At 46.7% G+C, this 72,089-nt stretch overlaps 2 long non-coding RNA genes across 2 annotated transcripts; both read right to left on the bottom strand.

Moving 5' to 3' along the window:
• Positions 1 to 38,306: 38,306 nt before the first annotated feature.
• On the bottom strand, positions 38,307 to 38,708 carry LOC139830741 (uncharacterized). Its single transcript, XR_011744145.1, has 2 exons — positions 38,604 to 38,708; positions 38,307 to 38,489 (listed from the first exon to the last, which is right to left on the bottom strand). It is a non-coding gene; the product is annotated as an uncharacterized lncRNA (long non-coding RNA).
• A 2,128-nt stretch (positions 38,709 to 40,836) lies between these two features.
• LOC127298661 (uncharacterized) lies at positions 40,837 to 43,188 on the bottom strand. Its single transcript, XR_007850033.2, has 2 exons — positions 41,383 to 43,188; positions 40,837 to 41,239 (listed from the first exon to the last, which is right to left on the bottom strand). It is a non-coding gene; the product is annotated as an uncharacterized lncRNA (long non-coding RNA).
• Between the last annotated feature and the right edge of the window lie 28,901 nt (positions 43,189 to 72,089).

Genomic DNA, 72,089 nt, shown 5'->3' with positions numbered 1-72,089 from the left:
CGCCGCCTGCACGCGCATCTCCTTGCTGCCGACCCAGGCCCAGCACGCCCCGCCGCCAAGCCACCAAGCACGCCCAGCCTCCGCTCACAGCGCCGCCAGCACGCCAGCTGCTCCACCGCAATTCCCCTGCGCGCAAGCACCGCCCGCTCCCGCTCGAGCCGCACCAGCCGCGCACGCGCCTTGCTCCCGGGCTGGCCGGCCTCACCCGCACTCCACGCGCGCCCCCGCTTCTGGCCTTGCCTGCTCGCTCGGAATCGGCCATCCAGCTCCTCCGCTCGCTTTCCTCCAGCTCTTCACGCGCAGAATCTGCTCAGCTTCAGCTCAACACGCTCAACAGGCCGCACGCCCGGTCGACCGGACGGCACACCGGGCCACCCGGTTAAAATCAGCTCGGACCGGGCGCCAACCGGGCGCCAACCGGATGGTCCGGCCCTAGACCCGATCAAACCGGCCCCCTGACCGGATTTCCCACTTTTGGCCCAAGTTTCGCACCATTTTGACTCCTCTTTTTGTCCCAAATTTTAACAACTTTCCACAGCCCGTTTGACTCCAAAATTTAACAACATCCTCCAAATACTCCACATAGTCCAACTCTAATTTTTGACGATTTTTGGAGCCCAACTTTTGACCGCTCGTTTTGACCCAACTTTTCGGGCATTGACTTATTTTGCTCGGTTTCCGTTTTGGAGTGCCTTTGGTCCGTGAGAACCGCTTCCGCGCCTACACCAACACCGCTATAACGGCATCGGCACCCCGGATTCCGGCGCTTCTTCGACACCATCGTCATCACCATCATCGCAAGTTCGTGTGCTTGACACCGCCTAACGTCAATAGGTATAACTTGCCTCCCCTACCCCTTGTAGCCCCTTTCTTCCTTTGCGTACCTATCCTATTGAGACTAGCTTTCCGAGTGTTGCGAAGCATTGCACAAGTGTCACGACCGTGAGTGGGTTGTTGTGTGTGTTGTGTTGAGCGAAGCTCCGAAGCAAGCTCGGTGAGAAAGATACACAAAAGAAGAAAAAGTGTGATATATACATAGAGAGAAATAAAGCTTTTAAGCATACAAAAAAAAGTGAAAAAAAAAGAGAAAAGAAAAAAAAATATTGAAAAAGAGTTTGTGTCCACCAATACCGAGAAGCGCAAAGCTTGTGAGCACTAAGAGAGATAAGAGACGAGTGGCATTTGTGCAAATCTTGTTGCTTCCCTCTTATGCAACCGAGCTACCGTCTCTCTTGTGTTGGCGTGACACCGAGCTTATAGTCTTCGTTAGGACCATCTTGTTACTTAGCTCACTTCATTGGTCGCGCTAACCCCATTGTTCTCCGTTGTGTGTGTTTCCGTGTTTCCTTGACATAGATCACCACTCTTGACATTTGACTTTGTATCTTACCCACATTTGACAATAGACTTTTTCGTTGATCTTTTTCGTTTGCTATCCACCCCATACCCACCACATATAGAGTTCTTAGCCTTTTGCGTGTGCTTTGAGTGTGTGTGTGAGTAACCCCGGTACAATTTTGGCTTTTCTCTTGACTTGAACCATTTTTCCGATACTTTCTTGAAAGGTGGGATACTTGTGCAGTTTTCCTTCCACCATACATATACACCTATCCTAGTGAGATATACATGATGACCCCACAAGAGCAAGCCAAGATGAGAGCATACTTCGCCGAGCTAGATGCTCGAGAAGCCCATATGATACCCAAGGAAAAAGCCGAGTGCAACGCATACTTCAAACACCTTGAGAGCAAGAGTGATACACACCATGTGTCGAGTGAGGATGTTTCGATTTCTAACAACTTAACCTCTACTCCTCTTGTGTTGTCTTCCTCTTTGCTAGGTTGCTCGGACATCGACGACGCCATTGCCATGGAGATGAGGGACTCCACTATATGTGAGATGAGCGACTCCACTATATGTGAGATGAGCGACTCCATTATATGTGAGATGAGCGACTCCACTATATGTGAGCTTGATGAGTGCCTCCACTTCGAGAGCATGATCGATCCACAAAGTGAGATGAGAGTGGTAGTTGATAGGTCATGTGAGGCCATTTTCAACTCTAACATCTTACCCTCTACCTCTAGTGTGTTTCCTTGTGTCTCATTAGGTTCCATGGATGACGAGACGCCGATCATGGAGAAGATGTACATGGTGCATGAAGATGACGATATCACACCATGCTTGTTGCTTGAAGATGAACATGGAGGCCACATCGAGCCTACCACTTCCACAACACCTACCTCATATGAGCGGGACTACAAAGGTACGTATATGGGTGTTGATGATGCAGTGATCCCACTAGTGGACATGATGAATTGTGAGTGCATGCATGATGATGATACAATTGCTATGTCACATGATCCGTTCTTATTCCCATGTGATGCTTTGCTTGATAACAATGTTGACCATGTGGAATTACTTGCTTGTGACCATATGACCATGCCATGCTATGAGAGTTTCACTTTCTCTCCTTTTGCTTGCAATGTGTCGAACAATTGCTCTTTCCCATGTATTGCTTGCAATGAAAATGATAATGCTTGTGTTGTGACAACCTTGATGAACAATTGCTCTTTCCCTAGGTTGGTCAACAACAATGATGAAATTTTGAACATGTTTTGTGCTACATGCTTGCAATATTCTCCCATTAGTGCAACCAAAATGTTGAATACTTGCTCTTTCCAATGCTTGGTTTGCAATGATGTTAATATTCTTGTAAATGAGATTGCCCCCATAGCTCTCTCACATTTTGGAGACTTTGCATATATCCATGTTGAGCATGTTCCTAAGTTTTTCCCGCATATTCACCATGTGTACTATAATATCTTGCTTACCGCTAATGGTGATGTGCAAAAGAAATGGCGCATCATGATGGATGATGTGTTCATATACCATGCACACACATTGTTCTTGTTGTCTATGTGTGTAGGTACCCAAACTCCAATGTCAACCTCGATTGAGCACGAGTTGACAAAAGAGCTCTGGAGAGCATGATACAAGTGAGCTCCAATGAGTGGTTTTGCCCGCACACTTCCACTACACAAGACCTCTCAATGAGAGCACACCAACACTTTGATAAGGTGACCTCCTTCTACTTGCGCCCTCTTCCTAAATCCATTGAACTTTGGCTATGCTTTGATTGCTCCTTTGCTTTTCTTGTGCTATTCATAGGGCTCTTGATAAGTGAAGGGACATTCAAGCGTTGGTGTCATCTACCTCCTCTACACATTCACGAAGACTCATCATCGAGGACGACTCTTTTTCAAGTGGGGGGGAGATGATGCAGCCCGACCTTCGGTCTCGACCGCATCATGTACATCAACGTTAAGAACCACACTCAAGGCCGAGGTCACGGAGGCATGGAATAGAAGAAGGAAGAAGAGCGTCTGAGGTCGCCTAGGAGAGAAGGCGACTGCCACAAGTCAATTCGGGCCAAGGCCCATGTATCCCCTTGTATGCCTAAACTACCCCTCCTTAGTGGCTCCCTATATATAGGCTCCCACCTCCCCCTTCATGAGGAAGACATAACTTGAGGGAGAACTTGGCTTATGCCTCCACCATCCCTTTGGGATTAGGGAAACCCCCTCCTCTCTTAGACACAAATCTATGAGTTGTATCAAGGCACTCCTTATATGATTTATCTTTCGCACTTGTGATTCTACCGCGGTCTCTCACACGTGTGACTCCATAGATCGTATATCGTTCTTTCTCTCGGGGATTCTACCTCGTGTCTCTCCTTGAGAGATTCTATCGTGATAGTGGTTCGGGCTATCAGGAGTAAACCGGAATTGTATCGGGTTGTGTTGCGTGCGTTCGCGTGTGTTCATCGTGTTCTTCGCCGTGTTCTTCGAGTTCTTCCTCTCTCCCGCCTTTCCCTCGGTCAATTCGTGAGATCGGGCAACCCACGTGGCCTTAGGCCGAATCATGAGAGCTTGTGGCGTCCCTCAGTGCGCTGCACTAGGCGTAACACCAGATCTCCTTCCCGGAAAACCCTCGGGTTAACCTTCCGGCTATGATAGCGTATGAGGTTCTGCTAGTATACGGCTGTTCTTGCCAAAGCCAGTGCTCTTGCTTCTTCTAGAAAGTCCACATCATTTTCTCGGGCCTCCTTTACCTCCTCTTCGGTATAGAGTTGAACCCTTGGTGAATCATGTATGATATCGGTTGGGATTACGGCTTCTGCCCCATAAACCATGAAGAACGGAGTGTATCTGGTAGACCGGTTCGGTGTTGTTCGGATGCTCCACAGCACGGATGGCAGCTCATCTAGCCAACATCCCGGTGACCTTTCAAGCGGTTCGATCAGCCTTGGATTGATACCGGAAAGCACCAAAGCATTTGTTCTTTCAACCTGGCCATTGCCTTGTGGGTGTGCTACGGAGCACAAATCCAACCGGATATTGTTGTCCTCACAAAATCTTTTGAACTCACCTTGAGCAAAGTTTGTGCCATTGTCAGTAATGATGCTACGCGGGTAGCCATACCGCAAGATCACATCTTTTAAGAATTTCACCGCCGTATGCCCATCACACTTTGCGATAGGCTTCACTTCCAACCACTTGGTGAACTTATCCACCATCACTAGTACATGGGTCATGTTGCCCCTTGCGGTTTTGAATGGGCCAACCATATCAAGGCACCAAACAGCAAATGGCCAAGTCAATGGTATAGTATTGAGACCGGATGCTGGGGTATGATTTTGCTTGACGTACCGCTGGCATCCATTGCATTTTCGTACCAAGTCCTCAGCGTTTTCCAGAGCTGTGGGCCAATAGAACCCATGCCAGAATACTTTTGCCACCAATGTCCTTGACGAAGCATGGTGCCCACATTCTCCTTGGTGAATCTCTAGCAACATTTCTTTTCCTTCTTCCGGTTCCACACACCTTTGGAGGACACCGGTAACACTTCCTTTGTATACCTCACCATTGATGATAGTGTAGGCCTTGGACCTTCTTTGGATCCTCCTCGACTCGTTTTCGTCAACCGGCAAGGTGTCGTTGATTAGGAATTCCTTAATAGGTTCAACCCAAGTTGGTGCTTCCCGGACTAGGAATACCGGTATGTCTATCTCCATATTGTCCACCAGCATAGCTTCTTCCGGCTTAGATCCTGCAGCCCCCGGGTTTACCGGAATAGTCCCCGGGTTTCCTTCGTCAATGTCCATGGGCACAATGTGTGACTCCGGTACGAAAATTGACTCCGATTCTGGACTCGGTTTAATCGATGGAGTCCTTAGGTGAGCCAAAGCCACTCCGGGAGGAATTTCCTGCCGGGAGGAACCTAGCTTAGAGAGAGTATCCGCGGCTTCGTTTTCCGCGCGCGGCACATGGTGAAACTCACAGCCTTCGAAGAAGCCGGCAATCTTTTGCACATGAAACCGGTATGAGGCCATGTTGGAATCTTTTGTGTCCCAATCTCCGGAACACTGCTGCACCACAAGATCTGAATCACCATAGCAAATGATCCGGTGCGCACCGATTTCTTTTGCGACCTTGAGCCCATGGATCAAAGCCTCATACTCAGCAACATTGTTTGATGCTCTGAAGTGCACTTGTAAAACATACCGGAGATGGTCTCCCTTTGTGCTGGCTCTTCCTGCACTACCGGTTGCATTGAGTCTCCCAATGCGTAGCTATCCGCCACACGTATCATTTCTGCCAGAGTTGTTGGCATGTTTCTCTGTAGCTTTTGCCACAGAGGTGAACCTCTTCTGCACCCATTGCAAAACCAAGCTATGGCTTGCGCCTCGATTACTCCCTCACAAGAGTTCCTTGTGGAGTTCCACCGGGTCAGGTAATCCCGGCCTGTTTCGTTTGAACGCTGCACGCACAAAGCGAGCTGCTGCGGCCTGTTTGGCCTCCGGTAGGTACTGCTGAAGTTGCTCACAAAGGCTTCCTCAAAGTCCAGCTAACCATTTATGCTTCCTGCCGGCAAGTTGTTTAGCCAGATGCGCGCTGGTCCTACCAGGAAAGATGGTACAATTCTCACGGCCCAACGCCGGTTTCCTCCACCAGTGACAGTTCCTCCGCCACCGGCAACGTAAACTGCGGTCACGTAGTGATAAGGGCTAAGCCCAAGGATGTGCCCGATCTTCACGGATTTGGGTGGAATTCCTGGGGGAGGTGGATGAACGCGATGAACACGAAGAACACGTAGGGGAATCGTGGGGATACAACACACACACGCACACAAATCGATTTTCCCTCGTTGGCCCGAACCACCAACTCGATAGAGGTTGCGAGAAAAGACCTTCCGGTAGAAGTCCCGCAAAGAGATCGACAAATCGAAGCTCGCAAGATCTAGAAGGGTGAAAAGACAGGAAGGTTGATAGAAGTGCAAGCAAAAGATCAAATAGGTAGAAGTGCAAGCAAAAGATCAAACAAACGGTAGAAGTCACCAAAGAGATCTTCACGAGTCGATAAGGAGGCCGGGTGGGTACAAGATCAAAGATCTAGGTAGGGTTCCCACAAGGGTGAGCTAAGCTCAGGTTTAATTTCACATCAAGTCTGATCTCAGATCTGAGCCAACTAGGCTATTTATAGTAGGTGGGGCGAAGGGATAAGTTACAAGCTGAATCTGCTAGTTTTGGTGCTGAAACGCGTATGGGCGGAAGTTCCGGTCCTGAGGGGCGGAAGTTCCGATCGTCCTGGGTGGAAGTTCCGGCTGGATTCCTTTTAGACAGCATCTTCGAAGCATCTGGGCGGAAGTTCTGGTCCTGGAGGCCGGAAGTTCCGGCCGCGCCGGAAGTTCCGGTCAAGTTCCGGCCTTGTTCCGGAATTCGGCCATTTCCTCGCAGTAACATCCAGTATGGTTTTGACGGACTTTCGGAACTTGGGCGGAAGTTCCGGTGGGCGGAAGTTCCGGTCCTCCAAGGCGGAAGTTCCGGCCATCCTGGGCGGAAGTTCCGACCATCAGGGGCGGAAGTTCCGGCCGCAGCTCTTCAGCATGAGCATCTTCAGTCTTGGATGGAATCTGGGCGGAAGTTCTGGCTGTGTCGGGCGGAAGTTCCGGCCTGGAGCGTCCAGCTCCTCTTTCTCCTTCTCTTCCATGTTTCCGTGACATCGGCCTTGCGTCCTCGGGTCTCCATGGCATCCTCTCTTCCCTCCGTACTTGTCGTCGAGTTCCTATCATCAAGGTATGACGAAGTATGAAGTAGTATATTGTCCCAAGTAGGCGATTCGAGGCACGCGTAAAGGAGAAGATTCACCTTAGCGTGTCGTCTTGGCAATGAAGCACATGATGCGGTGAAGACCGAAGGTCGGGCTGCATCATCTCCCCCCACTTGAAAAAGAGTCGTCCTCGACGATAAATCTTCATGAATGTGTAGAGGAGGTAGATGACACCAACGCTTGAATGTCGCTTCACTTGTCAAGAGCCCTATCAATAGCACAAGAAAAGCCAAACAACACTCAAAGCATAGCCAATGTTCCACGGGTTTAGCAAGAGAGCGCAAGTAGAAGGAGGTCACCTTTGCATAATGTCGGTGTGCTCTCATCGATAGATCTTGGGTCGTCGAAGTATGTGGGCGGAACCACTCATTGACGCTCATCCACAAGTCACATGTACCTTCACACAACAAAGACCAATCAAAGTATATGTTTGCGTGATAGAGGAGCCTATCATCAACGACATGTCCATTCATGTTCACAACACCATTAGCACAACACAAATTTATCAAGAATAAGGCATGTGCAAGGTCAATGTGTAAGAACTCCGTATGAACATCTTCCAAATGTGGAAACACAAAAACTCCCAATTGTGAGACGATCGTGGTGTCCATCTCATGTAGAAACTCATTGTCATTGTTGCACTCAAGGCATTGGAAAGAGAAATTATTCAACATCCTTGAAGCAACAAGTGGAGAATTTTGCAAAAACACATAAGGAAGAGTGTCCAAAGTATCATCAATATGTGTGCACACAAACCATTGGAAAGAGAAATTGGTCCTCATATTTGGTGCAACACACAACATATCTTCCAAAATGTTCACCAAAACAACAATTACACAACCGTGTGTGCCAACAAGCCAAATGAAATAGGAATTGGTCAACTTGTTTGAGGCAACACCAACGGTAAGAATCACATCATCAGGCTTGCAAAAGAACCAAGAGAAAGAGAAATTGTTCGACATGTTCGATGCAAAGCATGGGAAAGGTATTAGAGCCGGGTTCGATCTTGAACTCACTTGTATTATGCTCTCTAGAGCTCTCTTTGTCAACTCGTGCTCAATCGAGGTTGACATTGGCATTCTTGTACCTACACACACAATAGGTAAAGCAAAGAACGTGTGTGCATGGTAGATGAACACATCATCCATCATGATGGTCCATGTCTTTTGCACATCACCATTAGCGTTAAGCTAAGCATCATAATAGATATGGTGAATATGCGGAGTAAACATGGGAACATACTCAACATGGATATATGTAAAGTCTCCAAAATTTGAGAGAGCTATGGGGGAAATCTCATTTACAAGCATATTAACATCATTGCAAACCAAGCATTGGAAAGAGCAATTATTCAACATTTTGGTTGCATTAATGGGAGAGTATTGCAAGCATCTAGCACAAAACATGTTTAACATTTTATCATTATTGTCGACAAACCTAGGGAAAGAGCAATTGTTCATCAAGGTTGTCACAACACAAGCGTTAGCATTCTCATTATCATCATTGCAAGCAACACATGGGAAAGAGAAATTGTTCGACAAGTTGCATGCAATGGGAGATATATTGAAACACTCATGGCATGGCATGATCATATTGTCACAAGCAAGTAATTCCACATGATCAACAATGTTATCAAGCAAAACATCACATGGAGGAATGAACGAAGCATATGACATAGTAATTGTATCATCATCATCATGCATGAACTCACAAATCATCATGTCCACTAGTGGGATCATGGCATCATCAACACCCATATAGGTACCTTTGTAGTCCGACTCATTTGAAGTGGGTGTTGTGGAAGAGGTAGGATCCATGTGGCCTCCATGTTCATCTTTAATCAAGCATGGTGTGATAGCATCATCTTCATGCACCATGTACATCTTCTCCACGATCGGGAACTCGTTATCCATGGTACCGAATGAGACACAAGGAAACACACTAGAGGTAGATGGTAAGTTGTTAGAATTCGAAATGGCCTCACATGACCTATCAACTACCACTCTCATCTCACTCGGTGTATCACTCATATCCTCAAGGTGGGGGCACTCAAGCTCATGTATAGTGGATTCACTCATCTCACCTATAGTGGAGCTGCTCATCTCACATATAGTGGAGTCGCTCATCTCACATATAGTGGAGTCGCTTATCTCACATATAGTGTAGTCCCTAATCTTCATGGCAATGGCGTCGTCGATGTCCGAGCAACCTAGGAAAGAGGAAGACAACACAAGAGGAGTAGAGGTTAATGTGTTAGAAATCAAAGCGTCCTTACTCAACTCATGTGGTGTGTCACTCTTGCTCTCAAAGTGTTCGAAGTAGGATTTGCACTCGGCGTTGTCTTTGGGGGTCATATTGGCTTCAAGAACTTCTAGCTCGGCAAATGTGAGGCACTCAAACTCACATATGGGGTGGGAGTCACTCAACTCACTATCACTCTCACTCAAGTGGGCTAAGTGGCTCTCATTCTCACATGGGATTGGTACCATCTCCTTATTCAAGTATATTGGAGTAGGCTCGATTTTCTCATCTCCATGCGCCTCCATTGGTGAAGGGATCATCCCATGCTCACCATTCTCAACTCCATTCGCCTCCTTGGTTGAAGGGAGAATCCCATGCTCAACCATCTCAACTCCATCGCCTCCCATGTTGACACCGTGTGATGGCGCTATGGTGTTGTTGAGAGCTAGGCCCGAATCAACGTCACCCTTGACTTGTCCTTCTTGTGCTTCATCTTGAAGTGTGGACTTCATAGTCGTCCTCTTGGCCATTTCCTTGCACCATTCTTTGAAGACAATGGTATCTTGAAGTGTCTTGTTTGCGACTTCGGCATCCAATTGGGCGAAGTAGAGCTTGTGGGCTTGTGGTGTGTTGCACTCCCATGTCATGTGCTTGTTGGATGTGCACACATCACAATGGAGATTGGGGCATTCCCAAAGATGACCGTCTTGGTTGCAACGAAAGCATTGGGAGCTACTTGATCTTTGTAACACCCCAATTTTCAATAAAAAGAAAGTTAGATAATTCCAGAAAGCAAAATTTCAAACCAACAAAAACTTTTTAATTTGCATATAGTACCATGCATAGGACTTGTGCATTTGAGTGATATGCCATGATGATTTTTATTACTTGTATTTGAGATGCTCTAAAACCCTAATGTGATCATATTAAGATCACCAACCAAATAAATCAAAGAAGAAGAAAATCTATTAAATGAAAAACCCTAAAACCCTAACATATGCCCTATGGCATTTTTATAAATTTTGACCCTAGACCTATTTGGTCTTCACCATTAGTTGAATAATGTTATTAAACACTTATTACAACTTTTGGAATCAAAGGATCACAATTCAAATGAAATTCAAACACAAATCTAGCTCACATATGATAATGGTCAAATTTGACAATTATAGTCTGATCACTACTTTGAGCCATTGCCATTCAATTTTCCCAAACCAAATCTTGCTAACTCTTTGCACCATTTCAAAGTCAACATCAAGGTGAACAACTTTGGTAAAGAGCACCATGCCAAAATCATCTTTGATCATGAGCAATGCTCATCCAAAGTCACAACTTTTTAACATATGCAACATTCTCCACTTAGCCATTTTTGCCAATTCTTGAATTCTAATTTTTCCACCACCACCTCAAATCCCCTCTGGTCAAATACAACTTATATCAACACTCACATTTCAAAAAGATTCACCTTTTGAAATATTTCAAATTTGGATATTTTTGCAATTTACAAAATCGGGCACTATTTGCAACTATTGCAAATAGTGATTCTACTCCACCTAAACTACCCTAATCTACACCATTGTGTCCCCTGGTTCCCTCAAACCCTAAGTGGTGCATAGTGATGCTAAGGAGAGGAGGAGAGCAGCTAGGACATGGCCATGCCGGCCATGTCGCCGAGCCCGACGACCTCCCCTCTCTCCCCTTGCATCCCTGCCCTGGCCACTGCGCCACAGCACGCCACCGCGTCCCCTACTCCACCCTAGCACCGCCATGGTCGAGCTCGAGCACGACACCGGCCGGACAACACGCGCCCAGCACACGCCCTGGACGCCGCTCGTGTCGCATGCATGCACGCCCTGGACACGCCCAGTACACGCGCCGCGCCACCACCTCACTCACGCCCTGGACCCGCTCTCGACGCCTTGAGCATCCACTCCCACCTGGAAGCCGCCAGACAACACCTCGACCAGACCCTAGACCGCCGCCGCCGTGGACGGGGAAGAAGATCCCGCGAACGCCTCCGCCAGACATGGAAGCAACACGAGCTATTCCGACGCTCCCCGACCAAGCTGTCGCTGCCAGTAGCATCGCCTGGACCCGTAGAGCATCGCCATGACCTTGCCTAGCTCGACCAGCCACCGGAATCGCCGCGCCATGGTCGACTGCCACCTTGCCCCGCAACCCTCAAGCAATGCTATAAAAGGAGCACTCCCCTTGATGATCCAAGCACACCACCGCACTCCCCATCTCTCACTGCCTCTCAACCACCTCACCACTCCCTCAATTCACACCGGAGCAAGGCCAATCGGGAGCTCGCCGCCGCGGAAGCTCTGCAGCAATCGCCGGCGAACCAGGCCACCTCAGGCGACGCCACTGCTACCAGTCGCTCCGCCGTCGTCCACAACTTCACCGAGCATATTGCCATCCCTCGCTGGAGCCCTGGTTAGCCCTCCGACCCCCTACCTGAGCCGCCGGTGAACTCCCCTCTCGCCGGCGGGATGATGAACCACGTCCGTTGGATCTTGATCTAATCCAACGCGCCACACTCGCCCATACCGTTTCGGGTTAACTGAGCCGCTGACATGCGGGACCCTTTGTCAGCGCGCCGCGCGTCACTGGACCGTGGCTGGGCTGGCTTGGGCCGTTCAGTTTGAATTTGGCCCGGTAGTGTTTCCCGCCGGCCCTTTTAGTTCAAATGTGATTTAAACAAATTCAAATAGTTTCAATACTGCTGCCACTTGGAAATTCAATAGATTTAAATTGGCTAAACCAAATTTTATGAACTTTATATTGTTGGAAAGCTAGAGAAATTATCTGCAACATGCCACTGGTCCCATGACCAGATTCCTTGTAGAATTAATGTGATAAAAATAACAAGGCAGGGACTTTTCCCTATTCAAATAATTATTAAAAATCAACCAAAATAGATATTAAGTTAATTCCAACTCTAATAGCTCACATTTGACTTACACTAATTTTTTGTGCAATAAAATGGTGTGGTCACTTTGCATGATCATGCCCTAGTTTAATTAATGGTTCATTTGACTAGTTCAACTAGTTGATATTGTCCAAAACTATTAAAGTAAATTATGTGGAGTCTTATACTTCATTTAAACTTGTCTCACATGAATTCATGGGATGTTTGGACCCCTGGTCCCAAACTCTCTTATATGAATTACTTGAGATTTAAATCATATGTAGTGATACTAAATGATATGAGGTGATCTACCTCATTTAAATCATTTTCCCAAATGATGATGATGAACATTTGACTTAGGTCAATATGAGTTCATATATGATTGTTTGAGAAATTAAATCTTAAGAAGATTTCAATGAGAGGAAATTATTTCTCAAGAACCCTATGGAAACTATCATTTACATATTAAATACAAAGAAGTGAATTCTATTTCAACCACACCACCCATGCACCCTAAGTAGATTATTTGTGTGCATAGAATAGTTTGTGTGTTTATATGTGATGTATGGAATAGCCATTGAATTAGTGAGTAATTATACTCGTATTCAAATTTAGACGGTAGCACCGGAGAGTACGCCGAAGAAGAAGGTTGCTACCAAGAGGAGGAGGAGGAACAGTTTGAGAACTACCAAGGCAAGCTAATATTCTTGCAAAGTGCAAAGCCCCTTGGGGCAAGGCACCATGATTCTTATCTTTTCTTACATGAACCTATCCCAAGTTTTTACTTTACAAGCTTTACTTGTTTTCTAAAGGAGTTCCATTTATAGTTAACTTTGGTCAAAGTACAAGTTGGTTACTAGAGTAGTGGAGTTAGTCTCTTCCAAGCGAAGCAAGATAGCACCCCTCATGATTTAGAGCTAGTGCTAATGAAATAAAACTTGACTACTCTAGATGGGAACAATGTGAATTTGAAATGAATTTGAAACCTTGGAATGATGATGCATTCCATTGAATGATTTTTGAAGGTGAATATGACCAAGAGAAGATGGTGATTTTTGAGAAACAATGATGTTGGTTTGAATGCGATACCTTTCCAATTATTAAGTACCCCCACAATACCTGATTATGGGTAGGGCTTAACTGGAAGTTTATGCGTCTTAGTATGGGTTCCCTCTGAACACATGTCATAGGGGTTACGCTTGAGGCTGCCTCCGTTGTTGAGAAATGATGTGAAATTGAGGTGAATTGTACGGCCAAGCCCTGTGCAGTTCCCAGGTTGACAGTTGGTCTTCACTGGGAGGCCAAGCTCATGGGGAGAGGTGCTCATACTAGGATTTGTAAGTGAAAGGTTATGGTTGATGATCCGCGTACTGTGTTACGATGATTCGGGGTAATCCCAACGGATGAAATCAAATGTTGTGGCACAAGTGTGCAACCTCTGCAGAGTGTAAACCTATTTGAATAGCCGCGTCCACAGTTACGGATGGTTGGAAAGGCCATACAGTTTCCGATGTCATATCTTTGAAAATGATGTTGAAAGGTGATGGTGAAATGACTTGTGGTGAATTGAATTGAAATCACCACTTGAATGGTGGGAATGACACTAATGTTCCCACTGGAGTTAGTTAGCACTTGAATAAGCTTTTCTCAAATACTTGTGAACTAAAACTAGCTTTATGCAAATAAACTAGAGCTTAGCAAACCATACTAGAATGTCTAGCACTTACATTAGTATTAGTTTGCGAGTACTTAAAGTACTCACGGCTTTGTCCCTGGCTATTCAAATGGCCAGAGTATGAAGATGAACAAGGAGATGACCAGCAGGACGCCTACGACAACTAAGCGCCTTCCGACGTCAAGCGTTGGCCTGTGGACTAGAGAGTCCTTGTATCTTACGCTTCCGCTATGTTGAACTATGAACTTGTGTTTGTTCGTTGATCGATAGATCAACTATTCGTGTAATATGGATCATGTGATTCCAAATTTGTAAGACTTATGGTTTGTAATGAATGATGACTGTGATACTTAACTATTATGCCGCGCAACAACAATATTCCTGGGATTGCGATGTATGACATAATAGGCATTCGGACTTAAAAATCCGGGTGTTGACAAGTTGGTATCAGAGCCATTGTTTGACCTTAGAAGACCTTAGTTAGAATGGGCGTTCTGAAAAAACTTAACTTTGAAATCAAATAAAAGAAAATATTTGTGAAAATTTACTACACTCTTGTCTTTGAGACTTTGCCAAAATTTGGATGGATCATGTTCTAGCTTATTTGAATCAACTTAAAATTTTGCCACACTTTGCACTCTCTAACTTACTCATCCAATTCTCTTTCAGATGGAGCCGAATGAACCCATCAACACCAAGTTTTACCAGCTTGGGAACGGAGGGAGCTTGATCTTCGAGCACGACCTCAACGCCGTTTCTAACTTCCTTGGGCGCCCACACCCCGAGTTCCACAGGGTTCAGCTGGACGACACGCCCGGAGGAGAGTTGCAGTGGGTGATCACTGCCGATTTGAGGGGCAAGATGGAGCCTCCCACCTCGGAGAGGATCCTCTTCTCCTTCCGTGAGAGCAACTGGCTCGACGGATTCGCACGTGGCCTTCAGGAGGCACTTGCGCGCCTCTGTGGACAGAACGTGGTGCGCATCCTCGCCTCTCGCTATGCCCACCTTGTGAGGCATGATGCTGCGGGAGTGCCCATGGAGTTGCAGCCGCACCCGGAGTTGAGGCACCATGCTGAGCACCTGGACTTCATGCTCTACCAGACTCAGAGGGACCTCGACGCCACTCGCGCTTACGCGAACCAGACCCATGCTCACATCACCGAGCAGGGTGAGGCGATCAAGCTACTCAACAACGACCGCAAGAGCCTTCGCCAGCAGCGTGCCAAGAAGGATGCTACGATTCGTCGCCTTCGCGCCCGGATCGCGTCCCTTGAGGCCACTGTCAAGGCCCAGGAGGATCAGATTCGTCAGCTGGAGGATGACGACGGAGGCATCGACATTCAGGGAGGAGACGCCTTCCTGAGCGATGACAACGACTTTGAGGAGGACGAGAACACCGAGGAGGAGGACTACGAGTTCCTGGAGGCCGAACCCGACGACTACGTCCCGATCGATGTCGAGGATGAGGAGTAGTTGCACTAGTCTCACTTATGTAGGTGTGAGTTGTATCCCGTCCCTTGTATCGTAGCATGAGAATGGTTCTTAAAACCATTGGAGTATGTGTGTGTTAGATTGTATCATGTGTTGAAGGAATGAATGAATGTTATGTTTGTCATGAAAAGTTTACAAGTTTTCAAATCATTTTTCAAACTTAACCAAAATGAACCATAGAATGTTCCCTCTTATCTCATGATCTTCTATATCTTCAGATGGCCCCTCCAAATCGCACCAACGACGCGATGCTGCAACTGCTGCAAACCATGCTTGCCGACAGGGAAACTGAAAGAGCCGAGCGTCAAGCCAACCTTGTTGCCTTGCAGAACATCGCCAACCAAGGCCATGGAAATCATGACCACCCCGGATCCAAGCTCAAGAACTTCCAAAACACCAATCCCCCGGTGTTTAGCAAGACCGAAGAACCCCTCGACGCCGACGATTGGCTCCAGACTATGGAGAACAACCTGGAGGTAGCCGGAGTGGAAGCCAACGAGAAAGTTTTGTTCGCCACCCACTATCTCGCTGGACCAGCCCGTGCTTGGTGGACAAGCACCCGTGCCATGAACGGAGGTCAATTCATGACTTGGGAGGATTTCAAACTCAAGTTCAGCAAGTACCATGTACCCCCGGGTCTTATCAAGAAGATGAGGGATGAGTTCCGTGAACTGAAACAAGGTCGCATGACGGTGGTTGAATACCGCGACAAGTTTCTTACACTGTCGAGGTATGCCCCTGATGAGACCGACACTGTTGAGAAGAGGAAGGAGAGATTCCTGAACGGACTGCATGATGAGATGCAGACTGTCCTCGTCAACATCCCCTTCGCCGACCTTGAAGCCCTTGTCGACTCCGCCATCCAGATGGAGGGCAAGTTAAACCAAGCCAATGAGAACCGCAAGCGCCGCATGGCAAATCAAAGTGGATCAAGCCACCCCCAGAAGTTTCGCCCTAGCTCAAGCGGAGGTTTCACTCCGAGAAACAACAAACCCCAGATGCAGAACTCTCGCCCCGGTTATCAGAACCGGAGTGGAGGAAACTCCAAGCCAGGAGGCTACAACAACAACAACTACAACAACAACAACAACTACAACCGCGCTCCACCCCGAGCCCCTAACAACAACAACAACAACACCAACACCGCTCCCAGAACCGGAAGCAATGCCGTGCCCGTTGCGAACAAGCAGGACAAGACCACTATCACTTGTTATGAGTGCGGTGTAGTGGGGCACTACTCCAACGAGTGTCCCAAGCGTCTTGCCAAGCTCGCCGGCAACACCGCTGCACCTGCTCAGCAGCAACGCCGTGTCTCCACCGGCAAGAAGTTCGCCCCCAACAACCCCAATAACCGCAACGGCTGCCTCTACCACATGAATGCCGAAGAAGCCCAGGAAGCACCAGATGTTGTACTGGGTATGTTTTCTGTCAACCACATCCCTGCCAGAGTATTGTTTGATTCCGGAGCATCTCATTCTTTTGTCACGGAAGACTTTGCATCAACAAGTAAAATTCAACCCCTCAGTTTGAAGCATGTTATGATAGTTCAAATCCCCGGATCAACCACCAAAGCCAGAAAATTTTGCAAAAATGTACCAATCAAAATCCATGATGTAGATTTCTTTGCAAATCTAATCATACTCGGAACCAAAGGTTTGGAAGTTGTCCTAGGGATGGACTGGATGTCAAAACATATTGGATTGATAGACTGTGCCAAGAAAGCCATAACCATGACTAGCAGCACCGGTATCGTAGTAGAGCACGTCTCTGAAAAACTACCCAGAAAATTCACCTGCAACCAAAGTGTATCCAAGCCAACTCTGGATCAAATCAGGGTCGTTTGTCGCTACCCTGATGTGTTTCCGGATGATCTACCCGGTATGCCCCCGGATCGGGATATCGAGTTTATCATCGAGTTAATTCCCGGAACTGGACCCATAGCCCAGAGAGCTTACAGCATGAACGCAACCGAGCTTGTGGAGCTGAAGAAGCAAATAGATGATATGTTGGCCAAAGGTCTGATTAGACCGAGTGCATCCCCCTGGAGATCACCCGTCTTGTTTGTGGACAAGAAGGATGGTGCAAATCGTTTATGCACGGACTATCGTAAGCTTAACGATGTTACCATCAAAAACAAATACCACCTACCCAAGATAGAAGACTTGTTCGATCAACTCACCGGATCCAGAGTTTTCTCCAAGATCGACCTTAGAACTGGATACCACCAACTGAAGATCCGAGCCACCGACATTCCAAAAATTGCCTTTACCACCAGATATGGGTTGTATGAGTACAACGTCATGTCGTTTGTACTAACCAATGCCCCCGCTTACTTCATGAATCTCATGAATAAGATCTTCATGAACTTTTTGGACAAGTTTGTCGTTGTTTTCATCGACAACATTCTCGTCTACTCCAAGTCCGAAGAGGAACATGAACAACATTTGGAGATTGTCCTAGAAACCCTTAGACAGCACAAGTTGTATGCCAAGTTCAGCAAGTGTGAGTTTTGGTTGGAAGAAGTTGGATTCCTGGGACACATCTTGTCTGCAGGAGGAATTGCCGTAGATCCCGCCAACATCAAAACTGTTATGGAATGGCAAGCCCCAACCACAAAAACCGAGGTCCGCGCTTTTCTTGGATTAGCCGGATATTACCGCAGATTTGTAGAAGGCTTTTCGAGCATCGCTCGACCAATGACCCAATTGTTGAAGAAGGACAGAAAGTTCGAGTGGACCGATAAATACGAAGAGAGCTTTCAACAGCTCAAGAGTAGACTGACAACAGCCCCAATCCTGATCATGCCAGATATCGCAAAGCCCTTTGACGTATATTGCGACGCCTCCAAGACTGGACTTGGATGCGTGCTTATGCAAGAAGGCAAGGTTGTATCCTACCTTTCAAGACAACTCAAGCAACATGAACAGAACTACCCAACCCATGACCTCGAGCTTGCAGCCGTGGTCTTAGCCTTGAAAGTTTGGCGTCATTACCTCATTGGTAATCGACGCGAGATCTACTCCGACCACAAAAGCCTCAAATATATATTCACCCAGAAAGAGCTAAACATGAGACAACGCCGATGGATCGAATTGATCAAGGATTACGACATGGAGATTCACTACCACCCCGGCAAGGCCAATGTGGTAGCGGATGCCTTGAGTAGACTGCCGTGTCAGTTAAACTCCATGCTCGCAACTGAACAGCCCAGCTTGCATCAAGAGTTTGAACAGTTCAGACTTGAACTTATTAGTGAAGGATTCCTAGCCAGCATCGAACTGCAACCCACCTTGGTTAGTCATATCAAGGAAGCCCAGAAAGACAACGCTAGCATTGACGGAATCAAGAAACAGATAGCCACAGGAAAAGCCCTCGGATTCACCATAGACGAAGCCGGAGTTCTTTGGTACAAAGAACATCTCTGCGTACCATCGGACTCTGACTTGAAACAAGTCATCCTGCAAGAAGCCCATGACACCCTTTATTCAATCCACCCCGGAGGTACCAAGATGTACCAAGACTTGAAAGAACAATTTTGGTGGCACGGAATGAAGAGAGAGATCGGTAGCTATATCGCCAAGTGTGACATCTGTCAGAGAGTCAAGGCAGAACATCAACGACCCGCCGGACTGTTGCAACCCCTCCAGATTCCAGAATGGAAATGGGACTCCGTAGGAATGGACTTTATCACCGGACTGCCCAAATCCAGCAAAGGCAATGATTCCATATGGGTAGTGGTCGATAGATTGACCAAAGTCGCCCATTACATCGCCGTCAAAACCACCTATCAAGGCCCAAAGTTAGCTGAACTTTACATCTCCAGAATAGTCGCCCTGCACGGAACCCCCAAATCGATAGTGTCAGATAGAGGATCACAGTTCACCTCAAGGTTCTGGCAGAAAGTGCATGAAGGACTAGGCACTCGCCTAAATTTCAGCACCGCCTATCACCCTCATACCGACGGACAGACTGAGAGAGTAAACCAGATACTGGAAGACATGCTTAGAGCATGTGTACTGGAATACGGATCCAAGTGGGAAGACTGCCTACCTTACGCAAAATTCTCTTACAACAATAGCTATCAAGCCAGCCTACAGATGGCCCCCTTCGAAGCCTTGTACGGAAGGAAATGCCGCACACCCCTAAACTGGTCGGAAGTCGGAGAGAGCCAAGTTTTTGGCCCAGATGTTCTTCGTGAAGCCGAAGAGAAAGTCCATAAGATCCGAGAGTACCTCAAGACAGCGCAATCGAGACAGAAGAGCTACGCCGACAAGAGACGTCGGGAGATGACCTTCGAGATCGGAGACTTCGTCTATCTCAAGGTATCCCCCTTGAAAGGAATGCAAAGGTTTCAACTGAAAGGAAAGCTTGCACCCCGCTATGTCGGACCTTTCAAAGTCCTCAGCCGCCGAGGTGAAGTATCTTATCAACTGGAGCTACCAGAAGAAATGTCGGCTGTGCACGACGTGTTTCACATCTCACTCCTCCGGAAGTGCCTTGAAGTCCCGGAGAAGACCGAAGTGTTCAAGAACATCGATCACCGATCGGTGGATATCAACAAGGATCTGACGTACCGCGAAGTGCCGATTCGCATCCTGGAGGAAGCTTACCGAACCACCCGCACCTGAAGCATCAAGTTTCTGAAGATCCAATGGAGCAATCATACCGAGGATGAAGCCACATGGGAACGCGAAGACTTCATGAAGAAGGAGTACCCAGATCTCTTTAGTACCTAACTTTCTTTTCGATCTCGGGATGAGATCTTTTGTAAGGGGGAAGGGTTTGTAACACCCCAATTTTCAATAAAAAGAAAGTTAGAGAATTCCAGAAAGCAAAATTTCAAACCAACAAAAACTTTTTAATTTGCATATAGTACCATGCATAGGACTTGTGCATTTGAGTGATATGCCATGATGATTGTTATTACTTGTATTTGAGATGCTCTAAAACCCTAATGTGATCATATTAAGATCACCAACCAAATAAATCAAAGAAGAAGAAAATCTATTAAATGAAAAACCCTAAAACCCTAACATATGCCCTATGGTATTTTTATAAATTTTGACCCTAGACCTATTTGGTCTTCACCATTAGTTGAATAATGTTACTAAACACTTATTACAACTTTTGGAATCAAAGGATCACAATTTAAATGAAATTCAAACACAAATCTAGCTCACATATGATAATGGTCAAATTTGACAATTATAGTCTGATCACTACTTTGAGCCATTGCCATTCAATTTTCCCAAACCAAATCTTGCTAACTATTTGCACCATTTCAAAGTCAACATCAAGGTGAACAACTTTGGTAAAGATCACCATGCTAAAATCATCTTTGATCATGAGCAATGCTCATCCAAAGTCACAACTTTTTAACATATGCAACATTCTCCACTTAGCCATTTTTGCCAATTCTTGAATTCTAATTTTTCCACCACCACCTCAAATCCCCTCTGGTCAAATACAACTTATATCAACACTCACATTTCAAAAAGATTCACCTTTTGAATTATTTCAAATTTGGATATTTTTGCAATTTACAAAATCGGGCACTATTTGCAACTATTGCAAATAGTGATTCTACTCCACCTAAACTACCCTAATCTACACCATTGTGTCCCCTGGTTCCCTCAAACCCTAAGTGGTGCATAGTGATGCTAAGGAGAGGAGGAGAGCAGCTAGGACATGGCCATGCCGGCCATGTCGCCGAGCCCGACGACCTCCCCTCTCTCCCCTTGCATCCCTCGCCGGCCATCGCGCCACAAAGACGCGCCACCGCGTCCCCTACTCCACCCTAGCACCGCCATGGTCGAGCTCGAGCACGACACCGGCCGGACAACGCGCGCCCAGCACACGCCCTAGACGTCGCTCGTGTCGCACGCATGCACGCCCTGGACACGCCCAGTACACGCGCCGCGCCACCACCTCATTCACGCCCTGGACCCGCTCTCGACGCCTTGAGCATCCACTCGCCACCTGGAAGCCGCCAGACAACACCTCGACCAGACCCTGGACCGCCGCCGCCGTGGACGGGGAAGAAGATGCCGCGAACGCCGCCGCCAGACATGGAAGCAACGCGAGCTATTCCGACGCTCCCCGACCAAGCTGTCGCTGCCAGTAGCATCGCCTGGACCCGTAGAGCATCACCATGACCTCGCCTAGCTCGACCAGCCACCGGAATCGCCGCGCCATGGTCGACTGCCACCCTGCCCCGCAACCCTCAAGCAATGCTATAAAAGGAGCACTCCCCTTGATGATCCAAGCACACCACCGCACTCCCCATCTCTCACTGCCTCTCAACCACCTCACCACTCCCTCGATTCACACCGGAGCAAGGCCAATCGGGAGCTCGCCGCCGCGGAAGCTCTGCAGCAATCGCCGGCGAACCAGGCCACCTCAGGCGACGCCACTGCTACCAGTCGCTCCGCCGTCGTCCACAACTTCACCGAGCATATTGCCATCCCTCGCTGGAGCCCTGGTTAGCCCTCCGACCCCCTACCTGAGCCGCCGGTGAACTCCCCTCTCGCCGGCGGGACGATGAACCACGTCCGTTGGATCTTGATCTAATCCAACGCACCACACTCGCCCATACCGTTTCGGGTTAACTGAGCCGCTGACATGCGGGACCCTTTGTCAGCGCGCCGCGCGTCACTGGACCGTGGCTGGGCTGGCTTGGGCCGTTCAGTTTGAATCTGGCCCAGTAGTGTTTCCCGTCGGCCCTTTTAGTTCAAATGTGATTTAAACAAATTCAAATAGTTTCAATACTGCTGCCACTTGGAAATTCAATAGATTTAAATTGGCTAAACCAAATTTTATGAACTTTATATTGTTGGAAAGCTAGAGAAATTATCTGCAACATGCCACTGGTCCCATGACCAGATTCCATGTAGAATTAATGTGATAAAAATAACAAGGCAGAGACTTTTCCCTATTCAAATAATTATTAAAAATCAACCAAAATAGATATTAAGTTAATTCCAACTCTAATAGCTCACATTTGACTTACACTAATTGTTTATGCAATAAAATGGTGTGGTCACTTTGCATGATCATGCCCTAGTTTAATTAATGGATCATTTGACTAGTTTAACTAGTTGATATTGTCCAAAACTATTAAAGTAAATTATGTGGAGTCTTATACTTCATTTAAACTTGTCTCACATGAATTCATGGGATGTTTGGACCCCTGGTCCCAAACTCTCTTATATGAATTACTTGAGATTTAAATCATATGTAGTGATACTAAATGATATGAGGTGATCTACCTCATTTAAATCATTTTCCCAAATGATGATGATGAACATTTGACTTAGGTCAATATGAGTTCATATATGATTGTTTGAGAAATTAAATCTTAAGAAGATTTCAATGAGAGGAAATTATTTCTCAAGAACCCTATGGAAACTATCATTTACATATTAAATACAAAGAAGTGAATTCTATTTCAACCACACCACCCATGCACCCTAAGTAGATTATTTGTGTGCATAGAATAGTTTGTGTGTTTATATGTGATGTATGGAATAGCCATTGAATTAGTGAGTAATTATACTCGTATTCAAATTTAGACGGTAGCACCGGAGAGTACGCCGAAGAAGAAGGTTGCTACCAAGAGGAGGAGGAGGAACAGTTTGAGAACTACCAAGGCAAGCTAATATTCTTGCAAAGTGCAAAGCCCCTTGGGGCAAGGCACCATGATTCTTACCTTTTCTTACATGAACCTATCCCAAGTTTTTACTTTACAAGCTTTACTTGTTTTCTAAAGGAGTTCCATTTATAGTTAACTTTGGTCAAAGTACAAGTTGGTTACTAGAGTAGTGGAGTTAGTCTCTTCCAAGCAAAGCAAGATAGCACCCCTCATGATTTAGAGCTAGTGCTAATGAAATAAAACTTGACTACTCTAGATGGGAACAATGTGAATTTGAAATGAATTTGAAACCTTGGAATGATGATGCATTCCATTGAATGATTTTTGAAGGTGAATATGACCAAGAGAAGATGGTGATTTTTGATAAACAATGATGTTGGTTTGAATGCGATACCTTTCCAATTATTAAGTACCCCCACAATACCTGATTATGGGTAGGGCTTAACTGGAAGTTTATGCGTCTTAGTATGGGTTCCCTCTGAACACACGTCATAGGGGTTACGCTTGAGGCTGCCTCCGTTGTTGAGAAATGATGTGAAATTGAGGTGAATTGTACGGCCAAGCCTCGTGCAGCTCCCGGGTTGCTGATTGGTCTTCTTCACTGGGAGGCCAAGCTCATGGGGAGAGGTGCTCATACTAGGATTTGTAAGTGAAAGGTTATGGTTGATGATCCGCGTACTGTGTTACCATGATACGGGGTAATCCCGACGGATGAAATCAAATGTTGTGGCACAAGTGTGCAACCTCTGCAGAGTGTAAACCTATTCGAATAGCCGCGTCCACGGTTACGGACGGTTGGAAAGGCCATACAGTTTCCGATGTCATATCTTTGAAAATGATGTTGAAAGGTGATGGTGAAATGACTTGTGGTGAATTGAATTGAAATCACCACTTGAATGGTGGGAATGACACTAATGTTCCCACTGGAGTTAGTTAGCACTTGAATAAGCTTTTCTCAAATACTTGTGAACTAAAACTAGCTTTATGCAAATAAACTAGAGCTTAGCAAACCATACTAGAATGTCTAGCACTTACATTAGTATTAGTTTGCGAGTACTTAAAGTACTCACGGCTTTGTCCCTGGCTATTCAAATGGCCAGAGTATGAAGATGAACAAGGAGATGACCAGCAGGACGCCTACGACAACTAAGCGCCTTCCGACGTCAAGCGTTGGCCTGTGGACTAGAGAGTCCTTGTATCTTACGCTTCCGCTATGTTGAACTATGAACTTGTGTTTGTTCGTTGATCGATAGATCAACTATTCGTGTAATATGGATCATGTGATTCCAAATTTGTAAGACTTATGGTTTGTAATGAATGATGACTGTGATACTTAACTATTATGCCTCGCAACAACAATATTCCTGGGATTGCGATGTATGACATAATAGGCATTCGGACTTAAAAATCCGGGTGTTGACAATCTTGGTGGACAACGCATTGTCATGTTGGCATAAAGATGGGTAGATCGTCCGTCATCTTGAAGTGTAGACTCCATGGTCTTCATCTTGTGGCTTGAGCATCTTGTAGGCGCCATTGTGGTGGTGGCGGTAGGAGGGGGAAGCACCATGATATGTGGTTCGTCTTTCTTTGTACTTGGCACCATCTTCCTTGTTGATGTAGTATCTTGTCTCGCACCATTGGAGATCTTCTCATGTGTAGGCGGTCTTGGAGATGCCATTTTGGTGGTGGCGCTAGGCTTTGTGGACACCATATGGTTGGTGTTGTTGTTCTTTGTAGCCTTGGCCGCTTCATGTCGAGGATCTCGTCTTCTTGAATCATCACCATGTCTTGGGGGGTGTCGTCGAAGATCCTTGGTAGGTGTTGGTCGATGGTGAACATGAGGTGACTTGTGTCGGTGACGGTCATGTGGTGATGTATGTCGATGGTGGTCATGAGGTGGTGATTGTCGACGACGATCATGAGGTGACTTGTGTCGGTGATGGTCATTGTAATAACCCAGAACATAGGAACAACGAAGGGTAGATTTAGAAATGGGATGTGCATTTCATCGCAAAACGGGGGAAATTTTCGCGCCGTATTACAACTAAACCTAAGAGGGATCGAGGTTCTCTCTCATTTTGCAATTAGGGTTAGGCAATGTGAGTTAGGGAAATTTCGACATGATCTCTTTTGTATCTTATTGATTTGGGGAATGATTTCATTTGACAAGTGTTAACACATTTAACAATAAGCATCACACAAAATAAATAATGAATTCATAATTCAAACACAACTTATAAATTCAAATGACTTTGAATTTCAAATTGAATATTAAATACAATATTTAATCAAGAATATAAACATTACATAAGACAAAAGCTCATAAACAAAACTTGAGCTTTATTGATACACAACACAAATTACATAGTCTTTACAATATTCTTGATACAAGAATTGAGGAATAATAAACAGAAATAAAAAAGGAAAATTACAAGTTTGTTCTAAACTAAAACCTACACTAAATGATTTGAAGATGATCTTCTGGTCATATTCAACTTCAAACCTGCAAAACAAATCACAAGTGCTATCCAGGATACCAAGTGTTAGAAATTCAGTTTGGACAGATAGAACAACATCATAGAAATTCAGTTTGGACAGTTAACACTGTCACTGCACACTTGTGCTTGTCCAAATCCCTGGACAGCACAATATAAGAGCAAGGAGACCAAACCTGAGCACCACCAGGGGCTCAAGTTTCAGCATATGAGAACTAGTGCTAATCAAGCAACAGCAAGGCAATGCAGGAGCTGAGTCATAAAGCAAACCAAGCCTATGTGTCATGGCCAGAGTAGAAGTAGGGATCATATAAATAGAACACAAACCCTAGAACCATGACAGTCGACCAGATAGGATAATTCACCAGGTAAGGGTGAAGCAAGAGCAACACAAGTTCATCCAGTTCTTGCTCAAGAACAACACCAAACACACAACCACTTATCCAACAGAGATCATGGTGACCTAGAAGATCAACCAGAATCTGGAGGTGAAGGGCTGTGCACAAAACCACAAGTCTGCAACAACAAAACATTTCATACTAGGAGCTGGAACAAGGTATACCAAGTTCCTGGACAGATCCAATGGATCTGAGCCATAAAATATGCATGACATAGTCATGGGATTGAGCAGATGCTCAAAGGGGTAAATCATCACTTGGTTTTCACCAAGGATCACTGCCAGTCTAGAAGCCACTAAAATAGAAATCATCCAGATACAGATCTTGTGCACAGAAGCTAGCAATCATGCACAGATGCACACACTAGCAAGATCTTATGCACAGATAGCACCAGTAGATGTATTGCAATGATTAGCAGCTAATACAGACTACACAGAAAATCCTAAGCTTATAACCATCAGTAAACCCTAGATTTCATCACAGGCAAGCATATTGGCATTCATATCTAGTATGATCCCCAAATATGCAAGCAAAGTTGAGTAGCCCACAAGATCCAATCAAATAGGTGAGCAACCAATCAATAGCAAGTCTACTGAGGTCACATCACACTTAGCACCATTTAAAAAAAGCCAACTATAGCACATCATCATCCAGAAATGGATTCAGATTCATTTGCTTGTTAAAGAATCATGAACAGCAAGTTCATATACAAGCAAGTCATTTAAATCATCACTGCATAAGCAGTTCATCATAAATCAATTTAATTCAAGCATGAATATGTAACAAATTCATACTATTTGTTGACAGTAGCACACTGTAGGGCAACACAGCAACCAATCACTGCATCATAGTCACTGGATCAAGTCCAGTAAGCTTGAATGAGCAACAGCACAAGTAGCAGTAGCATAGTGATGCTTGAGCATCAGCATCAACAAGGAAATGGATTCACTTAGCCACAGAACTAATCAGCAAGCAATCACTGACATTTAATTGATCAAATGGATCAATTGAATCAAGTCAAGCCATAGAGTTAAATTAGCCAACAAGCAATGGTTGATCCAATGGATCATGAGCTTACACAGGAAGCACAGAAGCACTTCACAAGCACCACTGGCATTCACAAGTGTCACTGATGCACAGAAGTACACCTAGACAAGCAAGTGTAGATTACCAGTAAGCTTAAGCAAACCATAAGCAAGCACAACATGGCATAGCAAGCTCATAAGCATGAACAACATGGCCTAGCAAGATCATAGCATGATAGGAGCAGTAAGCAAGCAACACATGGCAAGCCCAGCAAGCAAAGCAACACTGGCCAGTACCAGGAACTGGTAATTTGGCCATAAACTTGCATCAAATGGAAGCATAGGAAGATTAGGCAGCCATGGCAAAGCTCTGTGTGATCACAGGATCACCAGAGAGCAACAGAACATGAAGAAGAAGAAGCACAGTAGCTTGGGAGGCGCACAGGCAGGGAGAAGAGAAGGAGGAGGAAGACGAACACTTACTTGCGCCTGGTGGCAGAGGCTATGGCATGGCGAGGCAGTGCTCGCGCGGCCATAGCAGCTGCAAAGCCCAGGGTAGGCGCCGGCGTTACGCCGACGAGCACAAGCACCACCGTAGCACAGCACCAGAGACGACGGCACAGGTACTGCGAGCAGCACCCGCGCCAGGTCGGTCTCGGAGGCGCACACGTCGACGGCGAGGACGAGGGTTTGCCGGAGATCGCCAATCGCCAGAGGCGATTCTCCACGAGATCCAGAGGGGAGGCGATTCGCCAGGAGAGGAAGAGATGGGAGAAACCACGCGGACAGATCGATAGATTTTCTCGCGGCGGTCCAGATCTGATAGGTGGCTAAGGTAGGGGAGCACGGAGATGGCCGGAGCACAGCGGCGGCCATGGCGGCGACGCCATCGCCACGGGAGTCGCGAGAGTTAGGGTTAGAGACGAGCGAGTGAGAGTGACGAGTAAGAGAGCGAGGTGGGCCGCTTCGGCGCCACCGACCCATTATGGGACATGCCTTAGTGGGCTGTCCCATGGGCCTTAGTTAAGTGGGCTGGCCCAATAGAGGCCAGGGGCATTTTGGTCTTTTAACAATTTAGAAAAAGGCCAGAATTTCACCAATTTTTAGTAAATAAAATACAACTCTAAAAATCCATTAAAAATTGGATTGGTGAATGAAAAATAAATCTTAACCTAAATAAAATATAAAATAGAATTTAAGAAACAAATTCAAAATTATGAATTTGATGAATTTAAAAAAATAACTTGGAATTCCAAACTATTATTTCCTTGTATTTAAAAATTAAGGAAAAATCTCAAATAAGTTCAAATACTTATTTTCAAACATTTCAAAATGAAATTCTATTATTCCAAGTCATTTCTCTTGAAAAAGGTATTTTTCAAAGAAAAATACTCTATTCCCTATTTATTCCAAAAATATAGAGACAACTCTATGATTTCAAATTATTTTTGGAATGAGTAAATAAATCACCAAGTAAAGTAGTTTTACTTTGAAGTATTTTACTTTATGTGGATTAAAATGGTTTACACTTTTAAATCAATTGCAAGTTACTGCCAAAGGCACAAATCTTAACTCAACCCTACATTGCTATAAATCAGCGGGGTAAAGGGATTCAACATAAAATAATACATCCATGATTGCATTATTTGGATTTTATAACATTGTCCTTACCGGACAATGATGCTTCTTACAGAACCCGAGATCCAGGTTCCATCAACTGCATTGAACTGCACTATCTCGCAGTCCACAGGCAAGTTCACCCTTGCTCATGTCAACTTGATTATTTTCTACTACTTTAATGCAAAGCTATATACTTATCATTCCTGCATCGCAAATAAAATGTTACTTTCCAACTATGAATATGACTATGTGGCTGGCAATGGAACCATGGTATGTGTTGATATGGTGGAGGTTCCATTGCATGGGTTATATCACCCTAGGATTAAATTACCAATGCCGTCCAGTGATTCTAGCGCCGTACAAACCGCGTTGACCATGAGATCTATAATGGCTCTAGGGAAGCCAGCCGTATCTTTTCCCTTCTGCACGCCAACGGATTGGTAGAGCTGGCGGGGTGTTGGAGGCACTGCCGTAGGTTGGGATAGCCTTTTAAATCCCCATCCATTAGTGATGATAAGCTCTACGATCTATGATGGATTGTCCGGAGTACACCGCGAGTAAAGCCGTATTATCGGAAGAAGTCTACTGGGGGTGTAGGGTCGGACAAAAGGGTGGGTTTGCAGTCGCGGAGAAGGCGGTGTGGGCTTGGATTTTCATACCTGGCCTCACACCAAAGGAAGTGTGAACGGGGGCAAGTCCCTGCGGATGGCAAAAGGGGTGGAATCTCTTATGGGAAAAGTAACGCACCTCTGCAGAGTGTATCAAATTGTGGCTGTCACTCCCTGTTCCGGGAAGGGAACTGCGAACGCGGCAGGAAAGGAACTCCACGAAGTTCTAGTCAACCTGTGAAGACTGACGGGCATAGTTTCATAATAAAAGCAACCTTTTGAAGAAATGATTTCAAAACATGCATTGACCTGCGATTTCCTGATCAATGGTCGTAGCTAGTGCATCAAACACTTTTTTACTCTTTTAGAACTTGCTGAGTACCTCTGTACTCACTTTCTTTCGACACCCTTGCTAGACTGTGATCCGGAAGTGGAGGCTATCAACGATGGAGCACCAGAAGGAGGCTACGAGCTGGTCTACGAGGAGCCTGATCTTACCGGCGGAGTAGAAGGAGTAGACTATGGGATAGTCTACGGACCCGATGACACGGAGGTGGAGGAGTAGTGATATACCCTAGCATCATAGAGCCGAGCAACGTAGAACTTACCTAAATAAGTTGTTGAGCTCTCTTTATATTTGGTTATGAGTTGTAATCGTACTTAAGTAGTATCTTAGGGTGTTCTCATAGGACCTGTGAGAATACCAACTTGTTAAGACAATGTTTGTAATAATGTATGGAGTGTTATGACCTGCAATGTTTCTGTTGTACCACTCTGAGGGATATGGCAATTTGTGAAGAAGTCCCTTCACAAAGATCATATCAACGACTTGTATACTACAACATGCAGTGGTATGCTGGGTCACCGCAGTCATGTGGTGATGCATGGCGTTGGTGGTCATGAGGTGGTGATGGTCGACGATGACCATGAGGTGACTTGTGTCGGCGACGGTCATGTGGTGATGCATGTCGATGGTGGTCATGAGGTGGTGATGGTCGACGACGATCATGAGGCGACGTGTGTCGGTGACGCTCATGTGGTGATGCATGTCGATGGTGGTCTTGAGGGGTGATGGTCGACGACGATCATGTGGCGACGTGTGTTGATGATGATCCTCGGCATGCCTAGATGATGGTTCATGAGGCTTGGCACTTTGCTTATGGCGCCTTCTTGAGCTCGGAGGAGAGTGTCGATGGTGATCATGGTGGTGGCTCTCTTGATGTTCCCTAGGACGAGCTCGGTGTAGATGATCATGTGCATAAGCACTCTCATGGTTGCGCCGTCTTGGAGGTCCTCTATCTTCATATGTAGTTCCATTTGCCAAGGTGGGGAACTTGTAGGCACCGGTCTTGTTCAAGGTGGAGTCGAAGCTAGATTCCACCATGGTGTCGATGTCATGCTCGAGGTAGTGCTCGGTGCGGTGCTCCATCATGGTGTTGTAGTCGTAGTCGAGGTAGTGCTCAACCATGTCGTCGTGGTCGTGGTCGTGGTCGAGGTAGTGCTCAACCATTTCGTCGTGGTCGTAGTCGTGGTCGAGGTAGTGCTCAACCATGTCGTCGTGGTCATAGTCGTGGTCGAGGTAGTGCTCGGTGAGGTGCTTGATGCGTGTAGTTGACACGTCCGTTGGGAACCCCAAGAGGAAGGTGTGATGCGCACATCGGCAAGTTTCCCTCAGTAAGAAACCAAGGTTTAATCGAACCAGTAGGAGTCAAGAAGCACGTTGAAGGTTGATGGCGGCGGGATGTAGTGCGGCGCAACACCAGAGATTCCGGCGCCAACGTGGAACCTGCACAACACAACCAAAGTACTTTGCCCCAACGAAACAGTGAGGTTGTCAATCTCACCGGCTTGCTGTAATAAAGGATTAACCGTATTGTGTGGAAGATGATTGTTTGCAGAAAACAAGAGAAACGATTGCAGAGATTGTATTTCAGTATAGAGAATTGGACCGGGGTCCACAGTTCACTAGAGGTGTCTCTCCCATAAGATAAACAGCATGTTGGGTGAACAAATTACAGTTGGGCAATTGACAAATAAAGAGGGCATGACCATGCACATACATATTATGATGAGTATAGTGAGATTTAATTGGGCATTACGACAAAGTACATAGACCGCTATCCAGCATGCATCTATGCCTAAAAAGTCCACCTTCAGGTTATCATCCGAACCCCCTCCAGTATTAAGTTGCTAACAACAGACAATTGCATTAAGTATTGCGCGTAATGTAATCAGTGACTACATCCTCGAACATAGCACCAATGTTTTATCCCTAGTGGCAACAGCACATCCATAATCTTAGAGGTTCTTGTCACTCCTCTAGATTCACGGAGACATGAACCCACTATCGAGCATAAATACTCCCTCCTGGAGTTACTAGCATCAACTTGGCCAGAGCATCTACTAATAACGGAGAGCATGCAAGATCATAAACAACACATAGACATAACTTTGATAATCAACATAACAAGTATTCTCTATTCATCGGATCCCAACAAACGCAACATATAGAATTACAGATAGATGATCTTGATCATGTTCGGCAGCTCACAAGACCCGACAATTAAGCACAATGGGGAGAAGACAACCATCTAGCTACTGCTATGGACCCATAGTCCAGGGGTAGACTACTCACACATCACTCCGGAGGCGACCATGGCGGCGTAGAGTCCTCCGGGAGATGATTCCCCTCTCCGGCAGGGTGCCGGAGGCGATCTCCTGAATCCCCCGAGATGGGATTGGCGGCGGCGGCGTCTCTGGAAGGTTTTCCGTATCGTGGCTCTCGGTACTGGGGGTTTCGCGACGGAGGCTTTAAGTAGGCGGAAGGGCAGGTCAGGGGGCCACACGAGGGGCCCACACTATAGGTCGGCGCGGCCAAGGGCCAGGCCGCGCCGCCCTATAGTCTGGCCACCTCGTGGCCCCACTTCGTCTCCTCTTCGGTCTTCTGGAAGCTTCGTGGCAAAATAGGACCCTGGGCGTTGATTTCGTCCAATTCCGAGAATATTTCGTTACTAGGATTTCTGAAACCAAAAACAGCAGAAAGCAGCAACTGGCACTTCGGCATCTTGTTAATAGGTTAGTTCCAGAAAATGCATGAATATGACATAAAGTGTGCATAAAACATGTAGATATCATCAATAATGTGGCATGGAACATAAGAAATTATCGATACGTCGGAGACGTATCAGTGCTCCATCATGGTGTCGTAATCGTGCTCGGAGTGGTGGTCCACCATGTTTTCCATGCTTGGCGAGTCATGGTCGGTGTAGAGATGCTCGATGTCGTGGACGTCGCCAATGCTTGCGGAGCCATAGTCGGTGTCGGGCTCCCCATGGTCCTCCATATCCGCGGTGCTTGCGGAGCTATCACCCTCATCGGACTCCATATCATCCTCCGTAGGTTCATCCTCACTATCCATGTTAGTCTATAGGATTGGTGTATATATGGTTGAAGGAAAACTACCAAAAGGGTCAAAACTTGCAAACCAAAATCGAAAAGGTGTTTCAAGGCGGAGGGCAGCCGATATGTATGCACACACACAAAAACAAAAACTCTATATGGTGTTAGGTATGGATGTGGAAAGCCAAATGGAAGAACCAAACGAAAAGTCTATTGTCAAAAGTGGGTAAGATCCAAAAGTCACAAGTCAAAAGGCGGTGATCACAAAAAGGCATACACAAGGAGGAACACACGCGTGGGACAAAATGGGGTTAGCGCGACTTGGAAAATGAGCAAGAACAAAATGGTCCTAACGAAGACTACTAGCTCGGTGTCACGCTAACGCAAGAGAGACCGTGGCTTGGTTGCAAAATTGAGAAGCAACAAGATTTGCACAAGACGCCTCTCTTCTCTTTTCTCTCTTTTGCTTATAAGCTTTGGACTCACACACTTTTTCTTTTTCTTTTTGTATTTTTTTCTTTCTTTTTCTCACTATGTAAGGATACTACTATCTATGTAAGTATGTCACACTTCTTTTGCTTATCTTTTCACACGAGCTTGCTTCGAAGCTTTGCTCAACACACGCACACCCTCACGGTCGGGACGCTTGCGCAATGCTTCGCAACACTAGAAAGCCACTCTCGATAGGAAAGGTACGCAAAAGAGGCTAGGGTTGCAAGTTAGGAGCAAGTTATACCACTTGATGATTGTGGCCGGCGATCTTGAACTTGCTATGGTGGAGGTGTCAAATGAACCGCTTGGATCCTCGGGGTGCCGTCGTCGTTGTTGATGTTGCGGAAGCTTTGTGGTAGCTGAAATGGCACTCAAACCGAAGTCCAAACACAAGGGGGTTAGTACCAAAACGAAATATGAAGGTTGCTGTCAAAATTTCGGCCAGGCGGAACTTCCGGTCCTGAGGGGCGGAACTTCCGGTCCCCGGGCGGAACTTCCGGTCCTGCCGGGCGGAACTTCCGGTCGCAATCAGATCTGCGGGCTGTTCGTCGATTTGGGCGGAAATCCGGGCCAAAATCCTTCGAATTCGAGGAAAATTTGGCACTAAAAGCTGTGGGAAGGTGGGGGAATTGCAGATCAACACCAAAGACAAGTTTCTATTGGAGCAAAACCACAAATAACTCAACAAATCGAGAGATCGATCCAAGGCCAATTTGGGGCTATTTTTTGGGAAAAAAATTTTGGAATTTTTTTTGGGCGAAATTGGTGGAATTGGGTGATGTGGGGGTCAAATCCGTGGCAACCAGAGACCTTCTGATACCATATGATAAGGGCTAAGCCCAAGGATGTGCCCGATCTTCACGGATTTGGGTGGAATTCGTGGGGGAGGTGGATGAACGCGATGAACACGAAGAACACGTAGGGGAATCGTGGGGATACAACACACACATGCACACAAATCGGTTTTCCCTCGTTGGCCTGAACCACCAACTCGATAGAGGTTGCGAGAAAAGACCTTCCGGTAGAAGTCCCGCAAAGAGATCGACAAATCGAAGCTCGCAAGATCTAGAAGGGTGAAAGGACCGGAAGGTTGATAGAAGTGCAAGCAAAAGACCAAATAGGTAGAAGTGCAAGTAAAAGATCAAACAAACGGTAGAAGTCACCAAAGAGATCTTCACGAGTCGATAAGGAGCCCAGGTGGGTACAAGATCAAAGATCTAGGTAGGGTTCCCACAAGGGTGAGCTAAGCTCAGGTTTAATTTCACATCAAGTCTGATCTCAGATCTGAGCCAACTAGGTTATTTATAGTAGGTGGGGCGAAGGGATAAGTTACAAGCTGAATCTGCCAGTTTTGGTGCTGAAACGCGTATGGGTGGAAGTTCCGGTCGGGCGGAAGTTCCGGTCGTCCTGGGTGGAATTTCCGGCTGGATTCCTTTTAGACAGCATCTTCGAAGCATCTGGGTGGAAGTTCCGGTCCTGGAGGCCGGAAGTTCGGGTCGCGCCGGAAGTTTCGGTCAAGTTCCGGCATTGTTCCGGAATTCGGCCATTTCCTCGCAGTAACATCCAGTATGGTTTTGACGGACTTTCGGAACTTGGGCGGAACTTGGGCGGAAGTTCCGGCGGGCGGAAGTTCCGGTCCTCCAAGGCGGAAGTTCCGGCCATCCTGGGCTGAAGTTCCGACCATCAGGGGCGGAAGTTCCGGCCGCAGGTCTTCAGCATGAGCATCTTCAGTCTTGGATGGAATCTGGGCGGAAGTTCCGGCTGTGTCGGGCGGAAGTTCCGGCCTGGAGCGTCCAGCTCCTCTTTCTCCTTCTCTTCCATGTTTCCGTGACATCGGCCTTGCGTCCTCGGGTCTCCATGGCATCCTCTCTTCCCTCCGTACTTGTCGTCGAGTTCCTATTATCAAGGTATGACGGAGTATGAAGTAGTATATCGTCCCAAGTAGGCGATTCGAGGCACGCGTAAAGGAGAAGATTCACCTTAGCGTGCCGTCTTGGCGATGAAGCACATGATGCGGTGAAGACCGAAGGTCGGGCTGCATCACGTAGTCCGCGAGCCAGTCTTCCGGCTTAGTGGTGCCATCGTATATTTTTTTATCGCGGGGCAACGTGAAGTTGCGAACCGGTGGTTCCTCTTTCATGATCCGCGGGCCAAAACACTTGGGACCCGGTGGACCTTCTGCCTCAACCATTTCAGACAAGTACATCATATCCAGCCTGTGCCTCGCATCCCGGTCTGGTAGGCATCTTTCTCCTAACTTTTCCCCCAAAGGGTTCCGGTAGGCTCCGATTCTTTCGGTTCCTGAATCAGCTTCATCGTATCTTTCCGGTACCGTGGCCCTTGCCTGCCGGTACCTCGGCGGAGGCATTTCCTCCTCTGCATAAGCTGCTCTTGGTGCACGATAATTTTGCCCGGTTTCTCCTCTACCGGCATACTCATCTCTAGCATAGCCATATCAGGCGTAACCACGATATGCCCCTTGGCTCTTTCTACCGGCCTCATGTCGCCCGGCTTGATGTTTTCCGGCAAGAACCGGATCATACACAGTCATCTGTTGTGCATTTACCTCTTTTCCTTTTCTCTTGTCCGGATGGGGGGACGATGCCTGCCCATGGGACTTGCTTCCGGCATTCTTTGTTGAATGCACAGATTTTGAAGCCGCAGCCTTGTTTAACTTAGCCAGCTGCTCAGCGTTTTGCTGCTCGATCGTATCAAGCAACTCTCTGACACGCTCTTGCTGTTTTGCTAAAGCATCTCCGGAAATCGATTCACACAGCTCTACTGTAGCCTTAGCAGCTTTTATGGTTTTATCCGGACTGGTATACTTAGGTTTCTCTACCATGCTCAACGATGCAGAAGTACTTTTTCCGGCAAGAATCTCCTTACGCAGATCCTGATCTAAGTTGCGAGCTCTAAGCCGGTTTTCGGGTATCCTTGCAGCCTGAGCGCTAACAGAAGCAAAGCCATGAGCAGCGTTATACTCACGTAGGGTTAGGTTCAGCTCGCGCTGCGCCCGGACGATGTCGGCGCCGTTCGCGAGCAGCTTCTGCCATTGTGCCTCCAGCTCCGCCTGAGCCGCTACCGGGTCGATGTTCTGCGCGATGGGTGTGGCCAGCACGCTCATGGCCGCTTGGATAGGAGTCTCCGGTGGCGCTGCGGATGCACCTGCAGCTTCCTGGTTGCGCTCGGTTGGCGGCTTGGCCGTGCGCGTGGACTTCGTCTGCCCCGCGCCTTCCGCCGCAGCTCCCTTGCCGGCGTCGCCCGCGCCAACCACCAGCACCTCGACGCTGCCGGCGGCGCGGTCGCTGCGAAGCGCGAATCTTGGCGGATCCGGAGCCACCAGCACTGGCGAGAGGCACTGGCGCTCGGGGACGGTGCCGTAGTAGACGAGGATGCTCCCGAACTCGATGACGCGGCCGTTCTTGGGGAACTTACCTCCGTTGGAGAAGCAGCCCGTGTTGTCGTTGATGAAGCGCATGTCGCGGATGCGGTTGACGAGTGCGGTGACGACACGCTCGCCGCCGACAGTGAGGAGGCCCGCCCGAATATGAACTCCAGCAAGCGCAGCTGCTGGCTCCACGGTGGGCGCCAACTGTCGTCGTGGTGAACAGACAAATGCCATGGGATGGCTTATCTTGGGGCCGAATGTGCGCTAGAGGATTCGGGGGAGGGTTTTGGTATAGATGGAGAGGTTTCCGGATGGATTCCTCAAGAACTTGGCTTTAGCCAGAGGTTGAAGAAGATGAACTCAAGCACAATATCACCTCTAGATCTCTCTATTTCTTGATCATAAGTGCTCACAGGTTTCTGTGTACAAGATAGCTATTTTTCGTTACGTGCCCGCGAAGGGCTATGCCCCCTCTCCTTATATAGGGGAGAGGGTGGCTTACAGGGTAAGAAACCCTAAGAAACCCTAATGGGATCTTTGACTAGACAAACTACTTTACAAAGCTACTTTAGCTACCGGTGATGCCGGTATGCCTTTAATCAGGAGCTATGACATACTTGGGCACCTTTTGCGTCATCCTTCGCCTTTGGCGTCATGGCTTCGATTAAAGCTGAAGTGCTTCGCTCATCTTTGTCTTCTAGCTCTGGAGAGCATCTTTGACCAGTCTTGCCGACGTTCTACAGTGTAGCCTGTTCCGGTAGTCCGGTACGTTCTTAGCCAGTTCCGGTATCCCCCTCCTGGGATACCGGTATGATTCTCTGAATCAACCTTCGTTATCCGGAACAACCTTTAAACCGGTACTTTAATGGCTCGAACCATCCGGTTTGGCATGCCTTTGGCATACCGGGGGTCATCCCCCCAACAAATTAACAACCGGAAAACTAATCACACATCAAGAAAATATATGAAGAGTTCAATTTCCTAATTTAAAAGACTCTCTGCTACATATGAGCAAAAAAAGAAAAAGCAATACAGGGGAAACATTCTGAACAAAAAATTTACAACAACACAGTACTTGCAAAAATTAAAATTTATAACCACTGTTGTTCTCGTGTTAAGGTACCATAGTTGTTGAAACCTGTCAATCTAGTTCCTGAAAAATTATTTTCAACTTGTTTGGATGGTAGGTACACACACAGCCTACATATTATTCTGGCTGAATCTCTATTGCACACTAAGAAGGAACATCAAACCATGAAGGAAACTAAAATCGGAAGAATGCCACTGTAGTAGGTAATAGCACCAGCGCTGTAGAATGGTCTTCAGTTAGTTTGGAGTATAATAAAGTTCCGAACTAACTTGAGTTGAGCACAAACGATCATGCGACAACAATGTATGGGCGTTGGAAAAAAATGTGAGCAGTAGCATAAACATGCACAAATAAAACTTCAGTTTCAGTTTTTACAACTTCAGTAACAAAGCAAATGGCAGAAACTTATTAAAAGGGGGAAAATAAGGCTAATGCACACAATGGACCAGAGAAGTCATTTCACTATAGAACTAAGTTGGCTTAGGATGAGAAAATCAAGAAACCGCTAGAGGATTGACTCCAGCTGCCTTGTATAACCGAGCAGTCTACAGCAGTATTCTTTCCAAAGAAAAGTAAGGTAGAGACAAAAGATCAGATATTGACAAACGAAACTTGCTTGAAAAGATCAAACCAGAACAAACTAATGAAGGAACCATAATCTTTTTTTCTTGGCAATATGCATCCATGTCTAAAAACAAAGCATAAGCTTCCAGCCCCTTATATATCCATGGCAAAAGTTTCCGGAGGTAAACCTGTTTGCCTTAATATCTCATCTGAATCTCCTGGAACCGTGGCTGCAAATTCTGCATGGCTAGGGTCGATTCGACCTTACAACAGATAAGAAGCACATTTGTCAGTTCACAGACATGTGTTAGAGAATGTGCATCGGGTTGATGCAAATCAGCCTAGAACGTTCGCCTGCTGTTTTGTTTACGGTATACCTTGAGTACGACTTCCACGGCGTCGGAGATGAACCCCAGCCACCCACCACTCTTCTGCACCGCCTGCTTGACATCCCCTCCCACTCCCTGGCCCCGGCGATGACGGCATCAGTGTCTTGAAAATCGCAATGCCGGCGAAAGGAGGGTGGCCCCACCGGCGACCACCACCACAATGCACGCGCGTGGGATTGCCTACATCCAAAATAACAGTCCACAATAAGGAAACACCGAACCAAGGCTTACAGCAAGGAATTGGAGTAGCAGCAGCTAAGTCAGCCTCGCGCGGGCGCGAGAGTGAGAGAGCAGACCACGGCTAGCCCAGGGCGGGGCTAGGTTTCCCGGGCGCGCGTGTAGGGGCGCGGCCGAGCACCGAGATGGCATGGAAACGAAAGAGGAGGAGGCGCGGAGCAGGACGTGACCTAGCGCCATCCTCCGCGTCCGCTTGCCGTGGGGTCCGGACACGCCGGCAGCCACTGCAGCTCCCGCACGCCGTGACGAAGTAACCGCGCCAGCCACCGCGGAGCCGAGGAGGCGATGGCGGCCGCGGAGCCGAGGACGTGCCGGCTATCGCGTAGCCGAGCAGGCAGCCGCAGAGCCGACGACGCGGCGGACGGAGCAGAGCCGAGGAGGCGGCGGCACATCGAACCCTCGACCAACTGCTGGCCTCCTCCGTCTGCAAATCGCCGTGGCTGCCGGCCTCCCCGAGCTCCGCTGAGCCGCTCGGAAGCACGGCCACCTCGTCCGCATCCTCCCCACCAAGAATAGCAAGCCGGGAGGCAGCCCACCAGGGAAGAAGCAGACAGGGACGTGCCTCACTGGAGGGCCGTCGTGTAGAACGCGGAGGAGGAAGGATAGGACAGGGCGGAGGCAGCAGGTCTGGGCTGGAGACGATGGGGCGGTGGAGGAGAAAAAGAAGAAAGAGAGAGCGTGGGAAGAAATCGAGGGACTGCTTTGACGAAGGCACCGCTTTTGCACACATCCAGATCCCACCAAGCAATAGTACAAGAAATGAGGATGTCCATCCATAAGTAAACACCACAGGAAAAACCATGTCTAGTTAAAATAGCCACAAACTGCAAGGCATCCCCGGAAGTACACACGAAACAGCAATTGAGCACAGTTAGATACGTGTCAGCACGGCAAATAGGCAATAAAATAATCCAAAAATCTGAGAAAAATCGAAATCGTACAGGTTTAGTATAGTAGTTATAGTTATTTTAGTGAACATGGTGAGACTATCTGAATTTCCAACCACAGTTGGTGCCGGTTCCTATGGGAGAAGGTGCGACATTGTATGATTTTTTCGGTAGATATGTTTGTTATATTGTGATCCAAATTTCAAGAAGAGGCTAACTTCTGACGAGCGGAGCGAGGCCCGTCGCCGGTAGGCTTGGGCCGAGCGAAGCAAGTCAGAAGTTAGCCTCTTCTATATATTTTCCCTATAAGCCGCCGCTAGGGTTTTGTCGCATCATTTTACACCCATGGCGTTTGTAAACACCACCGAAATAGTAAAATTTTGCTGGCTGGCGCCCGTGGTTTTTCCCTTGTGTGTTGCAAGGGTTTTCCACGTTAAAATCTCGTGTCCCCTGCAGTATTTTATTTTTCGTTCTTTGTTTATTGTGCATCTCGATTTTAACAATGTTACTCCATTGCTACGGGTTAATTTAGAATGTTTAGAATGCCATGCTACTATTTTGAATCTTCAGATTCAGCAAACCTATTTTGGAAACAAAAGCCTATTTCATCTCTCTCTTACGTAGTTTTTTCTGGAACCACACACATATATTTCAGAATTTAAATTAAACAACTCCTTGCAATATTATGTGCATCTATATTTGACACAGCCGGACAATCTTTAGGCAATCACCATATCAGTTACCTGAAAATTAAGTGCAAGGTTGAGAGCTTCACGGGAGGCGAATACCTCATGTTGGTCAGTAATACCCTCCTGCACTACTATAACTGATGCCCACAAGGAAACTCCCTCCATATTTCCGAATGAGTTATATCTGCACAACTCCTACATTCCCCTTAGGCCTCGTTCGGTTCCTGCGGGATCAATCCGCGCAGGGAAGTAACCACCCGGGGGTTTGGATGAACCCCGTCGCTCACCCCAATTCCCACTATTCCCTTGCTCTACAATCCGTGACATTACGTGCCGTTCGGTTAAACCCCAACGCATTTGTTCTGAGGGAAAAACAACGCATTCTTTTATCACAACACTGCAAAGACTATCACTTTTATATACTCCATTGGTCCTGGAAACGAAGTTGTAGCCTACAAATCTGTGTTTGCAAAAAAAAAAAAAAAAAAAAAAAAAAAAAAAAAAAACCATTGAAAACGCCTCAAATTAGGCCTTCAAATTTGAATTTCAAACAACAATCTTGTCTTCATCTCCATCATCCTCAACTTTCGCTGTCAATGAATCACTGAATCAGCTCGCCGTCGATCGAGGAATCGGCAAACAAGACGGTCAGCAAACATAGATCGATCGATTCGCCCCCGCAATCGATCCCTATCAGAGCCCGCGGCGCCCGCCGCTGGCCTGCTCGTGGCACCACGCTCGCCTGAGCTCACTGTCGCCCTCGACCTCCTCCCTGCGGCGGTGCGCAGCTGGTCCTCCTCTGCTCCGCAACCTGAACAAACACAAAACTAGCTGGGACGATTTAAAGATTTCATTTGGTCGCAACCGAACCTAAACCTGAACCGGACTTGACCACAACAACACGTTGCATAAAATTTTGTAAACCAAAACCACAACAATCAAGTGCAGCCTGACCATCAGCTATCAATTGCAAACCAAAAACACGTTGCGCCGGCGAGGCCCAGCCGGAGCCGTCCAGCCTCCCGCCTGGTCGCCCTTGACGCGTTGCAGGAAGATAGAGCCAGAGATTAATTCATCGATGGGGACAACTGGGGGGGGCGGCCGGCGAGGAAGTGCAGGGGCGGCCGGCGAGCAAGTGCAGGATTGGATCTACAAGAGGGAGAAGTGAGAATGGGGAACTGTGAGGAAGACGGGTGGGTGGCGTTGGAAGGAAGAGGATAAGTGGACTGCGGGTATAGAAGAAAAGAAACGTGAGGCTGTTTGTGTAAAATGGCTCGTCCGACTCTTTTTTCGGATCGGAGGGAGTACGAAAGATTCAATTTCTATTAAAAGAATTCAGTGTGAATACTACTATAATAACAAAGTCTCAAATGACTGAATTGCTCTTCAGTCCATGGTTTATGTTGTGAGTATCACATGTTGATAGCCTCATAGGTAGTTGTCGATTGAAGAAACATGGAGAGAACTTCATACTAGTAATGCTATTCAAGAGACATCTTACTAATGCTATTCAAGAGACATCTTACTGAACACAGACACATTGGACATACACCTAGCTAGACACAAATATCACAGACAGTAACAAAGATACAATTCGTTAGAAAAAAAAAAGCAAAGCATATCAAGATATTTTCTGTGGTAAAGATAAGCAGTCAATAGAAAGCAATATTAAATGATACTCAACTTAATTCATGGAGTCATGTTAAAGGATACTCAACAACAACTTTTATTTACACGAAAATGGACATACAGGTGAAATTGCAGTGAATTATGCATCAATGATAGCAAGATGGACATCTTTTATTCACAAGATTGTGGTTAAACACATATCTTCTTCATTTCGCTGTGGTCACAGCAACCAGATCAACAGGTTGCTCCTTGTCTCCGTGCCAATTCTTCATGCTTTTCTTTATCCTAATTTTCTAACCTTCAGTGTTTGTGATATTGTTATCTTTGTTGTTTCAGGTTTCTGGTGCTTGATCATATGGAGAACATAAGCCTCAAGGAATGCCTACATGGTAATGCTCCAATTATCTAGAAATATATCATTCAGAGATATCTATTCTCTTCTTCTTCTTCAGCTAAACTGCCACACAGACCCTCTCAGAACGCCACTCAACTGGAGGACCAGGTTGCAGGTTGCCATAGATGTCGTTGCAGCCCTGGTAATCTAACAACCACTGCTCAACACTTCAAAAAAAAAAAAAAGACAAAAAGAAAACATAATTTTTTTTTGCACGATCGAAGAGCTGGCTAGTGAACGGTGTATAAATCTTGCAGCAACGCACGAACAAGAAGAGGGAGGAAGCACGGTGCCTGACCGATCCATGCCGATCAGGTCACATAGGCGAAAGGGAGGACAAGGACGAGAGGATTGTACCAACTAACAGCCGGAGTCGGAGGCGGGGAAGGCGGAGATGCAGGAGATCTGGACCTTCCTCGGAGAGGTCTTCGGCCGGGCTCCTCTCCTCCAGCCGGCCACCGTCGGCTTCAGCGTCGAGGAAGGGCGGCATCAGCTTCGAGGCGCTCCTCTCCTCCAGCCGGCCACCGCCGAGTCTCCGCCGCCGTCCCCTCCGTTCGAATCGCCGCCGGCGCCGCCGCTGTCGCGAGAGGAGAAAGATGGGTTCGGTCGCGGTCGTTCACCTCGCTCGGGATGCAATCCACGGGTCCTGAGCAGTGTTTCTCAAAACCGGTCGAACCGAGGGGTTTCTGGCAAAACCGGGCGGGTTAGAAACCAGCGTGGTTTAACCGAACGCATTTTCGACGCAGACCGGTATTTAACCCCCGGGGGCCCAACACCGTTGTATCCACACAGATTCCGGCCCAATACCGGGCGGGTTGGGGCTAACCGAACGAGGCCTGACGGAGCAGCACCTGCACCTGGAACGTGGAACCAGTCCCCGGAGGCCATGATCTACGACAATTCGCTGGAGGAGCATGCCAAGGAGGAGTACGGTGAGGTAAAGAAGCTGCCCCTTGACACCAGGTGGGCAGTGGCCCATATACTCCTCGATCCATCCAGGTACTTTCTCTCTCTTGATACATGATCCTTGCAAAATAACCCTTCAGTTCATTGCTTCTCTGTTGTATGGGCCAGTAAGGCTGCACATGAAAAATATCAACTTTCTCTGCCTGTAAGTATCCACCACTGACCGAGCTTGGAGAGACCTTTAACCAAATATTATTTGCCTATATAAACATCGAAAGACAGCCAGGTCTATAAGACTTCCGTTGTAATTTTTAGTCACCCCAACTATGAATTTACTTTTGAATTGGACAACATTTAAGTTTGGTGACAGGGTTGCCTAAGAGACACTGAAAATCACTTCTCATGGAGGCTTTGCATTACAGATAACTCATGGACAAAGAAGGCGGTCTAAACCAATGTCTTTCTATACTAAAATATTATTGAACATACGGCTCAAAGGATTAGGTCTGATATAGCTAACAAAAGAAGCAATTTGTTTGCAATACATTTAATATGAAAAATAATATTTGAATTTATATACCTAAAACTCATACGTTAAATAAAATATATTTTGAAAATAGAAAATTGATTTCCATATGAATTGTACGTAGTAAAAGATTACCAGTGTTTGTGTAACATGGTTTCTCAACATGCATTTCTTTCGTAGATGTCTAAACATGCATAGGCCTATTGCTTGAGAGGAAAAAAAGGGCTGACAGGAGAAGAACAAAGACAGGTACATGGTTTGAGGCATCTATACATGAGTCATTGCTCACATACAACGTCATGATGGCAATAAGCGGTAGCTGAGATTAGTGATTAATTTGGATGAATCAAAACATATAAGGTACGTGTGGCATGCATCACGATGGGCGTAATAAATCAGCAACTTGACGCCAGTGTGCAATATGTGCAGCAAGCATATAAACAAAAGTGAGGAAAATCAATGTTTCATATGCAACATTAAGTGTTTGAAAAAAATATAATCACCAATAATAATTTGTTTAACTAAAAAATATACATGCTAACAACGGATTAACAAGCTATGTGAAAAGTGAGCCAAAGACAAAGTTATAGCAATTTGAATGAATATATCAGGATAACTTTACTGCCTTAGCGTCCAAGTGATCAATACTAGCTGCCATATAGTAAACAATGACACGGCCATGTCAAAACAATAATAATAGCAATGCTGCTGCAGTGCGGTCATTGATAAAATGAGTGAATATTCTTTACGTAAAAGCCACAGGTCAGTTCTTGGATTTAGTTGTTGTTGGAATTTTTCTTATAAATATTACTTTACAAGACACCAATAGATAGGAAGAAGTAGAAGAGAGGAAACTTATGTACCGAACTTAGTAAAATCCATAGTCAAAGTCACTATTGTACCCACTGATGGGGGAATACCTCGGCAATGCCTACGTATTGTAGACTAGGGTTTCGGGAGAGAGCGACGATGGAGATTCCGGGAGCGAGATTAGGCACATGACGTACCTAGCTTCGGGTCCCCTCGGTGGAGGATCCCTACGTGCTGCTAGCAATCCAGTATATGATCATAGATGTGTTTACAGGGTGCCGCCGTAAGCGGAGCTATGCTGTCTATCTGTTGTCCCCCCTATTTCGGGTGCCCTGGCTAGCTTTATATATGCAACCAGCTTAGGGTTTTACAAGAGTCCTAGTCGACTACTTCTTCGGGTTGCCTTGTTGGGCCTTCTCCATATTGGGTCTTCTCCATATTGGGCCGAGCCAGGTATACTAATAATGGGTACCCGAAGGGTATACCCATGTCAGTAGCCCCCGAGTGTCTAGGGAAGTCGAAGAATTGCGTAGAGACTCCAAGCATAACCATCTCCGAAGTCGAAGAAAATATAAGGCGAGGTCCATGTCGTAGATCATGTGTAGCGTAGATGATGGCGATGATTCTCAAAACTGTTTTTCTATCGGGTGCGCGGTAGCGCTCCCGATGGGAGTAGCCCCCGAGTCTATGGGCAAGTGCTTTCACTTGGGCATAGACTTAAGTTGTACTACTCGATGAAAAACTTAACTATATTTCTGGAGGACTTGATGAAATCCATGTGCTCCCGATGGGAGTAGGCTCCACTCGAGTCGTAGAATCGAGTTGAGTCTTCAAACCTTGATTGTCGTAGATGCTGTCGAAGTTATATTTCTATCGGGCGCGACCAGCGCTCCCGATGGGAGTAGCCCCGAGGCTACAGCCAAGTGTTTGCACTTGGGTGTAGGCTCAACTTGCTTTTAATCGACTCCACAAATTTTCCTCTTTCTTTTATCTTATCAGGAGGGTGAACAATACTCTCGATAAGAGTAGCCCCCGAGCCTATGGACAGGTGCTTGCACCTAGGCATAGGCTCGAGTTGTACTACTTGATAAAGAACTTGACTATATTTCAGGGCGCAGCCCCTCGTTTTATTGACTCCAGGCCGTTGCTATCTATGTTGTTCAGGGATAACGGTAAATGGGGCTGGTTCATCTGACGGATCAGGTACCAGTTAACTGCTCTTGTGGCAATCCGGCAAGAACCTACTTCAAGATCACGTCCCTAGACATGATCTCGGGACCTGGCGTAATTCGTCACGTGCCACTTAAGGACTTACCATGATCCGAATTCCAGTAATGTTATCGGGTCCACAGCGCGTCCGCCGGGATATTTCTTCACATCTGTTGATGTGGAAAAAAGTAGCAGAGCGCAGTCTTTGGCGATGCCACGCCACACAGGACGGATCCCGGGGTCTTACCTTCGCAGAGTTTTGCGGCATTCAGAGATTATTCGCGACTTTGGCGCTCTGAGAATATTTTGTCAAGTGTCTTGTTCGGCTGATGCAATGACCCATTTTGCAGGTTCTTCTATATTTTTCTCAGGCATGAATGAGACAACCGAATATATTGGGTTCTTCTATATTATCGGGTACATCATCGATGCTCTTGCTCCGAACAATATGACGAGTCAATGGACACGAAGATTTGTCCACTTTTTTTTTTGGGGTTCCTCCTTGATGTAAATTTCGTCGAGTTCCACATTCAGGAAAATTTCTTCGGGTCCTCCTTGAGGACAATTCTTCGGGTCCTCCTTGAAGATAATTCTTTGGGTCATCCTTGAAGATAATTCTTCGGGACCTCCTTGAAGATAATTCTTCGGGACCTCCTTGAAGATAATTCTTTGGGACCTCCTTGAATAAAATTTCGTCGGGTTCTCTTTTGAAGAAAATTTCGTCGGGTTCTCTCACGATTTTATCGGGTTCCTCCCTGAAGAAGATTTCGTCGGGTGCTATTTTGATTTCATCGGGTTCCTCCTTGAAGAAGATTTCGTCGGGTGCTCTTTTGATTTCGTCGGGTTCCTCCCTGAAGAAGATTTCGTCGGGTGCTCTTTTGATTTCGTCGGGTTCCTCCCTGAAGAAGATTTCGTCGGGTGCGCGGTCAGCGCTCCCGATGGAAGTAGCCCCCGAGGCTATGGTCGGGTGCGCGCATCCGGACATAGGCTCAAGAACTTGTATAATTTGCTTTCTCCTGCACAAATAAACAAAGTTTATCTATCTTTTCCTTGACTCTCTTTTTCGCATGCGGTGTCAGATGCTCAGATTCGATGATATGTAAAGTGAATATATGCCGCGCAGCCCCCAAGTGTCGGGTGCGGCGAAAGTAAACGATAATAAAAGAACACTTAGCTTTTTGGACACGACGAAGTCGATGCATGATGAAGTCTTCGAGTGTAGATAAGAAATCTTGCCAAAGTAGAAACCACCAAATAGCAAAAGTGGATGCCGCGAAATTGTTGATGAAGAAATAGCCGAGCCCCCTAGCGCTGCTGTGGTGACGTCATTATTGTTGCTTAGACGTTGTGTCACAGTTGTTACTCGGTACGAAGTTGTTGTTGAGCCCCCGAGCATTACTGAAAACGTTGTGTCGAAGTAGTAGTCGCCTGGAATATTATTTTGTAGCTATGCCCGGGGGCGAAGTTGTTGTCGAGCCCCCAAGTGTTTGCTACATGGATATGTGACCTGTTTTTTTGTTTCGCCTAGAGAATCATGAACACATACGCTTGGATCACAACGAAACTTGCGACATCTTCTACTCATTTTTTACTTCCGCTAGAGAATCCAATAAAATTGTTGACCCCATTGAAGCTGAATCCATTTGAATATCAAGCCATTGAAGATTACGCCATGAGAGATAAAGCATTGAAGATGAATCCAAGATGAAGTATTTGAGATGAATCCACATTGAAGATTACTCCATTAAATATGAAGCATATATTGAAGATGAATCCTCTAATATCATAGAGGATGAACCTTTGACCCGAAGAAAATAAATCCAGTAATAACCATAGAAGATGAATCCATTGACCCGGAAGCTCGTCGGGAGGATAAACTTAGTAATATCCATATAGATGAATCCGGAAAAAATAAATTTACTGACCCGAAGAAAATAAATCCAGTAATAATCATAGATTATAAATCCACTGACCCGGAAATGCATCGGGTAGTATTGTATTTAGAAGAAACCAATGGTAACCCGAAGAAGACATATCCACTCATCCAGAAGTGCACCGGGTAGTATTATATAAGAAGACATCAATGATACCCATATACATGAACCCACGGAACCGGAGATATAAATCCACTAAGCCGAAGAAAATAATGACCCGAAGAAGTCAAATCCAGTAAGCCGAAGAAGATAAACCCACTAAGCCGAAGAAAATAAATTCACCAAGTAATCAAGTGTATTTGCTGTAATGTTGTAATGGCGCAGCTCCCGAGTATTCCGGTGTAGCGAAATTAAATAATAATTGACTCTTGAAAGAAGACCACTTAGCTTATTTGTTGTCTATGGCGGAGCAGACGTGAAAATAGATCGTGCAGGTCGAGCGGCGTACACAATTGACTTGGCGCCTGACCGGAAGTAGTCGATGAAGAAGACGTAGTTGATGTGGCAGATCCGCAACGGGCGAGCACCGAGCGTGGAGAGTTGGTGATGGCGATTCCGTGGAGACTGTCAGACCAGAAAGTCCCACACGCGGTGAATGTGCGGCAGCGAGTTCGCGCTTGACGTGTCCGCGACATACGAGTCTCAGAATCCACGAGGGCTGCTCGCGATTGAATGATGCGTGTCATGCTTCAAAGGAAATACGTGAAGTGATGTATCAGATCGCTGCACGCATGGACAAAGTTAATTATGCAGATCGAATATTAGTTAAGAGAGTCAAAAGGAGTTTGGTCAGTAATAAAGAATGGCCGCTTCTTCTTGGAATTTGGACAGCAGCGGCCACCACTTGATTTGATCCTTTTTGATAGACTAGTAAAAATGCTCGTGCGTTGCACCGGGAAAAAAACTTAAACAACCTAATAAATCATTTGTAATTACACTTCCCATCTTTTCCACCTGTATTTTTCCTATTCATGGTGAACATTATTAATAGCATCACCTACTTGTAATACTTCAAACTCGTAACGAGGTGTCCCCTTTGTAATTTAAACTCAGTTCATGCTTCATCCGCACATTTTAATCTAGTGGTTTTTAGTGACTGCGGGCAACACCCCATGTGTGTGGAACAAAGGCCATTGATTAAAAAGGTCAATTAGCAGTTAAAAAAATTAGGATTTTGGGCATGCTATGCAGGACAATAACGCGGGATTGAATACCAAAATTGAATCCTTGATCCAAAGCCATAAAAAAAAATCACCGATCCAAATCACATTAAATAAATAAAAAATATTGAACTGCATATTTTTAGACAACAACTCAAATTTTCATTTCAAATATATTATTTCATTTGTTTGCAGTCATGTTAGTTTACTTTGATTTCTCGAAAAAGAAATACCAAAATTAAATCTTCGATTCACGACACACTAATTAAAAAAATCTATAAAAAGGGCAAATCGGAAGGCGATGGGACGGGCCATACTTTAGGGCGGGATATCAGAGGTGGGCGGTTCCGTTCCTCCCGCCGATGAGTGAGTCGGCGCTGCTCAGCAAAGATCAATGGGTGGCAAGAGGATGGGGATGTGGATTGAAAGGAAGACCAGTCGAACTCCGATATTTTTTCTGTTCAAGAGAGAAATACCAGGTTGGTGGTGGGGAAGAAAAGAACTGAATTGGTACAAGGTAAGTTTGTGATAATATGTGATTTGGTGAGAGAGTAAATTCGTCCAAAAAAATGTCGAAACGCAATATTTTTTTAATTATTACGTATAGAAGTATAGTGAAAATTTCCATGCATTGGATCGGGGATAAAAATAAACCTTTAGATAAAAAACCAGGCTACTTTTTTAAAAATAATACATTCATTTAGAGAGCTCTAAAGAAATTAGCATCATCATTTTAAAAAAACATCCCATGTTTCAAAAAGATATCACGTTGATATACCTGGCACTGCACGGCATCGTTGACTTAGCACCGGTGATCATGCCTTTGCGCCCCCCAGACTGTCGACAGAATATGCGTGATCACGGACACGGGAGCCACATCTCCTCCGTCGGCCCGCAGGCAACTCGACGAATTCTAAATCCTTTCTTGTTCGTTTCCTTCCCATGGCATGTCCTTTCTTGTTGTTTCCTTCCATGCCAGAAGGATTGAGTTTTTCTTTTAGGTAGCGCTTGCATGATCCGAACGGCCGTCACTTTCCCGATTCTGGTGCTACTTGTTCATTCTTGGACGACTTGTTCAAAAACACGGAATTTAGGTATATAAACCAGCAAGACACCGTATAACCCAGCGAGGTGGGACTAATCAACGATGTGCATACGGTTTCCTGGCATGTTTTCCTTGTGTGAGATGGCCGAAATGCCGAATCGTACTTTTTGCTGCTGGCCCGACCCAGTGTAGAACCAAACCGGCCCATAGCAATGTGAGCTAAGACCACAACAGATCGGAACGCTACTCCTTCTTCTCCCATTGCCGCCGGCATCCCGTCGATTCCTCTATCTGCCTGGCATTTTTCCCACCTGCATAAGGCTCCTTCCCCGATTTGGCCTTCGCGTGGCGTCTCACTCCCCCTCGTGGGGCGCGTCGCTCGGCAGACGCACGCCGCCCTCCTGCGTGGCCCTGCCTCCCTGCACGAGCTCTAACCGCGCCATGATCCGCCTCACAGCCATGGCCGCCGCACGAAGCTCCCCATCTCGAATTCGCTCCAACGCGAAGCTGTCGGACGGACGAAGGGAAAAGACTCACTAGGCACCAGCAGCCCCAACCGCACAAGCGCACCCCGACCTCGAATTCCCTTCACCGCGAAGCTGCTGGACGGACGAATGGAAAAATACTCACCACAAGCAACCCCGATGGCGACGGTGCGGATATGGGGTGCGGTGTGGATGGTGGAGGTCGTGGGTGCGGTTGGTACGGAAACAGAAAACATACCGGTTCAATGGCAATCGGCGGAACTATGTAACTTGGTGGGAGGGTAAAACCGGAAAATAAAAAGTTGGACGAAAATTTTGGCAGAAACCTTAGCTCATTTATTATTAGGTATAGACTAGTAAATATGCCCGTGCTTCGCTACGGGTGGAACGACTAAAACATTGGTACATGATGTACGGTCATCTCACTAAAAATTACCCCATCAAACATCACGATTATGCAAGTGCAAAAGAGGCTAAGAAAATATTAATATGGCAACAATTAGCAGATTGCTCATGTATCTCGGAGGGCATGCTCCCAGAAATACTTAAAAGCTGCCATGAATGTAAGCCAGCGCCGTGCATATCTGCCAAAAAAAATATCACATTAATTCATTAAAGATCAAACTAAATCGATTTGAAGCTAGCTAAGGCTGTTTGAAGGGATCTGCTTCGGTGTGCAACTGAACATGCTACTGAAGTACCAGGCACTTAAGTATATTGTATTATCAGAAAAATATCCTAAAATATTACCTAGTATGTATACAACTTCACATAGATAAATGAAATGCTCTGATTCATTTTGTTGTAATGCTTGACACCACGATGGACAGTTTCAGAAATATACTCCAGAACCAAGTTTAGATACATTTAATCCATCCCAGTTGTAGAAAAGAAACCGTGCTTCAGAGCCATCATTATTGGGCAAGTGATATCTGAAGACATTCTGCAGCTGTACAACACATGCCGTTTTACCAGAAGTGCAAAGGACAGACTTCTCAGCTAGCAAAACGTGAAGCATGTCAGGAATCTGCCGAAGCCTCATGACCTTGAACATTGGATACGTCCAATTTTGCAGAAGCTTTAGCTCCGAATCTGAACTCCTTCAAATAGACCATGGATTCTCGTCTCTGATGGCAGTGCCGACCACGCAAGAAAATCTGAGCAGAGCTCCACGGTTTCATTCCCTGTTAGGCTTTGCTTTGGTTGTGGTCATTAATCACACCTGATGCGGAGTGACCGGGCTGCGCACTTCGTCTCAACACGCCTCTGCCCCTGCTATCTGAAGAGAGGGCGAGACTATTCGTGGACGGCTAAGAGGAGCTTCGCATGAAGGGAATCGAATCTCCTTGTCTGCTTGTCTTCGAGGCATCCACGACCTTCGTACGTGACGAGACGGCGAGACTGTTCGAGACTTGCCCAAGACGATTTCCGGCGATGACTTAAGAACGTCGAGACGACGTAAAGGTCGAGTACAGGCGACACAGATCGAGCAGCGGAACTTGCAGTGGATCTGATCTGTCGAGGGTATCGAGTCGTCTTTATTGCCTTCAGTTTGCCGAACTGAGTCCATGCCGGGTTGCCTTTGCCCACGGGCGCGTGCTCTGGGGGCAGAGTCCGTGTACTTGCGGAGTTCAAAACGTACCCGTCGGTTGTTGTTTGCCTTGTTCGGTCACATTGAAGGAGAAAGGGAGCGTCGGGTCAGGAGCGACGTTGGGCGGCGCTAGGTTCTCTGCGGCGGGGCTCTCGTCTTGGAAGATTTGGGTATAGACGGAGGCTGGTCTTGGGCCACGGAAGGGAGAGAAACGGAGGGGAAAAGAGAGCTAGAGACAGGGCGCTCGGGTGGATTAGTTAGACGGGAACGAAACGTTTTTCTTTTGACTTACCGGTGGCAATTCTCGTAATTTCGGCTAACTTCAGGGGCAATAAAAAACGGACCAACAAGAAACCTTATTTTCTTTATTACTACTAGGTATAGATATAGACTAGTAAACATGTCCGTGCGTTGCATCGGGGAAAAAATCTACTTGGCCATATAATACATCGTGTGCGGCACCATGTGTCTTCATTGCCACCTCATCACACTTTAAGAAGGTGTTTGCCTCCCTCGGGATCTTTTTGCCTATCAAGTTAGAGACTGCTTCAATCATTGACATGTGGTAACACAAATCTAAGGCCTGCCCATATTCTCCCTTTTCGATCAACTTTGTGCAAGCAAGAACACATGCATATGAATATCCGTAAACTGCATCTCAGAATGTTGGTTGAAGTACCGCAAGATTGAGAGTCCCAACGACCAGAACGAGTTCCTTCGCCGCCACATCAGCGCCCCGCGATCGAACAGAGCTCCACCACGGCCTGATCGACAGTCCCTGCGACCAGATTGAGCACTTGACAGACGAGCTCCAAGGCAAGCTGTCCGAAGTGTTCAGCCCCATCGCAAACGTGAACCTTATTCAAGACGCCTGTAATTCCCGTTTCCCCACAGCGCCGCTGCCGGTCGACGGACTCTATGGCCTTGTGTTGTCCAACGAAGCCTATCGCCGCCGTGCACATACAACGCACATGTAACACTCAATTACCCGAAGGAAGTAGAAGCAAGAAAGCTCGATTCCAGGAGCCATCGGCCTGCCCATGCGCATCGCCCACTCTTCCGCCAGGAGCAGAATCCACCTCGTCATCGGCCTGCCCATTGCGCATCACCTACTCTTCCGTGGGGAGCAGAATCCACCTCGTCGTCAGCCTCAAGATGCTTCCGAAATCAGATGAATCTGGCATGACCTTAATGCTTATATATAGAATCTGGCAGCGGCCTAGTTCACGGACCCCATGGATGATTCTGGCTGGAGCTTTCTTGTTTGCATAGAATATCATTGGACTTGATTACTTGAACATCACTGCAGAAATTCAGATCGTCACAAAAAAACCTGCATGAAACAACCGAATCCGAACTGAGAGATTACCAGATGCAGATGCAGTGATATATCTCACGTTCACAACAACTAAACTACTGCGCTCATATTGATTTATTTAAGTTCCTGCAAAGGTATAAACAGAGAGGCAAGGCAATTCATGAACAACTATCTCACCACTTTCAGCTGAATCTCATGAAGCTAATGCTTTTTAGCGAACATATGGAGTGCACCGTACAAAGCTCTTGCTCGGAGTACAACCTGAACTTCATAATCGTTGCCGAGCATGAGATCAGATGTGAACTTCTCGTGCATATGAATATCTACTGGACTCCACCGGCCGCACAATGATACATAGCAGCAGTGATCAGCACAGCCTCGCATGAGTCAATTGGGGTCCATGGACGTGGACTTGAGGGGTGGCGCAGGGGCACTGATCGGCGCGGGCAAGCACATCCACGAGGGCAGCACAAGCGTCCAGGGAACAAGCACGGGAGGCCGGCGGCGCAAATATTCGAGCAGCAAGACCTTCAACAGCCAAAATTATTTCTATGATCTGCAACTCAGGTGAGCCCACCAACCGCGTCTCGAAACCTAGCGGCCATGCAGCAGCGTCATCGATGAAGGATCTCCATCCCCTCGCCGGAGAGTTTGGGCCACGATGCCACCATCACATCCCTGGACCTCATCAACAGATAAGCACGCCGCCACAAACTGCACCTCGATCAGATCCCCCGAAAAAAATAGTATATCGGTTCGCGAGTCGCCGGCGAAAATTGGGTTAATCGTGTTGGTTGGATACCAGGGTCGAGCGGTGTATATATGAGCCTTTATATGGAAATTTTCTGTTTGCGACTCTTTTTTCAGACCAAGACCCGAGACCAAACCTGATACGACACGGCAAGCGACGTACGAACTTCCAACTTTTGGCGGCCTAGCGACGGACGAAACAAACATAAGACTGACAGAACGGACAAAACCAGGGAAACACTTCTCCCTTTATTATTAGGTATAGATATAGATTGGGGGAATTCCGATCCCGTCTCAGCCTTGGCCGTAGTTCTCTACACAGCTCGTGCATGCCAGAAGAGCATCGCGCACGGGTTAGATCCAAGTGAAATAAATATTATGGTAAAGCAATCATCGAGAGAGAGAAAAAAAATCGATGCAGATTCCATCCATCACCGCGTGGAAGGGCGAAGGGCCAGCGTACAGGCGTATAGCCATAGTCGCCTAGACGACCCGCCACTGATACGTTGCCAGATGCAATCTGGCGATTGAAGATGACATAGATCTCGCCCGGATAATGAAATCCAGTCGCCGCGATTCCCCACAGACGGTGCCAATTGACGGGGGAATACCTCGGCAATGCCTACGTATTGTAGACTAGGGTTTCGGGAGAGAGCGACGATGGAGATTCCGGGAGCGAGATTAGGCACATGACGTACCCAGCTTCGGGTCCCCTCGGTGGAGGATCCCTACGTGCTGCTAGCGATCCAGTATATGATCATAGATGTGTTTACAGGGTGCCGCCGTAAGCGGAGCTATGCTGTCTATCCGTTGTCCCCCCTATTTCGGGTGCCCTGGCTAGCTTTATATATGCAACCAGCCTAGGGTTTTACAAGAGTCCTAGTCGACTACTTCTTCGGGTTGCCTTGTTGGGCCTTCTCCATATTGGGTCTTCTCCATATTGGGCCGAGCTAGGTATACTAATAATGAGTACCCGAAGGGTATACCCATGTCACCCACTGTTTGTGAAAATAAAATGAATCCATAGTCAAGTCCCTATTATACCCACTTTTTGTGAAAATAAGCTGATTAGTTGCATTCCTTGGATCTTTCCACCATAAAAAGCAATAGCCATGATGCGGGGTGGCCTTCCGACACCTCCACACAAAGACCAACAAGTCCCCCAAGTGGACTGATGACGCGAGCTCGGGTTAAAGCTCTACAAGATGAGGTGAACTCGCTCCTCACCACCCTTGATCTCGGTACCCCTTTGGACGGAATGCTACCTCATGCAGATGTGTTATGTGTCATTATGTACAAGCCGCATCAAGACCCTGGAGAGGAGGATACGCCATGGTCAAGGGAAGGAGAGGAGCAGCGGGATATGGAGATGATCACGAAGCCGAACCCGACGTCGCTCGAAGCACTCAAAGGAAGAGAAGAGTGCTGGCCGGTCCAGGACCCGGTCAGACCGGCCCCACAACCGGGCCATCCGGTCCCAGGCCCGGTCAACCGGGCGCCCAACCGGATTTCCCTGCATCGTACCAGAAGGCAACCGGAAACTTCGCAAGATTCCGGTTGGCGCCCGATCGACCGGACCCAGGACCGGACCGCCCGGTCACAGGCCCGGTCTGACCGGATTCCAAACCGGATTTGACGGGAATGACTCACCAAACTGCCTAAGTTATCCCTTCGCGTACCTTTTCGCCTTGCTGGCCATGTATGCCTATATAAGTAGCCTGGACCCCTCCTTTACCCCTCAGACTTGAATAGAGCTTAAACACAACTTTGAGCTTAGTCTCCCTAGGGTTATCATCCCTCTGTAATCAAGGCATCATGGTTGTTGATTTGGATATTGTTGAGTGAGATTCTAGTACAAGCTACTCTCTCTCCCTCATCAATCTCTTCTTCTCCAACCCCAATCTCTCACCGGGAATTCTGCCTCGTGCCTCTTCCGGGTGATTCTATTGGCGTGGTCCATCGAGCCACGGGGGTAAGTATCGGGTGTATCGGGTTGGTGTGCGTGCGTGAGTACCGGCGTTCTTCGTGTTCTTCGTGTTCCTCTCGTTCTCCCACCTCTTCCCTTGGTTTTCGGGGTCAAATCGCGAGATCGGGCCACTCCCGGGATCTTAGATCTCATCATATGGTATCCGCAGCTTTTGGTTACCACGATTTTGACCCTCCACCCACCCGATTTCGTTTCTAGAAATTTTTCCACAAAATCCCCAAAAATAGCCCCAAAGTGCCTCTTGACCGATCTGTGATTTGGTTGCGTTTTGAGTGGTTTTGGTCCGTGGATTCGGTGTTGTTGTGCTTGATCTACTATTTCCCCAACTTTTAGCCTCCAATTCCATCGTTTCCCGTCGATTTGCTCTTTTGGTTTTGGTTTGGGGAAGAACATGAGAGAGAATCGCAAAACCCGGTCAACCGGACCCCAGACCGGACCAGCCGGCCCAGCACCCGGTCGACCGGGCGGCAACCGGACCATCCGGTCCTCAGTCCGGTCCAACCGGATCCAGACCGGGCGCAGCTCCGCGCCCTCCTCCGAGCTCGATTTCGGCTACCACCACCACCACCACCATCATCGCAGGTATAACTTGCAATTTTCCCTTGTAACCCTCTTCCTTTTGCGATCTATTCTATCGAGCATTGCTTGTTTAGTGTTGCGAGACATTGCACGTGGCCCCGATTGTGAGGTGTGTGTGTCGTGTGGAGTAAAGCATACAAGCAAACACTCGTGTGGCAAGATAGCAAAAGGGAGGCTAACGCTAACATAGTGCGTGAAAAAGCCCCAAAAACACAAAAAGAGTGCAAGTCGCACCATACATCCATACATACAAAAGTGTCAAAGTGCCACCATAGATACAAAAGAGTGCAAGTGCCACCGTGTACAAAAGAGTCATAAGCTTTTAAGCAAACGAGAGAAGAGAAGAGAGGCCGCGTGTGAATCTTGTTGTCTCTTCATTTGCAACCAAAGCTTTGGCTCTCCTTGTGATAGTGTGACACCGAGCACCTTTACATACACTTTTCCACCATAGTTACATCCCGTGTGTGTGTTCCACAACTTTTCCGTGTTTATAGTGATCTTCACATTGACATTTGGATTTTTGGACCTCACCCACTTTTAACAACATACTCGATCTTGGATTTGTCTTTTGGCTTTCCACAACACTCACCTAACACCATATTTGCTAGCTTTTGCGTGTGGTTTTGCGTGTGTTCCCGATACACTTGATCTTGCTTTTGGCTTGGTTGATTGCCTCAATACTATCTTACCTTGGTAAGAGTGCGAGGTAGTCTCCTTCCACTAACATACACAACATAGTTCTTGTCTTGCCATCATGGATAGGAACGGAGATGACTCAAGGGATGTAGAAGTCCTCCGCAACACCGAGAGGTTGGCTACTCAACACAACCTATGGACACAACGACAAGAGTTCAAGGAACAACTCGCCCTCTTCGAGACGCGCATCGATGAGCAATACGATGAAGTGGCTCACAACTTCTCCGCCGTGAACCAAGACTTGGCTCTTCTTCGTGAAGCTACGGACAACTTGAATGGCCAAATGGCGGCCAATGATGCGAACATGGAGCGGCGCATGGATAGCCTCGAGCGCGCCATCACCAACTTGGGTCGCCATCGCCGACACCGCTCTACTTCATCATCCTCAAGCTCGCCACAAGATTACTACTCTCATGGTGGCCTTTCGTCCTCAAGATCTTCCTCAAGGCATGAAGACCATCATCGACCTCATCGCCCACATGCTCATCATGAAGACTCTCGCTCCAACTCTAGGCGTGGAGAAATACATCGCCATGCTCGTCCACATGAACGACCTCCACAAGACCAAGTCCTTCAACAAGATCATCACCAAGCGGATCGCCATGCCCGCCATGGGCGTGACGACCAACCCCAAGACCAAGGTCCTCAAGATCCACCTCGGCGAGATCTCCGATGTCACCCTCGACATGACCAATGTGGAAGAGGAAACCCACAACATGATCAAGATGAAAGGGCCAACAATGAGCCTCATCACCAACCTCGACAAGATCTTCAACAACATCATCACCGTGAACCAAGTGAAGCTAGTGTCCACCTTCAACGCCAACCCAATGCTATGGTTGGCCGTGGAAGACCTCCTATCCCACCTCAAGCCGCAAGAGATGAAGGCATCCGTCCTCGCCGAAGAAATTTGGAGGATGAAGAAAACATGTTTGGAAAGCTCAAGTTCACCATGCCAAAGTTCAAGGGCAAAGAGGATGCCGAGGCCTATCTCTCATGGGCACTCAAGGTTGACAAGATATTCCGCATCCACAACTACTCCGGTGCCAAGAAAGTGGCTATGGCATCGCTTGAGTTTGAGGATTACGCCAACAATTGGTGGTAGCAAGTCCTCACCCTAAGGGAAGAAAAGGGTGAACCTCCTATTGACACTTGGGAAGAGATGAAGGAAGAGATGCATGCTCGCTTTGTCCCAACGCACTACATGACCGACCTCTTCAACAAGCTCCAAAAGTTGAAGCAAGGCACCAAGACCGTTGAGGAGTTCTTCAAGGAGATGGAGCTCACTATGATGCGAGCCAACATCCAAGAATCCGAGAGCCAAACCATTGCTCGTTTCTTCAATGGCCTCAACTACCCCATCAAGAGGATAGTGGAGTTGCAACCATACTCCAACATGGTTGAGTTGGTCCACCAAGCATCGAAGGCCTCGCCAAGTGATTGAGGACATCAAGTACTCCAAGACCAAGACATACTTCTCCTCCAAGCTCGCTACATCAACTCCTCCTACTACAAGTGTCAAGCCCGACGTGCCCTCTACACCATCCAAGAAACCGACTATCCAAAGTCGCATGAAGCAAACGGTGTCCTCCACCGCCTCCTCTAAGGCATCTATGGGACCCTCTAATGTCACTTGCTTCAAGTGTGGCACCCAAGGCCACAAATCGTTTGAGTGCAAGAACACCAAGGTTATGATCACTAGGGAGAATGGTGATATCGAGACGCTAAGTGAAGATGAATACGAAGCCCTTGTGCAAGCCGCCGCGGCCAATGAAGAAGCTTATGAGGAAGAAAGTGGAGAAGACCCTCTCTTATGTGAGCATGACCCAAGTCCCTCACTTGTGGTCACAAGGGTGCTAACAACTCAACCTCAAGCTATGGAAGACCAATGGTGCAACATCTTCCAAACCCGTGCCGGAATTGGTGGCAAATCGATCAAGGTCATCATCGATGGTGGAAGTTGCCATAGCCTTGCTAGCACCGAATTGTGTGAGAAGCTCAACCTCACTCTCCGCAAGCATCCTCACCCTTTCCATATCCAATGGTTGAGTGACAAGGGCAACGTCAAGATACAACATACCGTCACCGTCACCTTCAAGATTGGACCTTATGAGGATACTATTGAGTGTGACGTGGTACCCATGACGGTGTGCCACATGTTGCTTGGCTTCCCTTGGCAATTTGACAAGAAGGCTATACATGATGGACTCTCCAATACATACACCTTCAAGGTCAAGGACAACAAGTTCGAGTTGCGCCCGATGACTCCTAGCCAAATCATCGCGGATAATGCGAAGGCTTTAGCGAGGGCTCAACTCCGCACCCACCATAGTGAGATGAGAGGAGAGGGAACGACCCACCACAAAGATAGTGAGCGCCACAAGCCATATATGAGTGAGACCAAGAGTGTTCTCCTAGCCACCAAGAGTGAGTGGAGAGAGGTCCAAGATAACCCATCCACCATATTGCACTACGTGCTCATAAGCAAGGGACCATCGTCGGCGACTAACGACTTAAACAACATTCCTCCGTCTTTGTTGTCTCTTTTACAGGAGTTCCAAGACGTCTTCCCCGACAAGCTCCCTCATGGACTACCACCACTTCGAGGCATAGAACACCGCATCGACCTCATACCCGGCGCTCCGCTTCCAAACCGTGCCGCCTACCGCACCAACCCCAAAGACACAAAGGAGATCCAATGACAAATACAAGATCTCCTCCCCAAAGGGTACGTCCGCGAAAGCCTTAGCCCTTGTGCGGTTCCCGTGATTCTTGTGCCTAAACCGGATGAGACGCAACGGATGTGTATGGATTGTCGCCCCATCAATGCCATTACCGTCCGTTACCGCCATCCCATTCCGCGTTTAGATGACATGCTTGATGAATTAAGTGGTGCCACGATTTTCTCTAAAGTCGATTTGTGTAGTGGCTACCACCAAATCCGCATGGCCATTGGTGATGAATGGAAAACGGCATTCAAGACCAAGCTTGGTCTCTATGAATGGCTCGTTATGCCTTTTGGTCTTTCCAATGCTCCATCCACTTTTATGCGTCTTATGAATCACATCTTGCGTCCTCTCATTGGCAAGAGTGTGGTTGTCTATTTCGATGATATTCTCATTTATAGCAAAAATCTCGAGGACCATGTGCAACATGTGAGAGAGGTCTTATGCATCTTGCTTCATGAAAAGCTTTATGCTAACCTCCCCAAGTGCACCTTTGCTCAAAACAAGTTGGTTTTCCTTGGCTTCGTGGTTTCCGCTAATGGGATTGAAGTTGATTCTTCAAAGGTGGAGGCCATTCACAATTGGCCCACTCCTACCAATGTTGGTCAAGTCCGAAGTTTTCATGGACTTGCCGGTTTTTACCGCCGCTTTGTGAAAGATTTTAGCACCATTGCTTGCCCTTTGAACGAGCTTACCAAAAATAATGTTCCGTTTGTTTGGGGCAAGGCCCAAAAAAATGTTTTTGATGAGTTGAAGAAACGCCTTACTGAAGCTCCTCTTCTTGTCCTTCCAAATTTTGCAAAAACTTTTGAGATTGAGTGTGATGCAAGTGGACTCGGTATTGGTGGAGTTCTTATGCAAGAGGGCAAACCCGTTGCATATTATAGTGAGAAGTTAGATGGCGCACGCCTCAACTATCCTATATATGACAAGGAGCTCTATGCTTTGGTTCGTGTTCTTGAAGTTTGGCAACACTATCTTTGGCCAAAAGAGTTAATCATTCATTCCGACCATGAGTCCTTGAAATATTTGAAAAGCCAACACAACTTGAACAAACGACATGCAAAATGGGTCGAGTTCATTGAGTCCTTCCCATATGTAATCAAATACAAGAAGGGCAAGGACAATGTTGTGGCGGATGCTCTTTCCCGCAAAAACACCCTTTTGCTCACTCGTTTGGATTTTCATGTTTTGGGACTTGAAGAGATCAAAGAACTCTATCCTTCCGATTCTTTCTTTGCTCCCATATTTGAGAAGTGTTCCGTTGAACGAGGAGTGGATGATTTCTATTTGCATGATGGCTACTTGTTTAAAGCTAACAAGATTTGCATTCCCGAGTCTTCTCTTCGAATATTACTTTTGCAAGAGTCACATGGAGGTGGTCTTATGGAACACTTTGGACGAGAGAAGACATATGCCATGCTCTCAACCCACTACTATTGGCCAAGAATGTACCACGACGTGGAACGCCTTTGCCGCCGGTGCACAACTTGCTTACAAGCTAAGTCTACCTCCAACCCTTATGGTCTTTACACACCATTTCCTATTCCATATGCACCATGGACCGATATTAGCATGGATTTCATCCTAGTATTGCCTCGCACTAAGCATGTTCATGATTACATATTTGTGGTAGTGGATAGATTCTCTAAGATGGCTCATTTCATACATTGCCATAAGAGCGACGATGCTTCACACATTGCTTCATTGTTTTTCAGGGAAATTGTTTGCCTACACGGAATACCGGCAAGCATTGTGTCAGATCGGGACGTCAAGGTCATGAGCTATCTATGGAAGTCGCTCATGGCAAAGTTTGGAGTGAAGCTCTTGTTCTCATGATCCTCACACCCGCAAACGGACGGACAAACGGAAGTGGTCAATCGAAGCCTCTCCACTCTCCTACGCATCCTAGTGAAGAAAAACTTGAAGTCATGGGAGGAGTGCCTCCCACACGAGGAGTTCGCCTACAACCGTGCCAAGCACTCGACAACATCATGGAGTCCCTTCATGGTCATCTACGGCTTCGAACCTCAACGGCACTCGACATACTACCACTTCCCCTTCATGAGCGGACAAACATGGACTTCGACAAGCGCACCGCCGCCATGAAGAAACTACATGAAGAAACAAGGGCGACCATTCAAGAACATGTGCTTCGTCAAGCTAACCGCCTCAACGCCAAGAAGAAGGAACGCATATTTCAAGAAGGCGACCTCGTTTGGATCCACCTCCGGAAGGAAGGGTTCCCCCACGAACGCAACTCAAAGCTCAAGCCAAGAGGAGATGGCCACTTCAAGGTCCTCAAACGCATCAACAACAACGCTTACGTCATCGACATCCCAACCTCCAAGTACTTGGTGAGCAACACGTTCAACGTTGCGGACTTATCACCATATCATGAAGATGAGGAGGCACAAGAGTCGAGGACGACTCTTTCCCAAGGGGGGGAGATGATGCGGGGTGGCCTTCGGACACCTCCACACCAAGACCAACAAGTCCCCCAAGTGGACCGATGACGCGAGCTCGGGTTAAAGCTCTACACGATGAGGTGAACTCGCTCCTCACCACCCTTGATCTCGGTACCCCTTTGGACGGAATGCTACCTCATGCCGATGTGTTATGTGTCATTAGGTACAAGCCGCATCAAGACCCCGGAGAGGAGGATACGCCATGGTCAAGGGAAGGAGAGGAGCAGCGGGACATGGAGATGATCACGAAGCCGAACCCGACATCGCTCGAAGCACTCAAAGGAAGAGAAGAGTGTTGGCCGGTCCAGGACCCGGTCAGACCGGCCCCACAACCGGGCCATCCGGTCCCAGGCTCGGTCAACCGGGCGCCCAACCGGATTCCCCTGCATCGTACCGGAAGGCAACCAGAAACTTCGCAAGATTCCGGTTGGTGCCCGGTCGACCGGACCCAGGACCGGACCGCCCGGTCACAGGCCCGGTCTGACCGGATTCCAAACCGGATTTGACGGGAATGACTCACCAAACTGCCTAAGTTATCCCTTCGCGTACCTTTTCGCCTTGCTGGCCATGTATGCCTATATAAGTAGCCTGGACCCCTCCTTTACCCCTCAGACTTGAATAGAGCTTAAACACAACTTTGAGCTTAGTCTCCCTAGGGTTATCATCCCTCTGTAATCAAGGCATCCTGGTTCTTGATTTGGATATTGTTGAGTGAGATTCTAGTACAAGCTACTCTCTCTCCCTCATCAATCTCTTCTTCTCCAACCCCAATCCCTCACCGGGAATTCTGTCACGTGTCTCTTCTGGGTGATTCTATTGGCGTGGTCCATCGAGCCACGGGGGTAAGTATCGGGTGTATCGGGTTGGTGTGCGTGCGTGAGTACCGGCGTTCTTCGTGTTCTTCGTGTTCCTCGCGTTCTCCCACCTCTTCCCTTGGTTTTCGGGGTCAAATCGCGAGATCGGGCCACTCCCGGGATCTTAGATCTCATCAAGCCCACTCACTTATGACTATTTTAATACATTGCTTATCGTCTGTTTACTACACTAATAGAAAACAGCTTATTAGTGGCGCACTGGTTTTAGCTATCAGTGGCGCACCCCTAGTGCGCCACTAATATCACGCCACTGCTAACTTCTTAGCAGTGGCGCACTACTAGTGCGCCATTGGTAGTCCAAATAACAGTGACCTGCTAATAGTACACATGCGCCACCATTGCCTTTAGCAGTGCGCCACAACTAACAGTAGTATGGAAACAAAAAAAGAGGCTAGTGCGCTACAACTAGCATTCCGGTGCGCCAGTGTTAACCATGGTTGGAAACCAAAAAAAATTAGGACACATCGCCCTGGTAATAAAATTACACTAATTAATTTATTTACAGAGCAGTTAAACAAATTTACAACGAAATTTACAGAAAACACCCTAAAACAAAAATGAAAAAGCAATCAAGTCCCAATGGAACCGCGTCGCCGCCCGTGACCATCGTCCCTGCCACTGCCTGCTGCCGTCGACGTGCTCCTCGCGGTGCTGCTCGGCCGCCAGGCGCATGCCACAGACCTCCTCTTCATCCTCACGGTCGCACCTGTGTTCCCGGTCCAGGTCCACGGCGGCGCCGCCACCGGCAAGACGAGCGCTCTCGTCCTTGCGCTGCGGGTGAGGAGGAACGGGGGCGAGGGAGGAGCAGGGCTGCGGGGCCTCGAGGCTGGCCTTGCGGTTGTAGAAGGTGTCGATGAAGACGGGCAGCTTCTCCCGGTCGGCGGTGGTAGAGGAAGACGGGCAGCTTCTCCCGGTCGGCGGCGGTAGAGGCCTAGGCGTAGTGGAGGTAGCGCCTAAGGTAGAAGATCCTGCGACGTTCACGCCGCGCCTCCTGCGGCTTTCCACGGCGGTGAGCTAGCCCACGCGCTGGCGGCCCCCGCGCGCGCCGTGGCCGCTGGGCCTGCCGTCGAGGAGGAGCTGCACATCCTCGGACCCGCAGGCGGCGGCGTAGTGGAGGCAGCGCCTAGGTCGAAGCTCCCGCGGCGTTGACGCGGCGCCTCCACGACGTTGACGTGGCGCCTCCCGCGGCGTTCCATGGCGGCGAGCTGGCGTCCAGGAAGCAGAGGCCTAGGGATGAGGGGTCAGGGAGGTCCGCCCTTGCTCGCCAGGTCGGGCTTCTGCAGAGATATGCTGGTTGGGGATTAGGGCGGCGCAGATGTGGGGGTGGGTTTGGGGGAGAGAGAAAGTGGATCTTGGAGATGGCTGTTTCGAGGAGGAAGAAGAAGCCAAGAAGGTGCGCTGTGTCTCTGTGATGGTTGTGTCGTGCGGTGGTGAAGAGATAAGGCACGGGAGATATTCACACGTGGGTGGGCCTCAAACATAGGCATGAAGCGGACGATGGCCTGTGTCATGGGAACTCGCACGCGGCATGCATGTGTGGTGGTCGGTGGCGCACTACTCTACTGCGCTACTAAAATCTGAGGACAGTGGCGCACCGTATCACCCCGTATATACGTGCGCTATTGGTAATTGAGTACTAGTGGAGCACCACTTTTTGGTGAGCCACTGCTATTTAAATAGCAATGGCGCACCTATATTTAGTGCGCCACTGGTAACCCTAGACCAATATATGACCTAGTTTCGCATTTAGTAGTGGCGTATGACTGTAGTAGTGCGCCACTAGTAATTAACTACTAGTGGAGCACCATTTTTTGGTGCGCCACTGCTACCTGTGTAGTGGTGCGCCACTGATAGCAATCTTACGGCTAGTCCTTTTCCTAGTAGTGCTATCAAATCTCCACATCATAGCCAATAATTTAACATGATTTCAAACATCCTACAGCTCACTACATAAACAAAATAAAACAAATATGGTCCTAAATATTACAACCATCATCTCTAGTATCAAATATTATGAACAACCATCCTACAACTCAATACTTAAACAAAAAGAATCGAACATGTTCCTACATATTTCAACCATCATCTCCATAATTAGCCCGGCGTGCCGCCGCGCCCTCATTTGCTAGTTATTGTTATGTGATAACAAAATGGGTAAGTCAAGTAATGCATGCCATTTGGATTCCATTACTGATTTATAAATGGACATATGAAATGTTGTCAACAAAAATTAAGGATGGTGTCCACCATTATTACTTGTTTGCAGCATTACAAATCGGTGTGGCGAGCGGATTGCAATCTAATCTTATTGGATATACTTATGTTCGACATGAATATGAGAAAACATGACCACCATCAAAGATGGTGACAAAGAGGAGAAGTTTCAATATGAATGGCTTGCTAGAGGGTTTCAGTATTTGTTTCACCCAGTGCAACGCATGGTCACTTTTGCTAGCAAATTAAACATACAAATTGAAAAAAATATGTTTAAACTAATTTTTAAACTACTTCTTCGATGGCCCCGCCTCGTCATCCCCATGGAGATGTTTCCTGCTCGTCACCTCTTCCGAAGAGGTAGTGGCGTTCGACGCGTCTGATGAGTTTTTGTCCCCGTCCGACGAGTACACTATAAGAAAAGTTCTCATCTACAACGTCAATTTTTCGTCAGGTATAGGCCCTTTTCGTCACCTATGGACCTAACCCGACGATATGGGTTCTGTGGTCCATATTGCGTCAGGTAAGGGCCTACCATAGATTTTTCAGTGCATTGCATTTGGGCTCCCTTTGGCCACAGAAAATCAGACCGTTGCAGAAGAGTTTTTGGGAGGCCGTTGACTGCTGACGTCATGCAAACTGACACGTGCCAAACACCATTAACTATCAGTTAACGCCGTTAACCGACTGAAACCCTGTGGTGGATGGTAGGCCCACATAAGACCTACCACGCCTTAAGTAGGCCAACCCATTTAGTTTGTGGGCCAGACCAGCTGACTTAGTTTGACCGGTCAACTATATAACTGGGCTGGTCAATTAGGTACGTGGGCTGGGCCTAACTTCTAAGGTTGACTGGTCAAAACTTAAATGGGCCGGCCCACTAAGCACGTGGGCCGGGCCAAATGTTTTCGTTTGACCAGTCAACAGGATGGATGGGTCGGCCCACTGAACAAGTGTACCGGGCCAAATGTCTTCGTTTGATCGGTAAACACGATAAATGGGCCGGCCAAATAGTCATGTGGGCCAGGCCGAATGTCTTCTTTTGACCGGTCAACAGGCAAACATGGCCGACCCAGTAAGCATGTGGGCCGGGACAAATGTCTTCGTTTGACCGGTGAACAGGACAAATGGGCTAGCCCAATAAGCATGTGGGCTAGGCCAACTATCTTTGTTTGACCGGTCAATAGGATAAACATGCCGGCCCATTAAGCACATGGGCTAGGCCGAATGTCTTCGTTTGACCGGCAACGGGATAACTAGGCTGGCTCTTTTAGGTGGTGGGCCAAGCTAAATTCATTTATATGACCGGTCAACTGATAATATTAACGGCCCATTTTATTAATGGGTCGGCCATGTGTATACTTTTGTCCAGTCAATACGTTGACCGGGCCGATCCATTTAGTTGGTGGGTCGGCCCATTTGCCCACTACATAATATATATGTGGGCCTATCTGCTAATTTGTATGTTAACATGCTTAATTAGGTCGTTGTCGGGATGGGAATTTGTGATTTAGTTTGCGCCAACAACGGCCGGTTATATTCTGAGAATATTTACGCAGCACATGATTTCAGTCAGATAGCTCACTTACCACAAGCACCATAGAAATGCGCGAAAGAACCATAGAAACTAACTAAATATTACATCAGCTGCAAGGCTTTATAAAAATATTACATCAACTGCAATACTTTTAAAAAATATTACAGAACCCAGAGAAATTGAATGGTAATTAAACCTAGCAATACAATGAAGGAATTTGGCAATCTTCTATGCTGTCCATGCACCACCTATATCTGAAACAAAGATATACAAGTTAAGACAACAATAACGGAAAGGCAACAATGTTGTTTGCCAAAGAATTTGGAACTCACTATTTCCTCGTTATAACAAGATCATTGTAATGCACACAGATAGTCTACCGGTATGGGGCTAATATAGACTACCAATAAGCAAACAAAGAGTGCATGCCGCATAGCAACAGCCAGAACATTTTAAGGTGAACATATGGCAAATAATAAGCTGTGAGCTTCCTTTTGATGTGTATAATCTATACTAACATAAAAAATGTTATGTTATAATCATTGAGCAGCTGAGATAGTGCAAGATAAACAAGCAATCGAATTATTTGGTGGCTTATATAATCGAGCACGTCAGAATAAAACAACAGACTTACTACTGTCAAGTCCCATGCAGCTCACCATATTGATACACTCGTTGAAGATGTCCGATGTTGCCCTTATTTATAAAGGGAGTTTTTGTTACTCTGCATTAAGACACGATCATTCATACACATATGAGTTCCAGCATGATAAACAGTATGTATGTACCCCTTCATCGCAGTGGTATTCATGCATGAAACACCGAAAATAGTGAGCGATGGGCTACATAATTACACTATATGTGGCTGGAATCTCTCAAGAATGTGTGTTCATGCATATATACACACATGCATGCCTATTGCAATACGAAAGGTACACGTACTTGAACCAGAGCAGCAGTTACTGGCCTAGCTTATGACAAACCGGATAGATACAATAGTTGTATCATTTGCAGCAAAAGCAGATCAACATGTTCAGTTACTTCCAAATTGACATGAACTACTACATAATAGAAGGCACTTACTTTTGTAACAAAGAATGAACCAGATAGTAGTTACAATGTCAACAACTATAGAGTAGGTAATGCAAACCAACATGCTCAATTACTTAAATTGGCCACGAACTAGTAATAAACCATATAGAAATTATAATCTGAAATTTTTTGTGTAGGGAATGGTAATCAACGTGTTCAGAGACTTACAATTTGTAACATGCAACACATAGAGGGTAGTGAATGAACTGATAGCAGGAAGTTAATTTAGTAGCTCACGACGAACCAGGTATAAATAATAATGGTATTACTTGTACATGGAATGCGGAGTAACATGTTCAGTGACTTCAATTTGGCATGAACTACGTAATAAGAGGCTGTTACTTTTATAACAAACAATGAGCCAAATAGAAGTTAAGATGGCAAAAGCTATAGAGCAGGGAGTGTGAACCAACATGTGCAATTACTTAAAATTGACCATGAACTAATAATTGCAGGATGTTACTGTAATAGATAGGAATGAACTAGATAGAAATTATAACAACATCATTCTGAACTTGTAGTGAAGAGAATGAAAATCAATATGTTTCAGGACATAAATTTGTAATGAGCAACACGCAGAGGATAGTTAATGCTGGAGCTAAGGATGGACCAGATACAGAATATAGTGGGATCACCTGTGAGCTTGTAGAAGAGCTGAAGAGGGAATGCAAACCAATATGTTAAGCATTACATGTGTGAGTGGCATGCAAAGTATGATAAGCGAGTTAATGTTGTAGCTTTTGAAGAACCCGATGACAAAATTGTTATCAAAGTATCTAGTGTGACGAGTTTAAATAAATTTGTACTACATGATAGCAGAGCGATAGTATGCAGGAACTAATAGTAGTCGGTTACTTTGTTAGCTTATGCCGAAGTAGATATAAATAACAATGGCATCACCTGTAGTACATGCAATGCAAACCAACATGTTCAAGGAGTACAAAATTGGCATGAACAAAATAGTAGCAGGCTATAATTTTTGTAACAACTACTGAGCAAGATAAAAGTTATGATGGCTACATCTACAGAGCAAGGAATGCAAACCAAAATGTTCAATCTCTTAAAGTTAGCAATGAACTAGAAAATAGCAGGGTGTTACTGTCATAGCTAGGAATGAACTTAAAGAGCTTCAGACAAACAAGCATCTGAACCCAAAACATGGCGCTAAAACAAGGGACTTACATTAGGAGAAACACTTTGTGGGAGTCACTGTAGATATTCCCGGGGTTGATAGATCCGGTGATGAAGTACACTACATATGCTACTTGGGGTTAGAGAGACGACCATTACACTTCATGGTTACTCATCTCATCTACAAAAACGTAACGACGCGTCGTTAGCACAAACATGTTTCCCCAAGATTGAACAAAAACTTGCAGGAAGCAATAGAAAAGAGAAAGTAGAAGAGTTTAGATAGGTGTGGATCATGCATGGCGCCGGTGAGGCAGATCCGGTTCATGCACAACGGTGTCAGTGAGCTAGATACGATGCGTTGGATGATGGATCCGGCGAAGCGGCTCCGATGGGGTGGCCGATACCACAACTGAAGTGACGGCGGTAGACTGCTAGATGGGTATATGGTTTCGAGGTTTGGCGGGGATGATCCGGTCCGGTTGATGACGGCGTAGATCAAGCGGCTCCGGCAGACAGCTAGATGAGGAGGATCGCGCGGTCTCGGGTAGGCCAGGGAAGTCCGACGGGGATTTTTGGTGCGGTGGTCATGGAGGTGGGAGAGGGAGAGAGACTTGGGAAGTTCCGGTGGGTGGTCTCAGAGGAGAGACTGAGGGAAATGATTTTTTCGGAGGGTTTCCGGGGCTAGGGAGGTGGTGATCGAAAAAATGACGGGCAGACCCCCCACCAACCGACTCTGTTGTCATGTCCACATGGGTTGAATGGGAATTTGGAAGCGTGTGAAATATTTGTATTTTGTAGGCGGGAAGTTTTGCCGCTGGGGTGAGATTTTGAATTTGGCTACGGTCAAGTATAATGAAAAAAAAATTGTGAGACTGTACTAGTACCTCTCTTCACTAATTGAATTCCAATTGTCACATCAAAACATCATCACGTTGATTTTTTTTACCCTGATCGTGATCTATCTCTAAAATCCAATTTAGAAATGCACCTGAAATATTTCAGGATTGCTGGGAGTTTTGGCCTCTCGACTTAGAGTTGATTTAGAATATGGCTATGATCCAAGTAATATATAATACTACCAATATAAAAAAGGGTAGATCATGGTAGTAGCTCTGCTCAGAAATTTAAAGTCAGGAGTCAGTTCAAGTCATCGGATATCAAATAAGTTACTCCCATGTTCTCCAAACTCTACCAAAAATGCGTCTGAAATATTTTGGGTTGAGTTGGCGGGAGGTTTTGCTGCTCCACTGAAATTTTGATTTTGATCGTGGCTAAAGTCGAAACGATGATAATAGTAATAGGAAAAAGGTGCACCAGCGTGGTGCCTCTGTTCAGGAATCTAAGTCCTAGGGTCACATCAAGTCATAATCACAAAAAAGGTTCCCATTTTCTCCAAACTTCAATTCAGACACGCGTACCAAATATTTCAGGTTTAATTGGCGGGAGGTTACACCGCCCGACAGCTATTTTGAATTTGACTGTTGCTGAAGTAAATAATAACTATGGAGTATAAATATGGTAGCGTGCTGCTCTGCTTAGGAATTCAAGCCCGAGGACACATCCACAAATTATACATACGATATCTTCAAAGAAAATTGGGTCCTTTACTATATGGAGCACTACATAAATAATACTACCCCCATCCATACGTAAGTGACTAAACTTTGTCTAGACATGGTTTCATGTAGATATGTTTTAAATATGTAGATACATCCGTATCTTGAAGGAAAAAAGTGAGCCGCTATTTATTTGAACAAAGCGAGTAATACAATTCGGATAAATAATGGTGTAGTAAAATAAACTCCTGCCCATTGATGTCTACAGGAGCTTCTATTCTTGTAGACAGTGTTGGGCCTCCAAGAGCAGAGGTTTGTAGAACAGCAGCAAGTTTCCCTTAAGTGGATCACCCAAGGTTTTTCGAACTCAGGGAGGAAGAGGTCAAAGATATCCCTCTCATGCAACCCTGCAACCACAAAGCAAGAAGTCTCTTGTGTCCCCAACACACCTAATAGGTGCACTAGTTCGGCGAAGAGATAGTGAAATACATGTGGTATGAATATATATGAGCAGTAGCAACGGCACCAGAAAAGTGCTTTGCTGTCCAGGACTGGTGTGTAGTTGATGGTGGTAATATTGCGGACAGTACAGATACAGTAAAACAGTAAACAAGCAGCGATAGCAGTATTTAGGAACAAGGCCTAGGGATCATACTTTCACTAGTGGACTCTCTCAATATTGATCACATAACAGAATAAATAGATAAATGCTAGACTCTACACCCTCTTGTTGGATGATGAACACCACTAACTGTGTAGGATTACACGAACCCTCAATGCCGGAGTTAACAAGCTCCACAATATTCGATGTTCATGTTTAAATAACCTTAGAGTGCGTGACAGATCAACATAACCAAACCAAGTACTAACATAGCATGCACACTGTCACCTTCACGCTACGAAAGGAGGCATAGATCACATCAATACCATCATAGCAATAGTTAACTTCATAATCTACAAGAGATCACAATCATAGCCTACGCCAAGTACTAACACGATGCACACACTGTCACCATTACACCGTGCAGGAGGAATAAACT

The sequence above is a fragment of the Lolium perenne genome, chromosome 1 (assembly GCF_019359855.2).
Source record: "Lolium perenne isolate Kyuss_39 chromosome 1, Kyuss_2.0, whole genome shotgun sequence".
NCBI lineage: Eukaryota > Viridiplantae > Streptophyta > Magnoliopsida > Poales > Poaceae > Lolium > Lolium perenne.
Note: the sequence above shows the minus strand (reverse complement) of the source record. Positions and strands in the feature narration are given on the sequence as shown.